Source organism: Episyrphus balteatus, chromosome 3 (genome assembly GCF_945859705.1).
Source record: "Episyrphus balteatus chromosome 3, idEpiBalt1.1, whole genome shotgun sequence".
Lineage (NCBI taxonomy): Eukaryota > Metazoa > Arthropoda > Insecta > Diptera > Syrphidae > Episyrphus > Episyrphus balteatus.
Window position 1 is genome coordinate 85,356,770 of NC_079136.1, and position 60,948 is coordinate 85,417,717.

The following is a 60,948-nucleotide window of genomic DNA, read 5'->3' on the forward strand; positions in this document are numbered from 1 at the left end:
ACATTTTCTTGTTCAATGGATAAGCTTTTAATTTGTACATATAACAACCCTTTTTTCAAAATTCTATAAAAAAAATGCTCTTATAGTAAAGCTTTTTACTATACAAAACTAGCTAACCCCCACCCGCTTCGCTGAGTGCACTTTTTAAAAAAATAGGACCTGTGTGAAAATAAATTAAAACCGAAAAAAAAAGGTTTATTGTAATGAACATTAACCAATTTATTGTAATTTAGCAGTTATTGGGCTTTGGGCATTGTTAATGGAATAGTGGCACTTGATTCTGAAAGCCGGATTACACTTCAAAACTATTTTTGCAATGTAAATTCAAAAAATGATTTGATTCAAAGTGTATTTCCAAGTGTAAAGACAAATTACATAAATCATGCTTGGCTGAGTGAACGTGCAATAATGGCTGGTACAAATAAAAATGTTTCTGAAATCAATGCAACAATTTTAAACGATATAAATGCACAATTTTTTGTATACAAATCGTTTGACCCTATCACAAATGAAAGCAATGTATTAAATTACCAAACGGAGTTTTTGAATTCATTGGATATACCAGGACTGCCGCAAAATCATTTAGCGCGGAAAGTAGTAGCGCTCATTATAATGCTTCGGAAAATACAGCAAACTTGACAAATCTAATTGAAGCTACCATTTTTTGTAACCTTTATGCCAAGGACCCAGTCTTGCATAGATATAGAAGCTTCGAGTCTCGAGCCTATTCTGAAATCGTAGAATCAAAACTTTCCAAAGCTCCTTTCTGTGTTAGTCTGGAGCTATGGCGTTTTCCACAATATAAAAAGAACCTCATCTTTTCCCTGAAATAGCAGAACAGCCAATAATGATCAGATGATGTTTTTTTATTTGAATAACGTACTGCTTGTCTGGTCTAATACGAAAAAAAAACTACTCCAAATCTTAGAACATTACGTACTGTCCAGACGATCAGAGCTTCTATGTTTATGCAAGTTGCGATCCTTGCCATAAAGTTAAGCATGTCACGTTATTCCTCGGTACAGAAAAATTATGTATTGGACCGGTCTGGTAATTATCCGGGCGAGAATTCCATAGGAAACGTTGAAGCTTATCCCCTTTGTACCGTATTTTGTATCAAAAAGTATGAATTTTTTTTAAGTCAATCCGTATTTGATGTGGCGAAGACGAAACAGATGCACCAGAAGACGTTGAGTCCCAATGAGTATCTGCTTCAAGCAAATTTTAACGTTGACAGGCATCACGGTGTTTTGCACATATTGTTCTACTCAAAATCAGAATATAAACGATTATAATTATTTTGAAGTCTTAATATATTTTTTTACAAATTAAGCTTAGTTAAACTTTTTCAAAAGCTAGAGTGTTTCTTCACTCGTACAAATTGACAGCTTTGTGAAGATGTGAGAAAAAGTTTTATTTTTTTTTTGACACAAACCATCTACATATTAATACCTTTCAAACAAACAAAAAATTACCAAAATCGGACCAGCCAAACGCGAGTTTATCGGCCACACACACTTAACGAACTCATTTTTATATACAGGGTGTCCCACAGTCACCACCCCAAATGAAAACCATGGATTCCTGAGGTCATTTTAAGTCGAAAAACTTAAGAGGTAATTTTCTCGTTTTCGTCCCGTTTTCGAGTTACCACGGTTTTTATGATTTTTGCTATCTTGTCCTTTAACTGGCCTTATCTTTGCCAAACTACGTTTGATTTGAAAGATTTTTTTTGCAACCAATCAAGAATTTATTGCAATTTAAGTTCGTCTCAAAACTTTTTTCTGCGGACAACCGTTTCTCCACAATTTTGCATCAAACACAATTTTCTTCGTTTTTTAAGTTGTTTTTTACACTTTCATATCATTTAAGTCAAAAAAACACGTTAATAAGTATTAATTTTTTGTGCTTTTTATTAAACCCCAGTTTATTTTTATAAAAAAAATAGGTTTTATTTCATAAAAAAGGCTACTGAAAGTAATTTAAAAAAATAAACAAACTGAGTGAATTAAAAAAAAATAATTTTTCAATACAAAATTAATTTAAATGAATTAAAACTTTTTCTGAGCTTTATCTATTTGTTCTTTTCTTAACCACAATTGCTCAGAAAAAGTTTTTAATTCATTTAAATTAATTTTTTATTTAAAAATTATTTTTTTTTTCATTCACTCAGTTTGTTTATTTTTTTTTAATTACTTTCAGTAGCCTTTTTTATGAAACAAAACTTAATTTTATATGAAAATAAACTGGGCTTTAATAAAAAGCACAAAAAAAGTATACTCATTAACGTGTTTTTTTGACTTAAATGATATGAAAGTGTAAAAAACAACTTAAAAAACGAAACGAAGAAAATTGTGTTTGATGCAAAATTGTGGAGAAACGGTTGTCCGCAGAAAAAAAAGTTTTGAGACAAACTTAAACTGCAATAAATTCTTGATTGGTTGCAAAAAAAATCTTTTTAATCAAACGTAGTTTGGCAAAGATAAGGCCAGTTAAAGGACAAAAGAGAAAAAATCATAAAAACCGTGGTAACTCGAAAACGGGACGAAAACGAGTAAATTACCTCTTAAGTTTTTCGACTTAAAATGACCTCAGAAATCCATGGTTTTTATTTGGGGCGGTGACTGTGGGACACCCTGTATAAGAATATGGGAAAATTTTGATTTGATTTTTAAGGAATTTCATTAGTACTTAATGTAAAAAGAACATAAAATCTTTATTATCATTAATTAGGTAAACACAGTTTTAAATGATTTTTTTCATAAAACCAAGTATATGCCATTTGATTTCTTATATAAAAAGGCATTAAAAAAAATTAGAGCCGTTTTTTAAAAAAACATATTTTTCTATATGAAAACATTCTATTATTTTTCAAAAAAAAGTTGTTATCCACTTTTTAAGAAAATATTAGTCAACACACAAATTTCGATGAACCTGTTTCCAAAAAGTATATTTTTCAAAAATAAATTTTGAAATATTTTTTAAAAATCCACAAAAATGTATTTATTGAAAATTTTGTAAAATTTAATTACAACAATTACTTTAACGTTATGCATACAAAATTGGTTGAAATCAGCCATGTCGATTACGAGAAATTCATACATAAAAAAAAACAGGTACATATACAGTTAATAACGGTTAAAAAAATATTATTTTTATTTCAAAAGTTGGTTTCCAATTTGTTATACTGCACACACAAAATTTAATCAAAATCATTAAAACCGTTTTTGAAAAAAAAGTACCGTTAGTTTTGGTCCTAAAAAAAAATTCAATTTGTCCCAAAACTGTTTACTACCAAGTTTGAAGAAATTCGCTCCAGTAGCTAAGGCTGTAGCTCGAGGTACACACAGACGGACAGACAGAGTTGCGGCCTTATATATTTATTCACTTTCGAAAATTGATTTAAATATTTTAGAATGTGAAAACTGATAAAATAATAAATTCAAAAGTCTTTCCAATCAACCTTTTCACTTAGATCTCGAGTAGTGTCTTCATAATTCATATACAACTACATTAAATTCACAACAATCAATCATACAAAAATTTACTCTTAAGTTTTTTTCATCAATTAAATTTTTTGGCAGCAGCTGCTGTTGTTTTTAAAAATCTGTTCACAGCTCTTAATAAATTCAACAAATTGCTTAATAAATAAAACTTTTAGGCAAGAATTTAAAAATATCACTATTCAAATTAAGTTCTTTAATATTTTTTGTAAACAATTTTTCAAGAAACAAGACAAATCAATATTTTGATATAATTGAATGATTTTTATTTTAAGTAAATAATATTGTGTTTTGCGAGAGTGGGTTTTTGTGTTGAAAAAAAAAAAATAAATAATAAATAAAATAAAAATAAAATAAAATCAAATAAAAATAAAATAAAATAAAAATAAAAAAAAAATATCATTCAAATAAAATATATTCCAATTAAATACACAAGAAGATGCTTATTTAATTACTTCTTCAAAAATCTTCGCGAATATTAAGTTTATTTTTTCTAGCAAATTTAATTTTATTGAAATTTGTGGATGACAGTGACGTTACTTGCTCTATAGGGCAAGTATTGGTTTCGTGTCAAAAAAAATGTCGAGGTTTTAATCAAAACCACCATTACGATGATGGAGAAGTCCGAAAAAATGGGTTTCGTCATGACGTCCGTCGGTCCGTGACATGAAGCTGTAGCCTAAATGGGTGGACGGATTTTCTTGAAACTTTGGGACCGATGATTTTTTCGTAAGTTGTTTTTTTTTTCAAATAAAATATATAATATCTCTTTCACAAAGTGTACCTCCCATACAAAATTTTTGAGTTATTGCAATTTTCTCGAAAACGGCTCTAACGATTTTGATTAAAATTGGTGTGAGTAATGATGTAAGCCATTCTAACAAAACTGCATTTTTAGTTTTTCTCAAAAAATTCGGATAGTTGCGTTACCACTTTTTGCAAAAACGGATATTTTTGTTATTTACGTATATTTCGTTTAAAGCTAGTCGAATTTTATTTAAACTTTATAGATTAATATTTCGTATCACTCTTAATGATATTGTGCATTTAAAATTAAAAAAAAAAAATAAAAAAAAACAAAAAAAAAAATTTTTTTTAACATATTGTTTTTTTTTTTTCTTTACAAATTTAATTTCTATTTCTACTCGGGTTCCGAAATTAATTTGTTTTTTCTTGAATAATTTAAGTAACTTTTTTGGAATGTACTTTGAAACACTGATTTTCTATGCATACCAAAAGCTAAAATATATAAAATAGATGAGCTTAACCCTACATCAAAATTAGTGTTTCAATATATTTTGTTCTTTTCAAAAAAATAATACCTTACGCCACTGTCTATTAGATTGAAATAAAATATGAAATCTTTTCATTATTACGACATCTTTGGTTGGAACATAAACTGTCATGAATGTCATAGAAAAAAAATTACTCGCGTCCGGGAACACTCACAAAACTGTTTTGGATAATTCAAACAAATGTTTCAAAATTAATCTCAAAATATATCTTGATTAATGTTTCCGAATGTGGGCGCGCTTTGCGGCCTACCTACAGACTGAAATTAAAATTAATGTGTGTTTTTCTTTTATTTTAAAACAATTGTCTTATTTTATTTTTTGTTTTGTATTATTATTTCTATTTGCCATGAAGCCCTCAAAAAGTATCTCTGGCAACTTTTAAAACATTTTTTGAAATACTTGACATTTAAAATTTAAGGGACTTGAATGTACGAGTGTGTTTTTGCTTCCTATTATTTGTTAAAATTTGAATTGATATGAAATTCATTTTATCATTTCAATTTTTAAGAATTGTTTTATAAAAGTAGGGAAAAACATCAACAAAATTATGACAAATTGAATTGAAATTGCCAAATATATTTCGATTGTAGATAATTCAGTAACCTGAACTCCTACAAAATTTTGGTTTTCAGTTATGAATAGAATCTAAAGAGTCCTTTCTTTTGATGTCTCAATCGATGGATTTAGAGAAAATTACTTTTTTTAGACAAGTAGGTAATTCAGCAACCTGAACTCTTACAAATTATTGGTTATCAGTTAACCTGAAGCAAATCGCATCAGTACTTTGGGCTGCAGCTCGAGATTGAGACATATACACAGACAAATATAATTGCGGGACCCAATTTTTAAGCATGTCATGTCTGATTGTTATCTCGAGTTTGAATTTTTTTACGAATCCTAAACTTGCTCTATTGTACCTATATCGTCAGTTTAGGAATCTTGTTTTATTGTATACTGTATTGTATATTACCAACTCAATTTGATTTTCCAATTTATTCATTTTTTTATGCTTATTCGAACAAGAGCTCTTAATTTGATGAGAAATAGTAAATTAATGTAAAATTTACTTAAAAATCACAAAAATTAACAAAGCGATTAAATGCTTAACTCATTTTTTTTTAATCCAAGGACAAAAAAAAATCATCACTGAACGATTAAAGAATACATTTTTTGTTTACTATAATTTTTTTTACATGAACATAATTTACATTAAATTGGTTGGCTTGTTAAAATTCAAATTAGTTTTAACAAAATATTTTCTTTGTAAATAAATAATTTCTAGGAAAAAAAAACATAATATATTCATAGTTAATTTCATTAATCTGTTCGCTTTGTGCTTTTAATTTTAATTAATTTTTGAGCTCTAATACTTTTAATTGTCTTTTTCAGGGATTTTTTTTTTTGTAACCGAAATAAACTGATTATGGGGTAAATAAAAACAATATGTAATTCATTTTCATTATTTTATTGTTTTGCTTTTTCATCGTAAACTAATTATGTGATAGTTTGGGAGAAAAATAATTATTATTCAAATATATGCACGGATACAATATTCAAAAATCAAAACAAAACCAATTATTTTAAAATTTAAAACTATAATTGGATTTGAATTCGATTAAGAAATATTGTATGTATATAGTATTGCATAAATAATACAAAATTTAAAAAAAAAAATTAAATCAACACCATGATGTTGTTGTAATTATGTGATAACTGTTTGACCTTCATTTTGAAATTGCTGACGTTTGAATAAGTGACGTTAAAGTTAACAAAACTACTTCACAGCTTTTCTTTTTTATTTAACTAAAAACAAAAACCGACTATTTTATTGGAACGAGAGGAAAAGTCAACCCACGCGCACGCCAACATTAAAAAATAAACTCTGCTCGCGACTAATAATATTATTTATATCATCTCCCACACTCCCACTATGACATTCACCCAGACTAATCATGAGTTTAATTTTAAAAGTATTGTAATAATCTGACGCAAATTACAGGGTGATATCGAATCAACCTAAATCGTTTTACTTCAAATGATTAATGACAGATATGACAATTGCTACAAATAGAAAATTACAGAAATAAGGGGCCTCCTAAAGAGTTTTTGTGAAATCTCATGACCATTTGAAGTCAAATGAATGCTTCTGCAAAGAGCGATTTTTTTAAACTATCTGTTTTTTTTTTTTTTCTTTTCTTGACTCAAAAATTCTATGAAAAAGGACAAAAATCATCATGCATAATGTTTGCCTTCATTCATTTTTCACAATATATCATTTTGTTTTTCGTACTCGGTTTAACGGTTCACTGTGGTGTATGAGTAACTTTTTTTTTTGACTAAATAACTTTTAATAACAAAATTTGTTTTGTAGATCTAATTGCTTATGCAAAATCTTACGTACGAATAAACAAAATTAAAAAAAAACACCCTGTATACTCTTATATACAGACCTCGTGGAAAATTCAAAAGAAAAATATCAATACTAGCATCCCTCTATTAAGCCAGTTGTCGTCCATCATCGTCTCTCATCTGTTCAGATGAGATTTTTCATTGGGATCACGTCTTTATATATGTATACTTAAACTTCAGATTTTGTTTCTTTATTTTAGTATATTATTAGAAGTTGTTGGAAAAAAATTTAATTTTTGAATGAAATAATCTTAAAGCGAGTTGGTATAGTCGAATTGATGTTAGTTGGTAGGATGACACTTGTTAAGTGCGTTACTAAAATAATATAGATATAACATACCTACTCTTATTTTAATAATGTGTATGTTTTGTTTTAATTTTTTTTATATTACTATAGTTACATTATATTATATTATGTAATTGAAAATCTGTGTTAAAACTATTTCTATTGAAATATTTATTTTTATTAAATTCTATTTGAAACACAAAAAGGATTAAAAAAAAATAACTCATTACACTTTGTTAAACGTTTGTTTTAACCAATTATCATCTAAAAAATTCAAATTAAACAAGAAACAATAATTGTCTTTCACAAATGTATTTGTAGTTTTATTTATTGATTTATTCATTTATTTATACCAACAGTGTGCTATTTCAAATTATTATAAAACAGATTGTTCAAATGATTTAATTATTTATTGACAGAGAATTGGATAGATGAGAAAAGTTTTGTAGGTGTGAACTTACAAACAGAATAATATAATGGAATTTCAAATTGAAGTGATTTTTTTTAGATGCGGAAGTAATGATATGGGGATAACTAGTGATGGGAGCAATCGAATAAAAACTATCGAACTATCGATAGTTGTAAAATATTCATTCATTCGATAGATTTAAATCATTCATTCATTTAGTTACTATTTTCATTCGAATAGTTTTTTCATTCGATAGTTTAGTTATTTTTTTCATTCGAATAGTTTTTTTTTATACGTTAGTTTTGTCATTAAAATAGTTTTTTTTATTTGATAGTATTTTCTTTTGAACATTATTCTTATTCGATAGTTTTTCTATACGATAATTCTCATTCGAATAGATTTTTTTTGTACGATAGTTTTTTCATTCAAATAGTTTAGTTACTATTTTCATTCAAATAGTTTTTTTTATACGATAGTTTTTTCATTTGAATAGTTTTCTTAAACGATAGTTTTTTCATTTGAATAGTTCTTAAATACGATAGTTTTTTTATTCCAATAGTTTTCTTAAACGATAGTTTTTTCATTTGAATAGTTTTCTTAAGCGATAGTTTTTATTCGATTGTTTATTCGATAGTTTGTTCGATAGTTTTTATTCGATAGTTTTTATTCGAATGAATAAATGAATGAATGAATGAACTATTCGATAGTTCAAATCATCCAGTTATTAACTATCGATAGTTCAAATCATTCGATAGTTCCCATCACTAGTTATAACTCAGATTGAGAACATTTTTTTTTTTTTTTTTAAATCAGCCTACCTACGATTTTCTTATAAATTATATTTGCAATTCATTCTTAATTTCGCTGAAAGCAAATGGACAAAGATTCCCTGCCCAAACGAAAATTCTGCTTACTAAACATTTTGCATAGAGATTTTTAATTATTTTTAAATGAAAATCTTGTTAAATTTTGAGAACAAAGTTCATTTACTTATATACTTGGTATTAGAACAAAAATTCTAACCAAAATTTGTATAGTGAGTTAAAGCCTGTAATTCGATCCTCCGCATTTTTTTTTTTTTTTTTATGCAAAGCCCTTCAAATGCGAGTTTTAAAACAACAAGGAAAACCTTATTGTTTTAATAAGAAATCTTTTTAAGATGAAACCCATAAAGAAATCTAATTGTTTTGTTCTATTTTATGTGGCCTATTTTTCTTTGTGTACCTTAGTTTTTGTACATAAAGAAATAAAGTGACAGATGGGCTTTTCTCTGCCAATTTGAAAAAAAATTTGTACCGCACGTATGAATTTGACAAATCAAGTTGTTAACGCCTCGTAATACTAGGGGTACCTATTCACGTTAACGCGGAAAACCCATAGAAACCGTAGAAAAAAATCTGATAAACTTTGGGTGTGTTCAATCTCCTATCGGATAGGCTATCTGGGATACCCGTATCTGGAATATGTTTTTGAACTCGATTTATGTCTTATTATTCAGATAACCACAAATAAAATATGTTAATATTGAAAAGAGAATATTATTTTATCTGAGCAAATTAAATTTTTTTTATTGTTGCATAGTATTTCCAAAATTAGCTTGACTTTATTTTTTTAACTGAACAAATTTGAAGTTTGACAAACAGCTTTTTGTTTTCCTTGTTTACGCAATTATTTTCTGCTGGGATGTTCATTAAAACCTTTTGCAAAGTAGAAAATTATCTCGTTAAGTGAATAACCTTACTAATTTCCAAAACAAACTCTGTCAGATTTTTCACGAAGTTCAGTAAATTTTTTTTACTTTCACGCCGGTTTTGTCCACCAGTTTTGCCAGTTTAATATTCAAATATTAAGAGTTCAAAATAGGGCTCTGTGCCAAAATACGAAAATTGTCAAGTTCTTATAGTGGGGATGAAATAATTTAAGAAACATACACAAACTAAAAAAAAATTATACAATACTATATCAAATGCATTTTGACAAAACTCAGATTTCAGCCACAAAAACTCTCTGGGAAAAATTTTTCACTGTACTTTTTTTTTCAAAGCGAAACAATAAAGACGTACGCAAAAACGGATAAAACATAAATAATTTTGATATGTAATATTTTTCAACGTTTCATTAGATATAGCGAAGATCCTTCATAAAGGTCCCATATAAACGATTGTGATCGAGTAAAAAAATCATTTGTTATGCCTTATTAAAACGTCGTCGCAAGTTTCTTTATTGAAACGAAATTGGAAAAGATTTTAATGGAGATTTTCGGACTATCACTAAAGAACAAAAACATCCTTATTTCGAAATGAAATAAAGACAAAATTTAACAGCGGCTGGGAACCGATCCTACAACTCTTGGGTCACTAGGCGAGAGTTTTACCATATGAAAATAACTGTGATAAAATTAATTAATTATTTCAACCTAAATTTAAAGATGTTTCATGCAAGTTTTTTCAACTAAGTAACTGTTGACTATATTACACTGTTGAGTGCATTATTCATTACTGTTAACTACTATAATTTGAATCGGTGATTGTTAAAACAACACACCTAAGTAACATTTTTATTTTTTTGCAGGAGAGACAAAAAACTCTGTACTTTTGACGACGAAGCTGCATTGATAACACTGGTCTGCAAAATTTAACTTTTTTTTCTCCTTCAAATAATTTTTTGATATTATAAAAGATTAGACTTTCCTGAATCTAAATCTGGTTTCAGAAAAATTCTATCAGGTACCATTTTTGTAAAAATGATTTTTGAAAAATGTGGGTAGTTTCTAAAAAATCAACCTTTTAGATTGATTTGAACTTGTGCAAAATTAAAACTATTTGTAGCATTGAGCTCAAATTTTGAGGACTTATTCCTCGTAATATGGCCTATCGACAGCAAATATGTCCTTTTACATTAATGTTTACTCATATTTTAAAATACTGATTTAGAAAAAGCAGAAATATCGAAATCCTTTACTTTTTAGTAAATCCAACATGAACAAAAACACCTTAATTAAGGAAAATGTAAAATATCAACGCCCATTATATTTAAAAAGTCAAATATGTAAAGAAAACCATAATAAAATACATTAAACAAAATTTTTACGTGTTTTGTAATTTTATATACTATTTATCTATTTAGAAATATCTTATTTGTAATAAACCATTCGATAAAGACTGCCTTGTAAAGTTAGAATCCGAAGTCAAAAAAATTCTATCACGTGAGGATTTTAAGATATTCGCATTAAAGTATCACAAAATCAAGTCTTTTTCTTAGAAAATCTCAATAAAAACTACTATATCTCACAAACCAGAGCTGACCGAAATTTTTTGATTTCGGATTCAAAATCAGCACACTAAGGTGCATTAGAAAAGTATATATTTGTTCTAGGGAGAAAGATATATTAATTTTTAGAGATCAGTTTTTTTTATGATAAGATATGCCAAACCTACTAAACTTACTTAAATTAAGATATTTTGGAGAAGAAAAGAGATATTGAGAAGATTGAAACTGAATTTGAAAGAAAAAAATAAGTTCTTTTATAAACTGTATCAATTTTAATTGAAAAATATTACATTATGCCAAAATATTTCTTCGAAAACAGCAAAAAAATGGGTTTTTGAGATTTTCTAACGGAAATATCTAAAAAACGTGACGTGCTAGATCAATTCTGACTTCGGATTCGGAATCAGCATACAAAAATCCTTTAGAAAAGTATAGTTTTATTTAAAGGAGGATTTCCTTGCAGAGCAGTGTAATTTAAGCTTTAAAATTGATTTAGAGGCAGTGCAGTTTTTAAAAAATATTTTTATCAAAGGAGATTTTTACAAAAATAAATGTATTTTATATGTTGTTTTAACACCCAATATTTTGTTGGGAGTTTAAATAACTTAATTACTTGAAGATAATGTTGTTTTGACAGTCATATAACATCGAAAATATTAGAAAAAAAAAAAAAGAAATGGATAAAATAGCATTATTAATTCAGCAATTTTATTAATATATAAAATACAAGAACATAAAACTAAATGGAGAATGGGCAAATTTGTATGGAGCGTGAACATTCCGCGACCCAGCAATGAATTTATTATTTTTTGACGTAATTAAGTCTTATTAATACTGTGCAAAAGTTTTATTCTTGTGACGTACCTACTTCAAAAACGAATAAAATGCATTTTTGCATTTTACACTTTTTATTGATTGCCTCAATGTTGTCAAAATTGTAATATCATGGTTTGTAATTTTTCATGAGTGTGAAGACCTTGATCTTGAATATCAAACCAATAGAACCCAAACTAGAAGCCTTTTAAGACAAGATTTACGAATTTTTTTTTTATAGTTTGCATTTTCAATTCTTTGCTGGTGTTATTAGCTTGAAAACTCTAGAATAAAATGTCGAAGTAAATGGCAGATAAACGAACAAAGCTATTAAACAAAAGAAACTTGAATCACCAACAAAGATGAATGAAAAGACGTTCTGTTGTATTTTCAAATATATGCACATTATATACAAACAATTTTATTAATAAAATAATTGAGTAATTTAAATTACGTTAAATGAAATGAGTTAGCGTTGAACTACTTTTTGTAAAATATTTAGGCGCTTTGAAGGAAACGTCGTAAATAATAAAAAATAATTAAACGATTTAAGGTTGGCTTATAAAATTAAAGCCCCTCCCCCTGCTGTGATAATTTTTTGAGAACGTTAGCGCTAGGTAACCTTTGCTCAATGAAATATCAAACAAGATTTGTTTTGAATCAAGCTCTGCCTTTTATATGATTTTTAAAATAATTTTAAATCAATTTTAAACATAAAGTATTAATTTACAATATTGAACAATATCTTACATTCTTAATCCAAATGCAGTTAAAAATTAATGGTAAAGCTTTTTCCTAAGATACCTATAGTTTTTTTCATTTGATACCAATTCAATTTATTAACAAAAACATTTTGAAAGATGCAATTCCACTCGAATGACCACGAACAACTGACTGACACCAAATCACCGAAAAACTGTAAGAAATAACAGTTTAGGTACTTACTTCGTTTTTCCAGCGTTAAATATAAAAAAAAAAAAACAAATTAATATGAAGTAGATACTTAAAGTGTTTTTACACTCAATTTAAAAATTGGCAGAAGAGATAAATGTTGTTTAAGCACTCAATGCGTATTTTAACCTCGAAATTTTATATGATCCAAATATGAAATCCAGTGGCGTACGTTGAGTCGTGGGGGCCACGGGGCAAGACTAAATTTTGGGGCCCCTTTGATATTTGGGGGCCCCTTAGATACAAACAAAAGTACGTATACGCCATACATTTTTTTGTATGGCTTATTTATTTTTAGGTTTATTCTAATGTTTTAATATGTTCGTAATGCACTTTGCTATACTTACTTAAAATTTCTATCATAAAAGTAGTAAATACTTGTTCTAGGGGTCCCCAAAATTAAATATTTAGAGACCCCTAAAATAATTTTTTTAGCTTAGAATTGACAGTTCTTGGGGTTTCTGTTCTGAAGTAATATGTACATGTACATATTTGATTTTCCATCATCAAACATAATTTTTTTATTGTTGGGCCCCTGAAAAAATAATTTTGGGGCCCCCAAAATTAAATATTTAACGGCCCATAAAATAAAAATTTTTTAAGCTTAGAATTGATAGTTCCTGGGGCCTCTGTTCTGAAGTATTAAATTCATATTTGATTTTCCATCATCAGACATAATTTATTTTGGGGCCCCTGAAAAATAAAAAAATTTGTTAGCTTAGAATTGATAGTTCTTGGGGCCTCTGTTCTGAAGTAATGTGTACACATTTGATTTTCCATCATCAAACATAGTTTATTTCTTTTGGGGCCCCTAAAAAATTATTTTTGGGGCCTCAAAATTAAGTGCTTAGAAGCTCCTAAAATATAATATAATTTTTTTGGAGCCAAGAATTAATAGGTATTCTGGCCTCTGTTTTGATGTAGAATTCGGAATGGCACCAAAAACGTAATGTTTTTATTTTGGGCCCTGATGTATTTATGTTGGGGCCCCTAAATTGATATTTAATTTTCCATTTGATTGTTTTGAACCACTGAAGTAATAGCTTTTGAGGATCCTCAAATAATATTTGTCATGTCATGAGAAAATTTGATGAATATTTTTGTTCTCCTTAGTATCTAATAGATTTTGGGACCCCCAAATTAATATTTGATTGCCTCTCAACTAAAGGGGTTCCTGAAAAATTATTTCTTGGGACCCTTCATATAATATTTTTGGATCCCCGAAGTCATATCTTTTGGGGCTCCTAAAGTAATATTTAGTAATCCATCAACAAATGTAATTTAAATTTAAAAAAAACTAAAAGCATTTGGGGCCTCTGCAGGGCCCTGACTTGAAGTTGTTTTTTGCTTTTTTGGGGCCATTAATGTATTATTTGTGGTTGCAAAGATTTTTCAAGTAATATTTTTTTGGACCTTTAGATAAAATTATAATTTTTCTTGGGGCCCCTGGGGTAACCTTTTTATCAGATCAATATATATTGTGTGGCTACCAATGCATTATACATTACACTGAATGACATAATTTGTCTCCCTTGTATCCGAAGTGATTCAAATACATTTCAATTTACTTCGTAACTCAATTTATGCTAAAAGTTTCCTTCTCTGCATTGTCTCCAGTAGGGGCCCTGAGGTCGGTCGGGGGCCCCGGGGCGTCGCCCCGCTTGCCCCAAGGGAGTGTACGCCCCTGATCAAATCATGTTGGTTTTGCTCTCAACGCTAGTTCTACCAATAAGCAATGCAAAACAGTTATAAAAGTGGTTTCAAAAAATGTGTCACTTATGTTGTTTTAACAATCACCGATTCATTTTGTAATCTACATATTATGTTCTGCAAGAATTAAAATCGCAGCCAATTGGTGTGAGTTCTAAATTTATATTAGTTAGTTAAAAATACTGAAAATTAGTGTGAAGACTATACAAGCATTTTTTAATTACATATTATTTAACTATGCTTAACTTTAAAAAAAAAAATATAAAATAGTGAAATGATGTCCTTTTTTCTCCCACTTTTCGGTAGACTATAAATAAATCTTGACTTTATATTTACTAACTACATGTAACAATAATCACTTTCTAATAATTTCCAAGTGACCGCATATCTATTTGTAAAAAGCAAAAATAAAAATAAAAATAATTTTATTAATAAAATATTATTTGTGTTCACGATATTATTATTTATTTTGCGGCTCGTTTGTGATCATAGATACATTTTCAATGAAAATATACAAAATGTATTTTATTTTTTTTGCGCAAAATCTCACTAAAATTGCCTTCGCGGTATTCGAATTGAACTTGAATGGATGGAAAAACTGATTCCCCCCACACCCCACAGTTTCCTTTTTATAAAATTAACTTAATATTTATTTTGAAATAATGAACATGGAAAACCAAAAGACTTAATTTTCCTCAGTAGAAATTCTGATTTCGATCGTACAAGACATTTTGGTTTTTCTTAAACAAAAAGTATAATACTCTGTCGTTGTCGGCCGCGTCAGACGAAATATTTGAATTTTTTCAATTGAAATAGTCTACTTTAGAAAAGTACAAAACAATGGCTGTAAGTCACTCAAAAATACAAAAGACTATTATAAAAATCATATAAATTTAATTGCATATTAAAAAAAAAAAAAATTGTGTCTCAAAAATAAATTAAAATTAATGTGTTGAAAGTGAATTGAAAAATTGAAATATTTAAATTGAATACCTCTTGAGATTTTTGCATTTTTCAAAAATGTTCAAACTAATTATGTGAACATGACATCAACAAACAGTTGATTACACATTAATTTTTTTCGAAAAATGAAAATTAAATTAATTGACAAACATTAGTATTGCATTTTGTGTTTAAAAAAAAAATGCATCATCAAATCTAAAAATAATGCTGCGTCAACCACTTGAGGCTGGGTGCAATACCGACATTGAATTGGGTTTGCAAATTGATATTAAAATTTCTAGAAATAAATCTGCAATGTTAAATGAAGATTTAAAAATAATATTATGGTCAAGATTAATACCAGCAGAAATGAAAATAATTTTTTTATTTTTCAAAAATCAATTGGATTCATCTTTCAATGTACTTAGCCTTTTTTACATAAAAAATAGTAAATACATTTGGAAAATTATTTTATATAAAATTCTAATATGAAGTATTGGAAACACCCTGATTTTTATGTATAAAAGAAGTCTTTATGTACAAAAATAAATGGAAAAAAATGCAAATTTGAAGGCCGGTTTCCATCCAGTGAATAATTTTCTAATAAAATAATTCTAATAACAGTATTTCGTAACATTCCACGTGGCAACCCTGCCTTTAAAATTCATTTTTTGATTTTTTCGACTACGGGACCTGCTTTTATAAAAGTAGGTTTTAGAGGCGTAAAAAAATATTATGTGAGAGGAAATTTAATTTTAAAGTTTGAATATTCAGGCTTTTTAAATTTGAAATTTAAAAAAACGTGAATTTAAAAAAAAAGCGCAAAAAAGCTATTTTCGAAACAAAAAGTGATAGAAACATGATTGATATTGTAATCGATAGATATTATAAATATATGAAAGTCACACATCTAAACAAAAAATGTAAAAAATAAACAAGAAGAGATATGGACGTTAAAAAGTCAAAACCGTTCAATTCGATGTTTGATGAGAAATAATTCAAGAAAAATCGGCTTGAAAGGTTTTTGAATTATTTTTTATGTTATAAGAAAGATAAAGTAATATAATTTCAACCAAAATATACTTTTAAGAGTGCTGAACATGATTCTGAAGTCAGAAAACTTTCATTAGTTTTCGTTTTTAAAATAAATCCGCTAGAAAATGCAAAAAATGGTATTTTGACTTTTTTGGAACATATGCTTTGATGTGTGGTTATTTATTTTAACATAATTTTCCCACAAGAACTGTTCTATATCTTTCAAAAACTGTTTAAATATTTGCGATAGGTATTACTTTTATTGTCAGAAATATTTAAGCCAAATACTAACATTATTTAGGTAACCTTAAGTTTAAGTTACTGGTCAACGAGATTTTTGCACCAAGAACCAAAATACACTTTTCTAATGGTTTTAAGGGTGCTTAACTCGAACCCGAAGTCAAAAATATTCTACAAGCCTGTGTTTTTTTATATAGCACTGTTATAAAAAAATGTTGTTTTGCATTTTCTAACGGTAGGTAATATTTCGAAAACGGAAACTAATAGAATTTATCTGACTTCGGATTCGAGTTCAACACCTTTAAAACCTTCAGAAAAGTATATTTTGATTCTAAATACCAAAAAAAAGTTTAATTTTGTAGACCAATGTTATAGACATGTGAACCAAAAAATTGATTTGTGTACAATCTTCTTGCCAACACACCAAATTAATAAATAAACAAATTTTGTAAAGCAGAACAAAAACAAAAACATTTTAACCCAGTTTGATGCCTTTGTGCATCTGCTACAAATATAATAAAATTTAAAAATAAAATCCTGACTCTCATGACAATGTTTTTTGTTTTAATGAAAAATTGAAAAAGTGACAAACATTAAATTACCTCTTTAAATGTTCACTGCTAAGGGTGAAATTATCAAAATATATTTTTAACTTTGAAAACAACCTGTCTGAAACAATTTAAAATAAATGTCATAGGACAGGTTCTTTTTTGTTCTAGCTTATTTCTCTCTATTCGCAGAAATATGTTCAAAAAGGACTTTAATTTTTTTTTTGCTGAATAAATGTCAAAAGGTTGGCATTGAAATAATTTTTTTTTATAACAAGAGAACGATTTACAGATTTTTCTAAAATCTTACCACTGCAGTGCAAAGTTTACGAACGACCAGACCATATCCACCAAAATCTTTATCAAGGTAAATGGACTTTGTTTACTCCCTGGTGGTTTTCACGACTTAAGGATTTTTGCGTAAATGCTGACAAAGCATACAGAAATCATATGGCACGTGTTTGGTTTATTTACGTTGCAGATGTTTTTTATTTTACAGTGAAGGGCTTTTATTTAGGTTCATTAGGTTAATTTATTCTAGAAAATAAATTATTCAGAAATTTTATTTTTTTATTTACAAAGTATATAAATAGTAAATATAACAACTAACCAAGATATAAGTTTTAAAGTTAAACTTACAAAGTTTCAATGTAATGAAAACAAAGCTTTTTGCTCCTTTTTTAAAATTTTTTTACGTTTTTTTTTCAAATTAGACTAAAAAAGGGGGTGAGGTTACATAAATTCCCAGAAAACTGAAAATTGGTAAATTAAAATGTTTTCTTGAGAAGGAATTCCAACTGAAAAGCTCCCGAGATCTCAGTCTCTTTAAGTTTAACGATAATGAAATTTCAGGAAGTTTTCAGTTGGGAATTTTTTTTTTTTTAGAATAGACGATTACGATTATGACGATTACAACTCAACTTTAACTTTTTGAATCGATACCTATATCTCAAAAACGGTGGGTCTGAGGAAAAAAAGTGTTATGAAACATCTTATAGATAATAATCTGGTCTACAATTTTCGCGTTGAAAATTTTTTGATAAGACTTACCGTTTTGATGAAAATCATGAAAATCCCGTTTTTGTAACCTTTGACCCAAGTAAATTACAACTCAACTTTAACTTTTTGAATCGATACCTATATCTCAAAAACGGTGGGTCTGAGGAAAAAAAGTGTTATGAAACATTTTATAGATAATAATCTGGTCTACAATTTTTGCATTGAACATTTTTTGATAAGACTTACCGTTTTGCTGAAAATCGTGAAAATCCCGTTTTTGTAACCTTTGACCCAAGTAAATTTTTTTCCAGGTCTCGGATAGATGAGGACTTTCTAGATTTCATTTATGATGGTTTTTGCAACAATCCTACTAATTTTCAGCTTACTGGGAATTTATGTAACCTCCAATGTCTAAATTGACTGGACTATTAAGTGATAGAGAAGATAAAAAAATCAAGTAGCCCTTTTTCTAAGTACTCCAATGTCTTTTTAATAGAGAATAAAAGCATATGTGGGTGCAAATAGAACAAATCACAAATAGTATAAATTTAGAATGCAATAGATACATTAAAAAAAGAAGAAAATGTCCTGGGTGTTTTTTTATTCAGCGAAATCCATTGACTTTCAACCTTTAAACTTTGCACTCAGCATTTAATGTAATGAGGATTTAAACTATTTTTTACCCTCTATTGAATGACTATACGAAGAGATATGATTTTTGTCTTTGTCATGAATTTTCATTTCTAACAGAAACAATAAAGGCAAAATTTTTCAGATTAATAAATCATATTTTCTTCTTGAAAGCCTTTTAGTTGACATTTTATATATAACACTGTTTGTATGTTAGTGTTTTCTTAATTAAAACTAAATTACCTAGGAAGCAGAAGCAAAAGCAAAATTAATTAATATAAAATGATAAAGTTTTCACAGAATTAATATGTCGGTTTCAAAATGAATTAATTACGTGAACATTTATGTATCTTTGTAAAAAAAATATTATTGCATGAAACTGTATGAAAAACAATATTATTACGATACATATACATTATTCCTATGTAAGTTTTTTTTAATGAAAATTCGTTTATGTTTTCACATGAAAAAAATCTGAGGACCTCTTTGTCAATGTGAAGTATGTAGTTAAAGTGAATTGCATATTATTAGTTAAGTGATTTTAACACAGAACTTTAACACAGATCTATATCTGCTTTTTTTTATACATATAACTTTAAAAGAGAGCGCATTTTTCACAACAACAGCTTTTGAAGAGTAAAAAAAAAATTAAAAACACCCTGCGCCATGCTTATTTTTACTTGCGATATAGGTACTATAATCAAGTTATGCATTCGTACAAAAAAAAAAAAGTGAAGAAGCATTTTTTTTAATTTTAATATAAACTACAAATAAAATTTGAAAAAAAATATTTTTTGGATTTTTAAGAAAATTTTGAAAATATTTTTTTTGAAAAATCAAATTTTCGAAAACGTGACATTGAATTTTTTTGAAATTTCGTTTTTCGATGTTGATTAGTGATTTCAACAAAATAGTATACCAATTATATTTTAAAACTTTTTTTCCAAAAAATTATTTATAAATAATTAGTTTTTTAAAAAACGGCTCTAACGATTTTGAAAATTTTTTTTTTTCTAAAAATGCATATATCAATCAAAACTGCATACTTGTTTTGTGGGAATTTGATTTCAGATGTTGTTTAATTTTTTTAAAAAACGAATTTTATTTTTTTTAAATTTTTTTTAAATATACCTATATTTCCCAAATTTTTATATAAAATGTCTTAAAAATTTAAGCAACTTGAACTCTAAGAGCAAGTTCGTGTGACCCAGTCGTGCATTTTATTTTTTTTTTTTTTTGAACCTTGAAGAATCCACAAAATCAATAGATTTTTAAATCAAAAAAAATAAAAGCTTTTTAAAAAAGTAATTTGTGTAATTTTTTTAATTTTTCAAAGCTCGTAGGTATTACCGGTAGCCAAACGTCGTACCTTCTTAGAATTGTGTCAGGCTTAACTTAAGCTCACTTTTCAAGTAAAATACTCAAATTTTTAAATTTTGTTTTTATGTCTATTGGTAGGTATAGGTAAATGGTCTACTTCAAATTTTTCATTGGCATTTTATTTTTAGTACCAAATAATAACGGTATTTGCATTATAATTTACTAAAAGAGTTTTAGTCTTGATGAAAAAAAAAAAAGTAATAAAAATATTTGTAGTCTTTCTGTTTGTGAACAGTGTGAATTTTTTCCATGAGCATTTTTTAACTCAGATTTTTTTATTTTTGAACTTTTTTGTTAAAACTCAAAAGAAATTTTCACACAAGATTTTTATAGCCTCAATAAATTACAAAACAAAAAAATTAAAAAGTTAAACTTTTGGATTAGGTATGTATTTTTTTTTTTTTCAAAATTAAATTTTAATCAGTTTAATGAATTTTTAAAAATTTGTTTTTTTTTTGTTTCTTACTTCCTCCTTCAGCCATTGCAAAAATTCTAGCATCGTCAAATTTCAAACAATTTTAGTGATTGTACATATATCCTGTAAATATATCCTTTCTAAATATGTATCAAGATCATCCGAATATCCTCAAATTAAATCGGACTTTTGAAAAATTGTGTCAATGGAAAAATCAAAAATCACAATATTTAGAATTTTTTTGTAATCCCTTAAAAACTTCCTAGGAAGCTTTTTTAAAAGCTTTTCCCTTAAGATAAGCAATTTCAGTTATAGACTAAAACGCTGCCTATAGATTAAAAAACTAGCTACGTCACTTCTATGGTGCATCTTTTCCATGAAATTCCTCAATAAAATCGAAATAAAATTGGATATTTCAAACATGTCCAAAAATCTTAAGAGATTTCATTTTCATCAAAAAATAAACCCAATAACCATATCCAATTGAAAATATCCCTAAACGATTGGGTAGCTAGTGTTAAGAAAAAACAATACTGTCAAAGAGACAGATTAACTTTTTTTCATTTCTTCTCCAATATAGTAAAAAAATCTCAAATCTCTTCTAACCACTACAAATTTTTTTTGAAAAAAAAAAAAAAAAAATAAGCCAAACGAAACCCAATTACAAATCCCTCACTGTAGGCGACATCAATTTATTTTGTATAGCAATTAATGCTCACCATACGTATCGCCTTATATCAATGTCAATTTGAATCTTTTTGTTTTTATATTCTAAAATTAACTAGAACATTGAACATGACCAACAAACCACTCCTCCCACGCCCCATCACACGTCCTGCTTCAATTGGCAATCTAATGGAACATTTGTTTTTCCCGAGAAGGACACCCTTTTGTATATGTCGCCCTTGAATTATTCTATATGCTTTGTTGTGCCTTGAACAATAATCCAAAACCAAAACACAGTCCAAACAAAAAACACGTCCGGCTTCGAAGGGCAATCCGAATCGGACAGTGGAAATTTTGTTTTTTTTTTTTATTTGTTTGTTTTTTTTTTTGTTTTCCTCTTCTTTTTTAATTGAATGCCTCTGAATATAGAGCAAAAACGAAATTTATTGGAAAATTAAATTTCACATTGAGCATTAATAGTTGGGCAGTCATCCAAAAACTCACAGCGGAATGTATGCATTTATGTTTGAATTAAAATCTGACGGCATGGCTCGTGTCGGTGTGCCGCGCCACCAGCCTAACCGCCCGCCGATTGTCCTAGAAAATAGAGACTAAAGTGGAGGACGAAAAGAGAGAGAGGAAGTCAAGTGTTATCGACTAACCATTCCCTCAGGCTCCACCACCAAATTGTCAAACAATAATGTGATCCGTTCGGAAGAATTTTGGTGCTGGTTTAACTTATACCCTTGCTCACCCTTCTCGTTATTCTCAGAGAGATGGTGTATATTTTTATTTTGGATGAGTGCCAAAGTGATATCACTTTTATTGAAGGCCTTGGTTAATGAATTTTGTTAATTTTTTTTTTTTTATTTTGTTTGTTTTATTTTTGCCACTATGTGGGTGGAGATGGGTGGGTATCAGCTTTAGCAACACATCGATCGCACGCAAGCAGGGCTATGCAAATGTGGGTAATTATCAAAAAATTATTGCGAAAAAATATATTCAATTCGCTGGCTGGCTGAGAATGGTGAGGTTACGTCAACAAAATGTGTATATTTTTTTTATTTTTATTTTTTTTTTTTTCAAAAATTTATTAATTTGCTGGAATTTTCAGTTTTAGCGGAAGCTTATTTTAATTGGGTATTTTTTTATTGTTTTTTTTTTTATAATTTTGTTTGCAAATACATTATATTGTTTATGTTTTTTTCTTACATTTTGTATATAATTTTCAACAAATTGTTTGCCAATTTTGGGTCATGTCATGGTAATGGAAATTTTATTAAATACGTATAGGAAGTCTATTTGAATGTGTTTGCTTATATAAATAATGGGTTCCAAAAGAAAAAATTAAAAAAAGTATCAAGTAAAAATGTATCTATTTATTTGAACATTTTTTAATAAATATCGTTTGAATTTTAGATAAAATCAAAAAATTTTAAAATTAGGAAAAATATCTGTATATTTTTTGGACTGTAGATTTCCGTTAATAACAAATAAAAAGACAAACACTTTTAGAGTCGGGAAACCAAGATGGAGAAAACCCGACTATAGTAATAAATTTATTTATAACAAGAATTCTGTACATTAAACGTTCTTAATCAAATATTTTATATTCTGTACGTTAATTCACATTGTATATTCTCTACTCTATTATAATCTATATCTTCTTTTATTCTATTAACTTTACTACGTTTACACAATTATTTATTTAGAAATAAATACTCGACCGACATGCACAACAACTGTTCTGTACCGGGTTATAGAGAGAACTGAACTGTGAACTGAACTACTTAAAAGCAATCAAAAAGAGGTAGATTTACCAACATTAACACAAACCAAAATGGCAGACATTATTCTATACAAATACAAATACAAATACATTCACAAATACGCTTACAATCTTTTGTATTGCATGTCGGTTCGATACAGTGCCAGCAAAAATTAACAATTTTTATATTATCCTCTAAAGTTAAACATTTATCATTTTTCCTTTTGAATTGTACATAATTTATATAGTTTTAGTCTGTTCTTATTTATATATTATTTCTTTTACATTGTTATTATTATTATTTTTGTTATTCATCTATTGTTTCGTTTGAATTAAATTTGATAAAAAATATAGATTACATTGGTTAGTATACATAATGCTTTCATTTCCTTACAATTAACTTTTACATTTATTCTGACCTTCAAAGTATCTTAACTCAATCTTTACATATATTTCAACATTATTGTGTACATGTGTTATTACGCAGTATTTTATTTTAATTTCGTTATACCTTACTCTTTACAACGTGCTTATCTCTTTACGTTTACATACATTTCAAACTTATTCTGTACATATGCTATTACATAGTGTTTTTATTTTAATTTTGCTGTACTTTTTATCTTTACAACATGTTTATATCATTACTTAAAAGTTTTTCTGATTCTATTGGAATTACACAAATTTTTTGTACTGGTCGGCTAAGCTTACCTGTTTCCGTCTGCACAACTACAGATCTTACCAATCCGTCCTTGCTAGTTATGAGCTCATGGATTCTGCCTAACGCCCAGTGCGCTGGTGGAAAGTTTTCGCTAGCTATGGTCACCAGTTGCCCAATGCGGAGCTTCTCTCTTTCTCTACGCCATTTCTTACGCTGTTGGAGAGTGACGAGATATTCGGTGCTCCATCTATTCCAGAAATGCTTGAGCATCATCTGGCGCTCCTTCCAGAGTCTAACTCCTGCGGTACCTGGCTGGTCGCTGACATCAAATGGAATCGGTAATATGGTTGGCTCACCTACGAGAAAGTGGGCAGGTGTAAGAGCCTGTACATCTGAAGGGTCATCGCTCAGTGGATGGATTGGCCTCGAGTTGAGTATGGCTTCGATTTGTGTCAATAGAGTCGACATTTGCTCATAGGACAGTTTCTTTAGCCCAACGACTCTCTTTAGATGATACTTCATGGACTTTACGGCTGCTTCGTAAATACCGCCTTGATGAGGAGCGGCTGGCGTCATGAAATGCCATTCAGTGTGTTTGCTGTTTAGATGCGATATTGTTGCATCTCCTGTCCATTTATCTATAGCTCTTTTTAGTTCGTTGTTGGTACCTACAAAGGTTGTGCCGTTGTCACTATACATCCTTTCACATCTGCCTCTTCTGGCTATAAAACGTTCATAGCATGCTATAAATGATAGCGAGGTTAGATCTGTGACGAGATCTATATGCACAGCTCTTGTTTTGAGACATACAAAAATTGCCACCCAGCACTTGCTTCGTGTTATCTGCTCGCCCTTTTTGTCTAACATCTTGATCTCAAAGGGTCCTGCGTAGTCTACACCACAATGGACGAACGGCTTGCCTATTTGTACTCTATCTGCTGGTAGCTCGGACATCAACTGTTGCCCCAGTTTGCAACTGTACCTTGCACATACGACACATTTGTGCAAATAGCCCCTTAGTTCACTCCTTAGTTTCGGGATCCAGTATTTCTCTCTTACAAATTGCATCATAACCTGTACTGCACCATGTTTTGTGTTGTGGTGTGCGTGATTTACAATTAACCATGCTAGCCTTGATCCATTGGGAACGATTGCAGGATGATTCATCTCGTATGAGTTGCTGCTTCTGTCTAATCTACCACCTACTCTAAGTATGTTCTGTGCATCTAGAAGTGGATTGAGCGGTCCCAGATCACTTCCTTCTGGGAGACCTTTCCTCTTCTTCAGCCATGTTATCTCCTTACCATAGCGTTCTTCCTGTGACTTGCGCAAGAGATATGCCATTGCTCTTGCTCTTTCTGCCAAGGTTGGCACCTGTACTTTGCTTTTGCGTCTCTGTACTCTAATTTTAAAGGTTGGCTTTTTGGACCAATTATCTATGAAACGAATCATATAGCTAACTATGTTGACTAACCTTTCTAACTTATCTGTATATTCAAAAAGTGGAACATTGTAACCCTTTTTCTTTAAACCTATGCATAATTGTGGTTTCAATTTTACTACTATACAAACTTTAAACTCTCTCTGTACTTCTATTGATGTATCTGTACTAAGGCCTCCATCCGGCCAACCTGTACTTAGGCCTGTCTCTGGCCATTCTTTACCAAGACCTGTTTCAGGCCAATCTGTACGTGGTTGTTGGAGCCACTTGGGCCCTTCCAACCATAGTTTATTGTCTGCTAACGCAGACGTCTGTACACCTCTACTCAGTAAATCAGCTGGGTTTTCTTTTGTATTGACATAGTGCCAGCATTTAGCCTGTGTGTTCGACTGTATGGACGAGACACGATTGGCAACATAAGTTTTTAGGTCGCATGGAAGCTTCCTTATCCAGTGCAGTACAACTGACGAGTCTGACCATAGAAAGCATGGCGTATCTATCCATTCCATGGAATTTCTTACTTCTACTAACAACCTTGATAGCAACTCTGCAGCTGCTAGCTCTAACCTGGGAATCGTGATGGTCCTTAATGGGGCTAAACACGTCTTTGATATGAGTAACCTCCCTTTACCTGTGCCATTTGTGTTTTCTGTACGAACGTAAATAACTGCACCGTAGGCTGCACTTGAGGCATCTGAAAAACCATGAAGTTGTATACCTGATGCACCAGTGGTGCCTAACCATCTGTCTATACGAAAATTCTCTAGGCCCATTATCCCATTCCAGTACTCTTTCCATCTTTCTTCTATACCTGACGAGACTCTTTCGTCCCACCCTGTACCTAATCTCCAAATGTCTTGAATGATTATTTTCCCTATTACTGTGACTGGGGAAATATAGCCGTTTGGGTCATAGAGCTGTGCTACGCAGCTTACTACTTTTCTTTTGGTGAGAGTCCCTACTAGACGTGGTGTTTTCACCTCATAAGTGAATTGATCTGAAACAATTAGCCATTTAAGGCCTAAAATGGATGATTTCTCTTCCCCCGAAAACACCATGGTGGGGTCAACTGTGCCAGCGTGAAGTTCTTCCATGAATCTCTTGGAGTTTGATTTCCACTGACATAATTCGAAACCAGCTCCCTTTAATATTTCATACATCTCCTTTGCTAACTGAATGGCTTTCTTATCGTCGGTTTCACCAGTGGCACAATCGTCTATATAAAAGTCATTCTTAATTGCGTTGGCTGCTTCTGGGTAGTTGTGTTGAGCTTCTTTGGCTGCTTGTAGTACTGAACGCACTGCCAGGTGTGCTGACGAAGTCAGACCAAATGTGACGACTGTTAACCAGTATTCTTTGAGTTGTTCATACCTGTTTTCTCTCCAAAATATGCGTTGTAGATCCCATTGTTCTTTGTTAAGCCTGACTTGATTGAACATCTTCTTAATGTCAGCGCAAATTGCTATACGATGTCTTCTGAAGCGCATGATTATCTCATGCAAGTCCCTTTGCAGTTTCTCACCTAACATTTGTATTTCATTCAATGATATACCTTTATTCGTGCGACAGCTTGCATCATATACTATACGGAATTTCTTTTCTATACAATGATGTGGTATATAATAGACTATACTGCTAGCTCTAGGGCTTCTATTAGCTACCTGTACATGACCTAGTTGGATACTTTCTCTCATTTTCTGGACGTAAGCATTTTTCATCTGCTCATTTTTCTCTAATCTTCTTTCTAGATATGTGAACCTACGCAAAGCTGTCTCTCGTGAGCTGCCTATATCTTTAAACTCTTCTTTGAGTGGCATCTTTACCACAAATACACCATCTTTGTCACGATAGTGGTTTTGTTGGAAGTGTTGTTCTACCAATTCTTCTTCTTCTGTTCTCTGAGAACATGACTTGATTTCATCCATTTCCCAGAGTCTCTTTAGAAGATTATCTAACTGGTCGCTTTCTGAATATTCTACAGTTGAACAAACATTTACTTGATCATTGTACCTGAACAGATTTGAGCCTAGTACTACTAAACCTAGCGTCGTCTCTAATAAAACTGTACCATCTTCATTTTTCTTAAATACTGATTTTATGGATTTTGCGAAAAAATCTACTCCCAACAAAATCTCTATTTGCCTTGACTTATAATATTCTGGATCTGCATATTTATGTGGGTCTATGTTGCCTACTTCAACAGCCTCTGTCGTACGTGTAGGTAGAATGGGATTCCATTGACTTTCTTCTGGAAGAAACCAAAATGATTCGCTTTCGTGGCTTTTGAAAGAGTCTGTACTGTACCACGGTAATATCTTGACCATGGCTTGTCGTGTTATTGTAAATGGACTACCGTTAATACCTACTAGCTTTCCTGACGCCTGTTTCGTTTGTACCTTTAAATCTCTTCTCAACCTGTCAACCATCAGGTTGATGTGAGCCCCTGTGTCTAACATTGCCCTATATGGACCATAAATAAATCCATCGGCTTCGATTCTTACCATTGCTGTGGGAATAAAATCTGTCTTAATTTCTAAATTGTGAACAACATGCACATAATTTTCATCATTTATTGAGCGAAATTTCTTTGAAAATACCTTACATTCTACATTTTCTTTGCTGCATCTTTTATTTGATGCTTTATCTGTACCGAACTTTTCATCTTCATATTTTATTCTTTTTGTTTGATTGTTGTTTCTCATGTTGTCTATACGATCCTCGTCTTTAATGTTGACTGTACGAATGTTGTTGCCTGTACGATTATTAATTTTGATATTGTCTGTACGATTATTAATTTTGATGTTATCTGTACGATTCTTGTTTTTGATGTTGTCTGTACGATTATTCCTTCTGTTGCCTATACGATTGTTTGTATGTTTGTATCTTTTAGCGCATCCAAGACCTTTATTCTGGCGTCATTCGTTCTTCGCCTTGTAGACCCCCCTTTTGCGCATTGCACCTCTGGTTCCTGCTTTCTCCTCTTCATTGCGTATCAATGGAAGCATTGGTTTTAGGACTTCTTTCATTGGGCATAAAAATATGTTATGCTTGGGTGCCCCTGGACATCTTGCGCAGCCTCGCATGAAACAATTATTTTCCTTATGCCCATGTTTTAGGCAATTCGGGCACAGCGCTCGCCTTTCTATGAAGTCTCCTTTGCCTCTGAATGATAATGATGCGAATTCTGGGCACTCCCAGATCGGGTGCCAGGAGCCACACACCTCGCAGGCTTTCCTTAGTGGCTGGGGTCTGCCGCTTACAGCGGGTTTTGTGTCTTGTACTTTAGCTGTCCTTTGCATTTCTTCTTTATAACTTGTGCTGGCATTTCGTGCTTGCTGTTCCACTGTCACACTGCACAGTGCAGCTGCCTGTTTATCTATGAACGCTAATAGTGTTGACAATTTTGGCTGCTCTGATTCCCGCTGCAGCTCCCATTGCCTGGCTGTCTCCTGGTCAAACTTTTCGCATAGCAAATGGACTATAAAGAAGTCCCAGTGTTCAACTGGCAAGTCAAGTGCTTTTAGTTGCCTCAAAGCTTCGTGTGTCGCGTCAGCCATTCTTTGGAGCGTATTGGCACTTGGACGGCCTCTGATTTCGGGAAGCGAGATGATTTGCCTTAGATGCTCGCGGCCTATGAGGTACCTCTTGTTGTACACCTGATTTAGGCGGTCCCAGGCTTCGTTATAATTTTCCTCAGACAATTGCCACTCGCCAAGTGCTCGGGCAGCACGACCAACAAGTGAGTTCTTTAGATACTGGAACTTGAATGCTGGAGATACTTTCGGATTGTCGTGGATGGCGGCCTTGAACCTGTCGTGGAAACCTATCCACTTGGTGTAAGCCCCATCGAAGCTCCCCCACGTGTTGTTTAAGTCGTGCTGTTGGAAAGGCATATTGACTTCTACTTGGATTTGTCTGTTGTCGCCTTCCGACAACGTTGACCCCTGTACTGACGATGATGGTATCGACTCCTGTACTTTTTGTTGGAGGGCAGCCCCGGCAGTGAAGTAGTCGTTGCGAACTGCCTCGATTTCGCCCAAAATCTTGGGTAGATCTTTCTTGCTGACTACGTCCAAAGAGTCGTCGGCCAGATTCTGGTACTTTGCCCAGTCACCCTCCAAGGTTGCCAGTCTTAGCTTTGCTTGGTATAGCGTCAGCGACTGGAATTCCTCCGTCTGTACAAAAAGCTTGGCGCTTTTGATGGCATTCGCCGAAGAGCGTGCCCTGTTCGTCGCCATTTCTATACAATTTCGAGGTAAAAAGAAAAAGAAATTACTAAAAATTCTCATTTGTGTTTGTAGATTTGTAGATAATATGTATGCATATCCCATGTCATGTCTTCCCCTACGTTTTTTTTTTTTTTTTTTTATAAACAATCCACGTTAAGTGGCCCGAACAAGCAACCTGTTACTAGGACTTTCTGTACTATCAAGATCCTGTACTACTATACTGAAATACTGAGGTTTTGAGACATGACAACTAAAACCGTGCATTCTTGTTATCAATTGGAGAGAGGTTGAGGACATCTGACTGTAAATACGAACGAGCATGAACTTCTTATATGGCCAGTACAAATCGTCCATGCACGCCCGTACAACAGTACCGACGCGGCGTATGAGCTTCTAATGAGTAGATTTGGGCTTTAAATTCTTCCCCCGTGCCTGACTACCTTAACGATCTTAACGATCGGCTATCATACATATTTGTAAATGTCTTCAACCTTGAATCTGTTTGGTTGTATTCTTTCTCCCCATTTTTAAATGGATTTAAGTGTTTTTCTAACTGTACTGCACGTATCTGTACATTTTCTTCAATTTTGTCTTACTGAATTCGTTTTGAAATATAGCACTAGTACATTTTTAATCTGACTGTGCTGCGCGTCTGTACTTGTTTAAAAAATTTTAATTGCTAAATTCATTTTCGAATAGTAGCATCTATACTTAATTTTCTTTGCTTAAATCTACTTGCTAAATTCATTTTTGAATAGTAGCATCTATACTTATTTGAAAATGATTTCTTATTACGTAACTGTATTCAATTTTATCTGCCAAATTCATTTGAATTATAGTAATTAAATACAATTGAATCCAGTTTTACTGAATCTGTATTTTGAAGTCCCACACCCGCCAAACTCATTAACTCGAATTCTGGCGCGTATGCAACCTCAAACAAGACCTAGCTGCGCTACGCGCATATATATTTTTTATAAAAAAATTTAACTGCTGGCTTCATTTTTTTTTTTTTTTTGAGCATGTAAATGTGTTCAAATTTCATTTCGGCTTGCGCGTCTATACTTTACATTTACTATCATCGGATTGCGTCCTGCGCATCTGCACCTTTTTTTTATAATTTTATACCGTTGTAACAAAATATTTTTGAAGCTGATTGCGCTCCGCGCATCTGTATTTTTTATTTTATAATATATATTTTGATTTTAAAATGCAATGATTAAATACAATTGACCTAATCTCCCTAAACCTGTTTTTTAAAGTCTCACACCTGCCAAACTCATTAACTCGAATTTTAGCACGTACGCAACCTTAACAAAAACTAACGGCGGTGCGTGCATACGCACCCTTATTAAAAATTTTCCCATGTTTTTCATTCTCGAACAGCAGCATGTAAATATATTCAACTCTAATTGCGTCCTGCGCATCTGTACTTTCATTTATCTATTTTTTTTTTTTTTTAACTGCTAAATCATTAACTTGAATTATAGCGTATAACTTGTAACTTAATCTGACTGCGCATCTGTACTGTATATATGTATTCTATTAAATTCATTTTTTGAATTGTAGCCGCTAATACAATTGAATCTGATTTAGTTAAATCTGTATCTTAAAGTTTTATATTTGCCAAATTCATTAACTCGAACTCTAAGCACGTATGCAACCTTAACAAAATCTAACTCCGTTGTGTGCATATGCATCTTTATTTATTTACAATATATATATATTTTTACTAAATTAATTTTTTTTTTTTTTTTTTTTTTTTTTGAATTGTAGCAAATAAATGTAATCAAATCTAATTGCGCTCTGCGCATCTGTACCCGTATTCATGTTGAATCTATTCAACTTATATTTTACTAAATTCATTTTCGAATTGTAGCAAAAAAAAAAAAAAAATTAAATCTATGAAATTAATATAGCTAGACCTACTCTGAAACTTATATTTGCTAAATCCATTAACTTGAATTAGCATTTAACCCTAATAAAGCTTAACTGTGTTCCGCGCATTCGCACTTTAAAGTTTCACAGTTGCCAAATTCCTTAACTCGAATTATAGCATGTGCTCCTATTAAAGATACAGCAGCGCGTCGCACATAATACCCTACAGTTTTAGTTTAAACGGAAAGAAAAAATCTCAATTTGTTTCTTCTGTATGCATCTGTACATTTTGCTTAATGTCAACATTCGTTTTCGAACGGTAACTACATTTTTTCTTTTTATATCTATACCCCTTTTTTATATGCGCAATTGTTCTGCGCAGCTTGTTATTTATTTTTCTTTTCACATGCTGTGTGTTCTCTCTTAGTAGTAGTTACATTTTTTCTATTTATATCTATACCCCTTTTTTATATGCGCAATTGTTCTGCGCAGCTTGTTATTTATTTTTCTTTTCACATGCTGTGTGTTCTCTCTTAGTAACCAGTGCCCGTTTCAAGTTTCGTACCTTCGTTCTGTACACTGTGCTGCTTCTTCCACATATACACGTGCATGCCTCACTGCAAATACGTGAGAGAGAAACAGGCACCGCCCTTTTTTAAGAGAACAACCCGTTCTTATTCTTTCTTATTTTCTATCCACATGAGCATGTGCATACGTGTTTTAATGTATGCTCTTACTCATGCTCGTCTGTACAAATTTTCTTTCTGTGTGTATTCTCTCAGTTGTCAATGTTTTGTTTAAGATATACCGACACCCTTATCTTGGTGTGTATACTATGCACTGTCGCTTCAGCCAAGCAGACATATAACTATGCATAGCAACCATGGTGGTTGGTGGCGTCGCCATTATGGCAAAGAAAAAAAAAGAACGCCGCTACATACGACAACCGAGAAAAAACACAATATTCTGTGCACGCTCAAACATGTTCTTTGAGCATGCAAACACTAATGATAAAAAAATTTTAAAAATTGTTTCACATACCTGAATTTTTAGTTTGTAAATTTCTTTTCTGGGCTTTCTGCCGCACTTTCTATACTTCTTTGTATGCTTCTTCTGTACACTTTATATATATATATTTTTTATTATATTTTTTACTTTCTGTACACTTTATTTCTATGTTTTATTTATTATATTTTACTTTCTGTACACTTTATTTCTATGTTTTATTTATTATAGTTTGTAAGTTTTTGATAGTTTTTGTTTGTTTTGTTTTTTTTTTTTTTAAATAACTACTCACTTCCGCACTGTCTGGTGTTCGGTTATCAACTGAAGTAAAAAGAGCAGAAGGCATAAACGAGAGGTAGCTGCTGAGCGGTTGCTACCTAGCATGAACCTATACTATGACACACGTATGTGTTATTTTCTTTCTCTGCTTCTTTTTGTGTGCACTGAATTGTGTTTGTGTAACGATCCACTGTAACGGATTTTATACAGGATCGTTACTTTTTAGAATATTTGTTTTATGCGCGAGTTAACTATATCCGACTCGACGTGGACCAATGTATATTTTTTGGACTGTAGATTTCCGTTAATAACAAATAAAAAGACAAACACTTTTAGAGTCGGGAAACCAAGATGGAGAAAACCCGACTATAGTAATAAATTTATTTATAACAAGAATTCTGTACATTAAACGTTCTTAATCAAATATTTTATATTCTGTACGTTAATTCACATTGTATATTCTCTACTCTATTATAATCTATATCTTCTTTTATTCTATTAACTTTACTACGTTTACACAATTATTTATTTAGAAATAAATACTCGACCGACATGCACAACAACTGTTCTGTACCGGGTTATAGAGAGAACTGAACTGTGAACTGAACTACTTAAAAGCAATCAAAAAGAGGTAGATTTACCAACATTAACACAAACCAAAATGGCAGACATTATTCTATACAAATACAAATACAAATACATTCACAAATACGCTTACAATCTTTTGTATTGCATGTCGGTTCGATACAATATCCAAAAATAGTATGAACATTTTTTTTTTTTTCAAAATTTAACTTTTTTTGAAAACTTTTAGTTTTTCTTTGATTTATCCAAAATTTCAAATAAACTCAAAACAATTTGATTTTTCTCATAAAAAAGTGATTAGAAGTAAGTCATTTACAGATGCGAAAATATGGTGTTTTATTTCATCTCAAAAGTTGAAACCCTCACAACAGAAAAACTGCTTGATGAATAAGTCTAAATTTTTGCATATTGCAAGTATATTAAGCTTCAATAAACTAAGCCTCAGTTTAATCTTATCACCCATAGTTATAGAGGCACATTTTCTAAAAAAAAAAAACGTAAAAATGCCTATTTTGATAGATTTCTAAATTGATCTCAAATATGAAAGAAAACATTTTTTTTTAGCAAAGTAAGCTTAATTTTTCTGTAGAGAAATGAATGAAGTTTTTAAATGTATCCTTGAATTTTCTGTAAGGTTATTCGTTTTTAAGATATTGATAGTCAAAGTCCAAAGTATGGGTTTTGTTTTGATGACTGGTATTGCAGTGTAAAAAAAAAATGGTAAAAGTTTGAAACAAAATGAATCTTGAAGCCAAATAAATAACCTTTCTAAAAATAATAATAATAATCAATTAGAAAAGAAAAACAAAAAAATTTTTGAAAATTTTGGTTTTTGAAAAGTTCCAACAATTAATTTATTTTACCTTTAGAAATAAAATATTTTGTCATTAAAACCCAAAGCTAGAAGAATGTAGCTTTCGCATGATTCTTGTTTTGTCATGATGCGATCATTTTTTACTGAGATAAAGCCTATCGAATATCACTAAAATATTTCTTGTTCCCTTAATTTTTTGGGCTGGTGTATTTTAGAAAATTTCTAAAATAAGTTAATGTTGCCCAGTATTACGCGAAGGAAGGCCTCAATCGAATCAAGTATTTATTTAGATTCGAGTGTCGAAAGCAACATTGTAAAAATTGCAAAAAAAATACAAGAATTTTTAGTTTTTGGCAGTTTTAACTAGTTTCCTGACAAGAACGATGTACTTATTTTGTTTTCTTAATTTTTAAATTTGTTCCAATTTAATTGCGTGTTGTTTGGAGGGAAAGGAAGGGAGGGCTCGATTGAGGTACATTTCATCCAATATCTTGTAACCGGTACATAACCAATACAAATAAAATTAACACTTGGGTCTCACGAACTTGCTCTTAGAGTTCAAGTTGCTAAAATTTCAGAAATTTTAAATAAAATGTGGATGCAATTTTGAAGAAATTACCAATCAACATCTTAAACCAAGATTTCAAAAAATTTCAACCTACGGTTATCGAAAATTAAAATTTTTTTTTTTAATCCAAAAATAATTTTTTCAAAATTTAATTTTTGGCTTAGGTACACCGAAAAAAAAAACAATATCAATTTAACATTTTTTTAAATATCAAATTAACATTTTTTAAATATCAGCCAAAAATGCTCTTTAAAATGTGTTTTATGATATTTAAAATGTAAAAACAATATTTTTATTATCAGAATGATATTTAAATGTCACATTTTGGAAATTTTGTTTGATATTTTATTATCATTTTTTCATATCAATTTCTCATTCCAAATTATTGAAAAATATTAAATTCATATTTAAATATTATTCACTTTCAGTAATGTTTTGAAAAAAAAAAAGAAAATACTTTTATTAATAAAAATAATAAAAAAGAAAAAGAAAGAAATAGGTTTCATTATAATAAACTTGAACGTAAAATCTAGTCAACATTGATATTTTAATTGTCAAAGTGAAATTTTCATTATCCACCTGAAATTAAAAAAATGTCAAAATGATATAATAAAATATCAAAATTGATATTTTAATTGTTGGACGACTTTTGTCACTGAATAATGTTAATTTGATAGCTGTTATTATCAAATTTTTTATCGGTGTATAAAAGGCTTTTTTACAAAAAAAAATCGTATTAATAGTTTTGAAGACTTAAATTTTTCGCAAAAAAAAACACATATTAAGATTATTTTAATATTAAAATAGTTTCCATTTTCCATATAATTAAATCACTTTGTTTTTTCTCTTACAGCCACGTAACAAGGAAACTGAAGCTGAAGTCCTTCAATGGATCTTTGATGTTCTTGGCGAAAAAGTACCAAGCGGCCAATACGAAGATATTCTTCGTGATGGTATTTGGTTGTGCAAATTGATCAACAAACTAGCTCCTGGCTCTGTGAAGAAAATTCAAGAACGTGGTACCAACTTCCAATTGATGGAAAATATTCAACGTTTCCAAGCTGGTATTAAGAAGTACGGAGTTCCAGAAGAAGAAATCTTCCAAACTGCTGATCTTTTCGAACGCAGAAATATCCCACAAGTAACTCTTTGCTTGTACTCCTTGGGTCGTATTGTAAGTTGAAAATTTATAAAATACCAAAACAGTTGCATATTTATTGAATATTTTTTTTAGACCCAAAAACATCCTGAATACAATGGACCAAGTTTGGGACCAAAAATGGCAGATGAAAACAAACGTACATTCACCGAAGAACAATTGCGTGCCCACAATGCTGAACTTAACTTGCAAATGGGTTTCAATAAGGGAGCTTCACAATCGGGACATGGTGGTTTCGGCAACACACGTCATATGTAAAATTTGATTTAAATCCTATTTCTGTTCACCCTCTCACTCCAAAATTTATATACAAATGTAAATAAAAAGAATTATTTTTTGTTTATATATTCGTTAAAACATAAAGAATAAGTTTAATAAAATTATAAAAATAACAATTTAAAATTATTCATTTTGTTTTTGGGAAAGAATTATGTTTATATCCTTTTTTTATTTGCTCAGAGCTGTTCAAGTGTTCAAGTTCAAGTTTCCATTTGAAAAAAAAAATTCATTTGAAATAAAAAAAAGATGTTTGTTGCAAATAAAATAAATTGCATTAAAAAAAGTATGTTGCTACTGAAAAAAATTGCATTAAAAAAAAATTTTACTGCAACTGAAAAATATTTGCATTGAATATAAGAATTTTATTGAAGTTAAAAACATTTTGAATTGAACAAAAAATAAATTGCACGACTGGGGTCGCACGTACTTGCTCTTATGCTTAAAGTAACTATAATGTTAAAGCTATTTATTCAAGAAATTTAAAATTTGATATTTTGAAGAAATTTCATAAGTAGTATAAAAAAATTAAATCTGTTTTTATAATTAATTAAACTCCGTTTTAAATTATCTTAAAAAAAAAAAAACAAATATGCCATTTTATTTCTTGTATAAAAAGGTATTTTTAGAAAAAAATTTTTCGAAAATTGTAGGAGCCGTTTTTTAAAAAAATTAATTTTTATATATAAAATTTTTTTAACATTTTTCAAAAAAAAGTTGGTATGCCATTTTGAAGAAATAATTAATTTACACATAAGAACTAAATTTCAAAATTTTTCATTGATCAAAAATTGATTTTTCAAAAAAAAATTTTGAAATATTTTTTAAAAATCCAAAAATGCGTTTTTTTGAAAATTTTCTAAAATTTTAATATTATCTTTACTTACACACTTTTGTATAAAAATTTTCATTTAATTCGGTTTAATGTTGTACGAGATATTCAGAAACGAAAAAAACCGTTCTATGACAGGTACCGTTAATAACGGTACAAAAAATATTTTCTTTATTTAAAAAGTTGGCTCTTATGTGTAGTACTAAACACAAAAATTTTAATCAAAATCGTTAGAGCCGTTTTTGAAAAAAATTAATTTTTCTATTTCCGTTATATGGCAGGTACCGTTAGTTTTGGTCATAAAAAAAAACAATTTTCCCTCTAGGGAATCACCAAAAACTGCTAACTACCAAGTTTGAAGAAAATCACTTCACTTGTTTAGGGTGCAGCTCCAGATAGAGACAGACAGACAGACAGACAGACAGAATTGCCGGACCCACTTTTTTGGCATTCTCCATTATCGTAATGTCATGTAAAATTGTTATCTCAAGTTCGATTTTTTTTACGAATCCTAAACTTGCCCTATAGTACCTATATCGCAAGTAAAAATTGTTGCAAATAAAAAATTTTCTGAATTAAAAAAAAAATTAATGCAAATGTGTGCATTAAATATTATTTTTTTTGTAATATTATTTCTTACAATTTTGACCAATTGTAAGAAATTCGACGAATATAAAAAAAATATTAAATGCACACATTTTGAGTTATTATTTTTTTTTTTAATGCACATAATTTTGTATTTGCAATACATTTTATTTTTTTTTTATGCAAAATATTTTTAATTTCAATAAAAGTTATTTTAATGCAATATTTTTCAGTTGCAATAACATTTTTTTAATGCAAATTGTTTTCAATTGCATAATATATTTTTTTTAATGCAAACATTTTTTATTTGCAATCATTTTTTTTTTTTCTTTTTAATTTTTAATGAAAACAAATGCATTAAAAAAATGATTTTTTTACAACCCATGGTTTTTAGCACTCATCATTTAGGAATACTAGCTTAGTTATGCACCAACTGCAATTCTCGGATATGACTGCATCTAATGTTGACAGCCCCAAGGATGCATTCTAAGACCATTCTTGAGAAAACGTATGATTTTGTAAGTCGTTCTTTTTGCCAAAAAAATGGTGAAATGGTATTTCTTCAATAGTATTTGTGAACACACAATATTTTTCTGTATTTGAACTTCCCAAATCCAATATCTTATACATTTTCAATATATTTAAAATTTTCTTCACGTGAAAATATATCCAAAAACGAATATTTTATCATTTCAATATATAAAATACCACATTGAACCACATGATAAAAGAAAAATTAAAATGATACTCATATACTCCGATGGCTTATAAAGTGAAAATGGTATTATGAGCAATGTTCAAGCTTGTTATCCTTATCCTGTAACTGTCCAAGTCCATGAACACTAACAGACTTAAAAGCTCCAAAAGATAAAGTACGTATACCGTAACTCTACAAACATTAGAAAAAAGGTACATCAGGTAGCCCAGAGTCACGTAACTTAACATGAATGCTACGTGAGGTCGATGTGGCAATTTAACACCTTATCTTATTTCAAACGATGAATTTTGTCTTATGGAGAAAAAAAAATAAGATGAAAAAAAAATAAACTCTCAGAATTCTTACAATTTGAAACATTGGGGAAAGAACTTAATCCTGGCATGAAGAAAAAAATACTTTTAAAGAATTTTTTTTCTTAAAATCAAATTAACATCAATTTCGCTGAATTTCTGCTATATCGCTTCTAATTACTCCAATTATTTGGATAATTAAAAAACATGGCATCATATAAGAAGATAGCAACCCTCCTACCAACACGACAAGACCAACATATACTTGATCCTGGAAGTGAAAATATAAAATAGCTATGTAAAGAAAAGTTCACATTTATTTTATTTTTTTTTTTTTTTTTTGATAAAACAGGACTATATTATGATAATAAGAGGGAACAAGCGGGAACCATAAAAACGACTGAGATGAACCAACAACAACAGGAAAAAAAAAACTCAGCGTGATGGAGATGATTACTTCTTTTTTATGCAAATTTATTAAATTAAGTGCTGACTCAATGTGTTGTTCTAAAGAAATATGAAAATGAAAATATATATCCTCCTGATCCTGACATCATTCTATCCCTTGGGTAGACGACACGACAACATAGACCGACAAAAACACAAAATTTTAATATCGAAGGATGAGAAGAAGAAACTGTGTGTTGGCATTGGCTGTCATTAATGAAACTCTCTTTCCTGAAGGACAAACATAGAAATGGCGAATATGATGAAGTTCAATAACACTTAAAAAAGAAATAAAGGGAGAGAACATCAGAGACAAAAATAGCTACAAAAGTGGCAGTTGACATAAATAGCAACCAGCAAGGTTACTTATTCTTTGGATACATTTGAAACTAACAAATTAATTCAAATGGTAGGTATAGTTTGAAGTTAGTCTGTGTGTGGTGGTACTAAACTCATTTTTTCAAAAAAAAAAAAAAAAAAAAAAAAAATAAGAAATTATAGGAATACCCTAATAAATAAATACCTACCTTTCAAAAATCAGAAAAAATTTGGTTTAAAAAAAAAAGTAGCTTAGCTTCTGAAAACTGTCGGAGGTCATGTTTGGAACACCATTAAAAATGAAGAATTAATCGACACAAAATTTTCAAAAAAAATAACACACTGTGTAACACTCAAAATATACGCGTTTTTTTAGTGTATTTTAATAAAATTACTCACACACAAAACTGCCTTAATTGATTCCTTATCAGTGAAAACTACATATCGTCGGTGAAACCAGAAAAGTGTGTAACTCCATTTTAGCAAATTTTATAGGAAAGCAAAGAAACAAAATCGTTTTGAAGGCATTTGTATGAGTTTTCATTTTCTAATTTGCCAATAAAATAAAAACTATGAACTTTAAGGGGATTCTGGTTTCACCGACGATATGTTTCTATGTCTTCTAGTTTTTGAGAAAATTGAAAAATTATTTTATCAGATTTTTCTTTTTTCAAAATATTTTTTGTTTTTATTTGTTTTTATTTTTCAATTTTCTCAAAAACTAGAAGACATAGAAACATATATGTAGTTTTCACTGTATGATAAGGAATCAATTGAGGCAGTTGTCTGTGTGAGTAATTTTTTTTATTAAAATTCACAGTCTGGACAAAAATAGTATAAAATGAGTTTTAAAAAAATTTTTTTCGCCTATTTTTAACTTTGAAATCGATTATTTCAAAAACTTTTGGTTATAATATATTGATTTAAAAATAAAAATTAAATTTATAATTTTGCCTTTCGGAAATGGTATCATTTATTACTGTAAGTAATGCCGTTGTTTTTTAATATTTTTTTTTTATTTTGATAATTTTTTTTAGAAAACTGCACCTCCCACCTAAACGGGGCTAGATAGACCCCCCTCCCAAAGAAAAAAATGTTTGTATTGAGCTCCTCTACAAAAACCCGTTACCAAATCCCGACTCCCAAGTTATCCTACTACGTGCCGAAATAACATTTTTGTTCTATACCTAAAAGTTCGAATTTCTGTATCTGGGTTGAAATCGAAAAAAATTTTTTTCTAAGCCAATTTTAAACTGATTTTCATAAAAAATACCTCGTTTAGAATGTATTTTTAAAACAGCATGCTGTTGTGAAAATATATACTTTAATATGATGTCGAAGTTGGATAAATGACAGTTGAACTTTGACAGCTTATAAATTCTAGGTGGTTTAACCGAGTTACATGTTTTATGTATTGCTGAAAAGGTATATTTATCTCCTATTAGAAACTGTAAAAAAATTGAAAATGGGTAAAAATTTGACGAAGCTAGATTTTTTCAATGGGTGAAGGTCAAAAAAACCGTTTTTTGCCAGATTTTGGGGGGGTTAGGGACTTTTTAAATACCGTTTCGTAATCAGTGCGACTAGCTCTACAAAACGTGATAGGTCTCCGCCCGCGTATATTTTAAAACCTCATTTTTGTATCACCGTGATAATTTATTGGTCCAATTTTTTTAAATCCAGGGCCGACAGACAGAACGAAATCACAGGAATCTGGCTCTGATTTTTCTAATTTTATGACATAAGCTAACATGATGTTTAACTAAGTACAGGATAACAACAGAGTCGGTAACATTCTGTAAGGAAAAAATCCATGATGCGCGAAAAGTTGGGAATTTAAAAATTTTCAAAATACATATACATACATATGTACAGTACATTATATATTTTTTGACTCTTAAAAAATATTAAAAAACGGGCCAGTTAATACTTCTGGAATTTGGTTTTAACCTTCCAATAACAACATATTTAATATAAGTCCAAGGATTAAATACAAAAAAAAAAGAGTGTGTGTACACATGTACACGCGACTGAAGTTATACTTCTCATTCAGTATATGTAAATGAATTTCATTTGATATTTTTAATTTCTATTATAAAGTAATTAATCCACACTTAGTTTTTTTACATTTTTATCAAGTGAACAATAAATTAATTCTTTCATCCTCCTTGAGTCCATGTACTTTTCAATTTATTCTGTGAAATTAACTCATGTTGTGCGGTTCAGACCGTACGGTATATGGTTAACGAAAGTCAATGAATTGCGCATAAAATGTGCAATATGGTAATTTTTTGAGAATTGTGTGTGCTTCAGCACTAGTAGTAGCAATATGGAACTGGCAGGGTTGCTACAAAGCTCAAAAGTTAGCTGAGCTCAGTTCACAGCCCAGCTCAAATTTTGAGCTAGCTGACTTTTGAGCTATGTACCATAGCTCAGCTCATTTGAGCTGAGCTGAAAGTGAGCTGAGCTGATGGTTGAGCTGAGCTGTTGGGTAAGCTGAGCTGTCGGTGAGCTGAGCTGTTGGGTGAGCTAAGGTAAAGTGAGCTGAGCTGAGCTGTGATGGGTAAGGGGATAAATTGATTTTTATTTGGAAAGTATAATGAAATATGAAGATATTTTAAACTTTTATAAAACACCATAGCTTAAGATGTTTGGTTCTAGTGTTATTAATGGAATTATTTTAACACATGGATATTTTTATAAATAAAACAGATAATTTTTCGTGATCTTTTTTCTTGGTTTTTTTAATAGTAGGTAAATACATTTCTATTTTTTTAGTAAAATATTTCTTTTTTTATCATAAAAAAAAATTCCGGTACAATCCGGTTTTTCGACTTTTTTTAAAATTCCGAGAAAATCGCGTTTGAAAGTTAGGGTAAATTTTTTTTTCGAAAAATCCCCCAATCTTTGAACGCTCCTGGAAGCTAAACCGCTTGAGAGCAATTTTTGGGAGTGATGCCAAATGATAGCTTGTGTCATGGGCCTACGCTTTGCACATTGTCAGATTTTTAAAAAATCGCCTTCCATGTTAAACCGCCACATCATGCCTTTTTTTTCAGAATCGTGCCTATTTTTTTTTTACTTTTAAGTTCTCGCGGTTTGAGAACGCGTGGACCTACAGGGATGGGAGTTGTACCCAAATGTAGGTTAGAGTCCCCGCTACCTTTTGGCATCAATTTTTTTTTTTTTTCATTTTCTTCAAATTCCGAGATATAGGCGTTGGAAGTTGGGGGCGCTCACTTTCAGCTCAGCTCAGCTCAAATGAGCTGAGCTATGGTGTCTATCTCAAAAGTGTGCTAGCTCAAATTTGAGCTGAGCTGTGAGCTGAGCTGAAATGTGAGCTTTTTGCAACCCTGGCAACTTGCCACATGGAAATTACCACATGCAACTTGTCGCATGCAACTTCCCACATGCAACTTGCTACACGCAACTTGCCACATGCAGCTTGTCACATGCAACTTGCCACACGCAACTTGCCACATACAACTTACCGCATGCAACTTGCCACATGCAACTTGCCACATGTAACTTGCCACATGTAACTTGCAACGTGTTGTGTGTTTTATGTTTGCCGTACTGCGGCGTACTGCATTTTTAAATACTAAAGTACTGCCTACTCTAAAGGTAAAACGACAGCCCTGCTACCCAGGGTGATCGCGTCATAATCCCTTTGACATTCTTGTCAAAAAGTAAATTTTTATACTCACCCTCCCATAAGAAGTATAACTTCAAAAATCGCCTTCCATGTTAAACCGCCACATCATGCCTATTTTTTCAGAATCGTGCCTATTTTTTTTTTTACTTTTAAGTTCTCCCCGTTTGAGAACGCGTGGACCTACAGGGATGGGAGTTGTACCCAAATGTAGGTTAGAGTCCCCGCTACCTTTTGGCATCAAAAATTTTTTTTTCATTTTCTTCAAAACTCCGCGATATAGGCGTTCGAACGCTTTGATCTAGAAACAGGGGAGTGGTGCCATATGAAAGCTTATATTCTCAGCTACCCGATAGTGGTATAATCCGGTTCTTCGATTTTTTTCAAAAACCCGAGAAAATCGCCTTTGAAAGTTGGGGTAAAATTTTTTTTCGAAAAATCCCCGAATCTTTGAACGCTCCTAGAAGCTAAACCGCTTGAGAGCAATTTTTGGGAGTGATGCCAAATGATAGCTTGTGTCATGGGCCTACGCTTTGCACATTGTCAGATTTTTAAAAAATCGCCTTCCATGTTAAACCGCCACATCATGCCTTTTTTTTCAGAATCGTGCCTATTTTTTTTTTTACTTTTAAGTTCTCCCGGTTTGAGAACGCGTGGACCTACAGGGATAAGAGTTGTACCCAAATGTAGGTTAGAGTCCCCGCTACCTTTTGGCATCAAAAATTTTATTTTCATTTTCTTCAAAATTCCGCGATATAGGCGTTGGAAGTTGGGGGCGCGAAAAAACTTCAAAGCTGAACGCTTTGATCTAGAGACAGGGAAGTGGTGCCATATGAAAGCTTATATTCTCAGCTACCCAATAGTTGTATAATCTGGTTTTTCGATTTTTTTCAAAAACCCGAGAAAATCGCCTTTGAAAGTTGGGGTAAAATTTTTTTTCGAAAAATCCCCGAATCTTTGAACGCTCCTAGAAGCTAAACCGCTTGAGAGCAATTTTTGGGAGTGATGCCAAATGATAGCTTGTGTCATGGGCCTACGCTTTGCACATTGTCAGATTTTTAAAAAATCGCCTTCCATGTTAAACCGCCACATCATGCCTATTTTTTCAGAATCGTGCCTATTTTTTTTTTACTTTTAAGTTCTCCCGGTTTGAGAACGCGTGGACCTACAGGGATGGGAGTTGTACCCAAATGTAGGTTAGAGTCCCCTCTACCTTTTGGCATCAAAAAATTTTTTTTTTCATTTTCTTCAAAATTCCGAGATATAGGCGTTGGAAGTTGGGGGCGCTCACTTTCAGCTCAGCTCACTTTCAGCTCAGCTCTAATGAGCTGAGCTATGGTACCTACCTCAAAAGTGAGCTAGCTCAAATTTGAGCTGAGCTGTGAGCTGAGGTGAAATGTGAGCTTTTTGCAACCCTGGCAACTTGCCACATGGAAATTACCACATGCAACTTCCCACATGCAACTTGCCACACGCAACTTGCCACATGCAACTTACCACACGCAACTTGCCACATGCAGCCTGCCACATGCAACTTGCCACATGCAACTTGCCACACGCAACTTGCCAGATACAACTTGCCACATGCAACTTGCCACATGCAACTTGCCACATGCAAATTGCCACATACAACTTGCCACATGCAACTTGCCACATGAAACATGTAACTTGCAACGTGTTGTGTGTTTTATGTTTGCCGTACTGCGGCGTACTGCATTTTTAAATACTAAAGTACTGACTACTCTAAAGGTGAAACGACAGCCCTGCTACCCAGGGTGATCGCGTCATAATCCCTTTGACATTCTTGTCAAAAAGTAAATTTTCATACTCACCCTCCCATAAGAAGTATAACTTCAAAAAATACTTTTAGGTATAATACAAATTATTTATTTACAGGTACAGTTATTATTATTACGGTTTTCTACAACAACGCTATGAGTGTCACGTCCTTTCTAAGTAAAAAACAAAATAAAGAATAAACAGGCTTGGTAATTTTCCGGGGATGAATTCCACAAATAACGCTCTTTGGGGATTCTTAGCGAAATGCTGCATAAAACCTCATACCAACTGGTGGAAAAGCTTAGTGGTGAGTGGCTGAAGTATTACAAGCACGGGCAGCGTTGCCATCCCATTCACTCAAAATTATGCCTCACTTGAAAAAAAAATTATGCCTTTTCAAATAAATTATGCCTCAATTTAGATTTCTTAGAAATTTTTTTTAGAATTAAGAAATTTTTTTTTTCACCAATAAGAAATAATAGCATATTTGCAAGCGTTTTAGACCTTTTTATAGCAACAAAATCGTTTTTTGCATATTCTTTACTAGTAAAATTGATAAGTGTGCACAAAATTCTTTGAAAAATTAAACAGTACGAAGAGTTAAATGGTAAAAACGAATTCTGTAAATAAAATTTCGAACAACTTGTATTTAAAATATATGTAATATATTAATTTTAAGTTTTTTTTTTAATCAAAATATTCAAAAAATTATAAGAACTTTTTAAAACATAAATCAAGAGTGGAATGAAAAAATTATGCCTTTTTGTCAAAAAATAAGCCTAAATGCCTAAGCTAATAAAATTATGCCTAAAAGGCATAATTATGCCTCAGTTGGCATCGCTGAGCACGGGACAACAACTCATTCAGGTAAAAACAGAGTTCCCAAAAATAATAAAGGCATTTTGCAACAATACGAAAAAACACGAATTATTGAAAATTCGTCATCAGTTTTTTTGGCTTTGCCTCTTAAAACAAAAAAAATCGTTGTGGCATAATGTTTTACACAACCGTAATAATACTGTACTGTACAGAAAAAAACTAAATAAAATTAGTTTTTAGCATTCTAGTTAAAGAATTAGTGACAATTGAAAATTTTCATCGGTCATAATCATGTGGCCACCTAACTGTAATCATAACACTTCATAGACTTTAACAAAAACAGAAAATAGATAATTCATAAAAAAAAAATAATAATTGTATAAAAAAAAAAACAAGGAAGAAAAAAACAAATGTGGGGTTGCATTGTATTCGTGTTGTCATCAGAAGGTAAATTCTACGCAAGTAATTATTTCTGAAGAAAGACGTTATAAAACGACTCTACAAAAAAATGTTTTTTAAATTCTTTGAATAGACCAGTGCCGATGCCTTCAAAAACATTAAAAAGTACAAAAAAATCATAGTAGGATGAAACCCATTGGAAAAGGAGGGAAATATGATAAGAATGAAAGGAAAAATAAATTACGGGCGAGCCGAGTTCGGGAAGTGGGTGGGTTGAGTTTTTAATGGTAAAAAATGGTATATCTCGATTTCCGGCAAAACTACAAATCCTATAGAAAAAAGTTGTATTGCAAAGTTGTAGGTAATAAAAAGATCTACAACTTTAATATCAACAATTTTTTCACATAACCTCAAAATTTATGTGAAAAATTCAAAAAAACCGAGTTTTTGGTTTTTTATTTTTATCTTTTTCAAAAACAAAAATTTTTCTACAAAATTTGGTGAAAACTTACCTTATAATGTCTCAAATACACTGTAATTTATTTGATTTAAAATATTAATTTGTTCACCTTATTTTGACTTAATACCAAAAAAACATCCTAATTTTCAATCGAAAATTCACGTGTCAAAATATCAGCTTTTTTCAAAAAGTCGGTGAGCATTTCGTTCTTTAAAATGTCTATTTTCTGATGGTGTAAAAAAAATTTTACATTTGTATACATTTTACATGTTCTAGTAAAATTCAAAAAATGAAAAAAGCTTGAATTCGAAAAAAAATTTGTATCATTGTTTACAATTTTGGCCTATTTATTCAAGTTTACACTTTAATTACTCAAAAAACGTAAGATTAATTAATGTTACATGAAATCTTACGTTTTTTGAGTAATTAAAGTGTAAATTTGAATAAATAGGCCAAAATTGTAAACAGTGATACAAATTTTTTTTCGAATTCAAGCTTTTTTCATTTTTTGAATTTTACTAGAACATGTTCTATAGTATACTAATGTAAAATTTTTTTTACACCATCAGAAAATAGACATTTTAAAGAACGAAATGCTCACCGACTTTTTGAAAAAAGCTGATATTTTGACACGTGAATTTTCGATTGAAAATTAGGATGTTTTTTTGGTATTAAGTCAAAATAAGGTGAACAAATTAATATTTTAAATCAAATAAATTACAGTGTATTTGAGACATTATAAGGTAAGTTTTCACCAAATTTTGTAGAAAAATTTTTGTTTTTGAAAAAGATAAAAATAAAAAACCAAAAACTCGGTTTTTTTGAATTTTTCACATAAATTTTGAGGTTATGTGAAAAAATTGTTGATATTAAAGTTGTAGATCTTTTTATTACCTACAACTTTGCCATACAACTTTTTTCTATAGGATTTGTAGTTTTGCCGGAAATCGAGATATACCATTTTTTACCATTAAAAACTCAACCCACCCACTTCCCGAACTCGGCTCGCCCGTAATTTATTTTTCCTTTAAATTTCATCATATTCACCTCCTTATCCAATGAGTTTCATTCTACTATGATTTTTTTTGGTTTCAAAAATTATAGACCCTGGTCTAGAAACAGAAGAAATTATTATGGCATGCTTCGTTTGGAGTTCTAAGACGTTTAAAATGTGAAAGTACTCCTTGTAACTATTTTAAAACCAAAAGTTTTATATTATTTTTACTATAAAAACATTAAACATCTTTTAAAATACGAAGTCCTAATATTATAAAATTATTTATAAAACTTATGGGTAATTCCGTTAGAAAGTCACACCCGTTACAACAAACGCCTATAAAACATCATATAAAACCTTGTAAGAGCAAGAATAACTTACGTTAGTTAAGTTCCCTCAGTACTTTGGTATGCGTAGGATTTTTTTAAAATATGCAATTAAAATAACTACATTGTGAATATTGTTTTTACAATTTTTAAGAGGAACTTAAAATTTATACTTTTCGAATCTGTAATGAATAAATAAATAAATAAAAAAAAAAAAATAAAAATATTGTATCAGCAATTCCTATCGTTAAGTGATGAATTGATACTTAAATTTAAAAGAATTTTTTTTTTTAAATTAGATATAACAGAAAAAACACCAAAAGTTACATTAGAAGGAATATTTTCCTTTTGATGTTCAACCAAAAAATAAAAATAGAACATTTCTTTACTTTTTTTCAAGCGTTTATATCTATCAATGATCAAATCAAAATTTCTTAGATGTTTCCTGTGTGTTTTTTTTTTTTTTTTTTTTTTTGAAGTTCAAGGACTTCTATTTTGTACAAATCAAAATTGATTTATTTTTGTATCCTGGGAAGATACCAAGAAGACCACTTAGGTACAATACAGTGCAAACAGTTCTGTTCGAACATCTTTGTTTAAAAATGTTTTTTTTTTACTTGCGATATAGGTACTATATATCAAGTTATGCATTCGTACAAAAAAAAAAAGTTGAGATAACATTTTTCCATGACATTACGATGATAGACAATGCCAAAAAAGTGGGCCCCGGAAGTCCGTCTGTCCGTCTGTCTGTCAGTCTGTCCGTCTGTCAGTCTGTCAGTCTGTCTGTCTGTCTGTATAAGGAGCTAGAGCCTAAACGGATGGACCTATTGCCTTCAAACTTGTTATGTAGCAGTTTTTGGAGACTCTCCAGAGGGGTTTTTGGAATTAATTTTTTTGGACCAAAAACAACGGTACCTGCCATATAAAAATTTCGGAAAAGTTTAATTTGTCGAAAACGGCTCCAACGATTTTGTTAAAAAAATTCAAATCTTAGTTTTTAAATAAGGTCTATCTTTTGATGAAGAAAAATTTTTTGGAAAATCATTATTAACGGTACCTGCCATAGGACCGCTTTTTTCAAATCTGATTTTCTGCCAAACTGCTTATTGCATTTCAACGAAATTTTTTATACAAAAGCATTTATATAATTTTAATATAAGCCAAAAATAAAATTTTGAAAAAAATAATTTTTGGATTTTTAAAAAAATTTTCAAAATTTTTTTTTGAAAACTCAAATTTTCGAAAACGGGAGATTGAATTTTTTTGAAATTTTGTTTTAAGATGTTAATTAGTTATTTCTACAAAATGGCATACCAATTTTATTTTTAAACTTTTTTTTCAAAAAATTATTTATAAAAAATTAGTTTTTTAAAAAACGGCTCTAACGATTTTGAAAATTTTTTTTCTAAAAATGCGCCTTAATATATCAAATAAAACTGCATACTTGTTTTGTGGGGCGATTTGATTTCAGATATTATTTTATTTTTTTGAAAAATGAATTTTATTTTTTTTATATACCTACATTTCCCAAGTTTTTATATAAAAAGTCTTAAAAATTTAAGCAACTTGAACTCTAAGAGCAAGTTCGTGCGACCCAGTCGTGCATTTTATTTTTCAAGGCTCCGATCAAACAACAATTATCTTGCAATCTGCAAAAACATCCAATATTTCTTCCAGTAATTTCCCAAAAATTGTATCTATCAGAAATAATTGATCTACATTTAACTTATGGTAGCTTGAACAGTAGATACGATTTTTGTTTGTCTCTTGCCAATATAATTGAAAATAATACCATTTTCAAAATACAGCACTGTGCAGAAGAACAAGAATGGGTTAAACTTTATTTACACATCGCTATAAAATGTTCAACTGACAGACACAGACAAGAGACAAATCAAGCCAACCGTACACTTATTCCTGGTGGAAAGAAGGATATCCAGTTTTGGTCCTTCCACATTTTGCTTCCTGCCACCACACTGACTTTGGCTGTTGATTACAAGTTATTTTCTAAACACGTAAAAGAATGAAAAGCTTTCGACCTTGGATTTAGAAATGTATGAAATAAGAAAGGAATGCTGGCGTGAAAAAGCATTTTTATTTCATCCTCAAACCCATTTACCATCAACCCGATTTAGACAACAAACAAAAAAAAAAAAAATTGGAGTTATTGGAAGCGATTGTCATCACCATCACCATCACCATCACCATCACCAAAGCCCATCCACTCTTTCATAATCTTTGACATACGTATAGCAAATCAGACCTGACATTCCTCTTTTATATACTTGTTGTTTAGGTCCTTTATAGTTTTTTCCTCTGATCCTTTGTCTCTCACGCATAGTCGCACACACAATTGTACAAAAACAGAAACAAAAAATAACGTCACGCCTTGTCATTGTGCACTCACGCGTTACATTTTTTTTTCTTCTATCTTTTTTTCATCACTTGCCAAATGCATGAGTTCAAAGAAGGCGCCTTAAGCCTCTCAAGTATATTCCAGTTGAGAGGAGATGTCTTTAAAAATAATTGCCACAGACGCATTTTAGCCAATTTTTCGAGCAAGAAATTCACAAGAGCGAAAACGTGAAATGGAGCCTGTCTGTAGTTTGTATGATGAGGAAAATGAAGGTGAACTTTTTCCAAGTAACAAAATAGTATATAAGAATAAGTTCATAGCTTTATTCTGGGCTATAAAGTGTGCCTAGACAACATTATTATTTTTTGTTATAGCGCATTTAAGGACATAAGAAAAAAATAATGTCCTTGATGTTGAGCTGGCCCTTGAAATAATTTGAAATAATTGCAGTCATTGACTTTGTTTGTTTGTTTCATTTTAGCTTCTTCAAGGATAAATATTTTGTTGTTTTTTTTTTTGTGAAATTAGTGGAATTGCTTTCTTTTTATTAAAAGAAAATGTTTTTTTTTTTCAAAGGAATTTGCCAAAATATTTATGTTATTGGCTTAGCAGAGTCTTCAAAAGGAAATATTTTCAGACAGTTATATTCACCCAATACCTAGAGCTATTTATTCTTTTTCTTTCGTGGTTATAAGTTAAACTAATGGGATGCAGATCCACTGCAAATCTTTATTTTTTTGGCATGAGACATGTCACATGTCCCATGAGCCATGTCTCATCGGACATGTCTCATGGGACGTGTCTCATGAGACATTTCCGATGAGACATGTCCCATGAGACATGTAACATTGGAAATGTCTCAACGGATATGTCTCATAAGACATGTCTCATGGGACATGTCTCAGAGAACAAATGTCTCATCGGACATGTCTCATGGGACATGTCTCATGGGACAAATGTCTCATCGGACATGCCTCATGGGATATGTTTCATGGGACAAATCTCTCACCGGACTTATCTCATGGGACATCTCTCATGGGACAAATAATGTCTCATCGGACATGTCTCATGAGTCATGTCCCATGAGACATGTCCCATGAGACATTTGTCCCATGAGACATCTTTCTCATGAGACATGTCCGATGAGACATTTGTCCCATGTAACACGTCTCATGAGACATATCAGTTGAGACATTTCCGATGAGACGTGTCTCATGAGACATGTCACATGAGACAAATTCAAAGAAATAATTTCCATCTTATAAATAAAATGGTATAATCTTTTTTGCTAAAATTATTTCTATTTATTCGCGAAATCCAATAACGACTTTTTGTTTGTTGGTTAAACTTTAACTAAGGACATCTGCTAAAGTTTCTTCACATACTTTGACACTTTAACGGAGGGCAAAACTTAAGGTTATCCTGATCCACAAAAGCCATACAATATGCTGCTTCACATCTCTGTGCAAAAGCGCACTAACTTCCACAGTCTTCTTATCTGCAACGGTAAAATTGTGTAACTAGTAAGACTCGTTAACGACACACACGAAGTCTGTGTATAGACTCTTTTAAGTTACCTACTCATTCTCATTCACGTACAACAACAATAAAGAGAAAGGTTAAACTTTTTGTTGTGTGTGTGCATGATACTGCACCATAGCAGCACCACAGAGCAGGGATTTATATGAAAAATCGAAGGTACCTTTCTTTTACCATCATCACCGCACGCTGCTGCCACCCACTTGCCCTTATCCCAGGTTGAAGACCGAGAAAGTTCAGTTTTTGCCCCCCGAAAAATAAAACAAAACGATAAAGGAACTTTCAAGGATTGCAAGGGTAGGTAAGGTATATGCATTGTAACGAACAACAACGAAATGCCCGACCTGGTCGCCATTACTCCATTGTGGTAAAAAACTTTGAAAACAATGACGAAGTTGGCTGCTGCAAAAGCAATTGTGTTGGCGGCAGCGAGTGGCGGCGAGTGTGTCGGAAGGATATACATCCTTAAAACAGAGAATAGCGTTCACCCATTGAGAAAAATGTTTGTGTGCACACCTTCGACTTTTGTAATTAGTTGGAGAATTAATGGCACGTTGTCAACTTTGTTAATTGAATTTTACCGTTAATCCGGTTTTGTTGCATCACAATGGCTCTAAGAGATGTTTATGAAAATTGTGTTTTTTTTTTTTTATTTTTCGTTTTTAGTTGCTCTGGTGGACATTAGATGAGTTTTGGTAAATTAATTAGTATGTATAACTCAAAAACTTTAATTGGAATTCTATGTTTTTAGTCATCAAGGTCATACGAGAAAGTATATTTCATTGCATTTTACGTTGTTTTGTGTTTAGCTGTTTTATAACTAAAGTTAGAAATGTCACGTTTAATTGAAAAAAAAAAATGAAAACTACGGACAAAAATTTACAAATTATATTGTTTTGGGGAAACTGACAAAGTAAGGAATAACAGAATTTCGAGCAGTTTTTCATTCATCTGCAGAAACTATGTTTTGCGAACACAAAATTGTTTTAACCTAAAGATATTATAACAAATTTTTTTAGATATAAAATATTTTAGAAATTGTTGGAGCATTTTCAAAGTTTATTAGATTTAGAGTTTATTCGAAAGAACATAAAAGCAATAAAAAGGTACCAGAAAATTCATAGATACGTTTTCAAAAATTAAAAAAACAAAAAATTTCGAATTTTATTATTTTTTTTTTAAATTATTTTCTTAACTATTAAATATTATGCTTTCGTTTTTATAAAAACGTTTTCGTTTAAATCGGTTTCGTCGTTTGCAAGAAAGTGAGTTTTCAATAAAACGGTTCTATGGCACCGTTGATAACTGTTCAAAAAATATTTGTTTTTATTTTAAAAGTAGGATCTTGTTTTAAAAAAAGGAGCACTGCAAACCCTTTTTTTAGTCAAAATCGTAAGAGCAGTTTTTTTTTATTTTAGTCCTAAAAAATTTCAATTTTCTCTTTAGCGACTCAACCAAACCCTAAACTATAGGTTCTATAGTTAAGAATTACGAGACCCACTTTTTGCATTCTCTTCCATTGTTTTGAAGGTGATTGTTATCTCGAATTCGGTTTCTAGATTAGTGCAAGTAAAAATTAAGAAAATGTTACACATACACCCCAGTGACCTAGTTAATAATAAAACTAGATGAATTAAAATTAAACTTCAATTCCTCTTTTTTCTGAATACAGGTAGACCGTCCTAGAAATTTAAGTCCAAAAAATTCGATTAAAAGGCATAATTTTGAAAACCAGAGTTTTTAAGTCAGAATTTTTACCCGATTCTATTTAATTAACGAATGTGAATATTGGTTAGATTTTGTTTCACTTCAAAGTGTGGTAAATTTTTCTGATTTAACATTCATTTAATTTGAAATATGCAATCACTTAAAATGTTTAGAATCATTCTCTTCTTTATAATAAATCGATCAAACTTATCATAGCAGAGACGAAAAATAAGCACATGCACAGCAACGTGTAAATATTGTACAACCAGACCAGACACCTTTCTGGAATCTGGCTACTTCATTGAGAACAAATATCTACCAATGGTTTATACCTAATTTCCTTTAAGCTGATTACACGTGGGATAGATTAAAAATATAAAACCATTCATGTTTTCCAGATGTTTTCAAGCAACATTTCCTTCAACAAAAGTTCACAAATTTTTTTATGATTATTTTTTTTTTGTATCGAAACAACCCCACTTAGCGTAAGTAGATTCACCTCAATTCATCCCTCTGTGTTGCATAATGGACGATTGTATCACAGTGCTATAAAAACCTACATAATCGGGTCACTGAATGAATGCTGATAAAATCTCTTTGTCCTTTTTCCCTCATGTGGAATAAAATCTCAAGAAATTTCTTTCAATTGAATAAAAAAAAAAAAAAAAAAAAAAAAACAAAATAATGAAATAAATTCGAATGTATAAAGAGTATAATGTATGTTTGTATCTTTTTTGCAGAAAGAAAAATCACCATATACAAAACAATTCACATAAAATTTTATCGGCTCGATTGTTTGCATGTTGTGTGTACGCACCGCCAATTTTAAAAGATTAAAAACACTTACCCCGCTAACGTTGTTGGCATCCTTTGGCCTCGTATACTTTAGCAGCATCTCCGATAGAAATTTTATTTTCTGAAAACAGAAGTGCAAAGAAATCCAAATCAATTTTCATCATCGCCATCGTGGAGCATCTGGGCGCGCCAGTTAACTTTTTTTTTAATGGTATTTAATGTTCATATAAACATTATTCTGATTTCACTATGCTGTGATTGTGTTTTTTTTTTTTTTGGGGATTATGCTGCCATTTTGGATTTTATTTTAGACTTTATGTAGATGAAGTAGATATGTTTGAAAATGTGAAGAGTTTTTGTTAAGTCTATACCTGCAAATGGTGAACTGTTGTGGGCTATTAAATATATGTATTAATTTTATATTTATTAAAACCCTTTTAACACTTAAAACGAAACCAATCGAGTGGTTTTATTTCTTGTGCAAAGACGAGAGCTCCAATTCGTTTTTCCAATGTTGTCTATGTTTGTCCATCCAAATTTTGCATTTTTGCACCCTTCAAAAAATTTTGTATGGACTTTTTTTTTATGAAAACTCGTAGGTAAAATTAATTGCAATCCTTTCTTAACAACGACCTCATCAACAAAAATCATCGTTTGTCTACCCCCCGTTTAGGAGATATTCCAAATACCAAATTGGCACTGAAAAATTCAAAAGTCGTAAAAAAAATCCAAACATTCTAACACTCAAACTTTAGCCGTATTCTATAAAAAATAAAATGCACGACTAGGTCGCACGAACTTGCTCTTAGAGTTAAAGTTGCTTAAATTTTTAAAACTTTTTATATAAAAATTTGGAAAAAAAATAAAATTCGTTTTTTAAAAAAATAAAATAAAATCTGAAATCAAATTGCCCTTCAAAACAAGTATGCAGTTTTGATTGATGCATTTTAAGAAAAAAAAATTCAAAATCGCCGTTTTTTAAAAAAACTAATTTTTTATAAATAATTTTTTGGAAAAAAAGTTTTAAAATAAAATTGGTATGCCATTTTGTAGAAATCACTAATCAACATCTAAAAACAAAATTTCAAAAAAATTCAATGTCCCGTTTTCGAAAACTTGATTTTTCAAAAAAAAAATTTCAAAATTTTTTTAAAAATCTAAAAATTATTTTTTTGGAAATTTTATTTTTGGCTAATATTTAAATTATATAAATGCTTCTTTACAAAAAGTTTCGTTGAAATCGAATAAGTGGTTTCGGAGATAATCGGAAAAAAATGGTTCTATGGCAGGTACCGTTAATAATGATTTTCAAAAAAAATTTTTTTCATTAAAAGATAGACCTTAGTTAAAAATTAACATTTGAATTTTTAAAACAAAATCGTTGAAGCCGTTTTTGAGAAATTTTAATTTTACAAAAATCGGTATATGACAAGTACCGTTATTTTTGGTCCGAAAAAATTAATTTCAAAAATCCCTCTGGAGAGTCGCCAAATAACGCTACATACAAAGTTTGATAGAAATAAGTCCATCCGTTTAGGCTGTAGCTTCGTTTACAGACAGACAGACGGACTTCCGGGACCCACTTTTTTGGCATTCTCTACCATCGTAATGTCATGGAAAAATGTTGTCTCAACTTTTTTTTTTGTTCGAATGCATTACTTGATATATAGTACCTGTAAAAAAATCCAAACGTTTTAACACCCAAACGTTAGCAGTATTTTGTGAAAAAAAACTCTTCATAGGTACAAAATGGAGACGACATACATACATGACAGATCAAAGCAAATGTATGTATGTTTTAAATTTTTATGATTTAAGGTGTTTTTTGCGTATGAATAAGAAAACAAAATATGCAACTTTGTGTAAGGCTCAAAAAAAATCCCAATGGATGGTTTTACTATTTAGTCAGTGATTAAATTAGAGGAAACTAAGAAGGTCACTGTGGTGTATGAGTAACTTTTGTGTGTGTTACAATTTCTTAACGCAAATATTTTTATTTATATTCATATAAATGGGATGATGTCGTCTCTATTTTGTATCTATGCAATTTATAGGTCTTATTTTTTTTTTAACAGCATGCGGCTTACAATTAAGTCTAGTACGCTACTGATGCGAAACGAAATTTGTTGTCGGTCTCCACCGATTGCTTACGAAATCTCAACCGAAAAATATTCTCAAATTACAAAACATACATATAACAAAATAAAATCAAACAAACAAATCAGAAATAATGACCCTGGTAGTTGTTTGAGCGCGAAATAGAAGTGGAGATTTTCAATTTCGCTGTGTCGAACAGCGTACTGCATAACGAATTTTTCAGTGAAAATTTTGTTTTTGAATATCTCCTAAAAGTAGAGCGGATGAATGTGGATTTTTGGTTTGTATCCATTTCTTGAGGTAGACAAAAACAACAGAAGTTTGAATTTTTGAAAAAAAAAATAATTTTTGGGGATTTTAGAAAAAATTATATTTTGTATGAAAATTACTTTAAAAAATTGTTTTCTCAACATTTCCTTAACGGGGGTGGACAAATCATGATTTTTGGTATGAATCAAGAAGATTGGAGTTTAAAATTAAAAAATTTTTTTTTTTGAAAATTTGAATCTTTCATTGAAAAATTTGTTTTTTTTTCGAATATCTACTAAACGAGGAGTGGACAAACAATGATTTTTCGTATGTATGAAGAACTTGAGGTGGAAAAACGATTGCAATTGTTTTAGACTAGGTATTCCTTATTTTCAAACTTCCTATAAAAAAGAAAGAGAATATGCTCTAAATTATTTTGAAGGGTAGACAAACGAAAATTTTTGGTTGATAAACAAGGACAAGAAGTGGACAGAAAAATTGACTAGTTTGGTTCAAAAATTTTGAGGTCGCAGTTCTGCCTTCACGGAGCTAAAGACGGATTAGAATAATTTAGCATTGAAGTGGAGAATGCACAGACACACAACAACAAAAAAATGTTTTGCAAAGATTTTCTGAAATCTAGCAGTACTCGCTGAAAGAAATGGCTCCTCCGCGCCAGACACTGCCATTTGTACTGGCCTCTGGCTAGCGAATTAACAAAATCTGAGACTTGAGAGTTTGAACTTTGAACCTAAAAACTATGAGAGGTCGAAACTTTAAACTTGAAAAAAATGATGAAAAGAAGGCGAGATTGCGAGTTTAAGTGTATAATATTCCAACTAAATTTCATTTTAACCGAAAGGATTTTTGAGTTCTTAAACATGTTTCAAACAAAACGTACAAACACTTGATTTTGGACAAGAATTTTCTAAATGATCCTGAAGCATTACAAAACGTAACAAAACTTTTTTTTAGGAAAGATTTCAAAATATTCTTGTTGATTTCCTTTAAACAAAGAAAACTACATGCAAAATCCCCCCAAACAACATTCGACTACCTCTCTAATAGTATCATATGGAAATCTTCTTCTACCAGAACTCTCCAAGCAAACAAGAATTAACAGAAAAAAAAAATACAAATAAGATATTCTAGGTTTCTTTTTAAGTATAAGGACAACTGTCGCACTAAATTGAGTGGTATGTTTCGAGCGTTTTACGTTTTCTGTTCATTGCACTTAAAGACATATCCTCCCAAGGTGCAATTAACAAGCTATTACAGTATGGTGTCATACACGACTCCTAGAGGGAAATGTAATATGAGCAAATGTACGTGAGAATAGTACTCTCATCGCTTTTAAAAAGTTCCCAACAATTTCACCATATATATACATATCCTTTCACCAGTCCATGCTGCTTCAGCATACGCAACGCACCCCCTTTAACTAAAGTGTTACCTTCTAGTAGGGCTCTCGCTCCCATATACTATATTGTATACATTTGCTGAGGCATCGTATTGTGCAACCAATCCGACACAGTTGTTGAGTATACATACCCCAGTACAATGTCGACTGTAGCGAAACTTTCTTCTTCAAATCCTCACAAATGAAGTACATAAATTAGGAAGTTAGAAGAATGGCAGGATGGCAGGACTTTATACCGAGTCCCACTACTACGTGTTTTGTGTGTGCTATTAAGTAATTTCTTGAAACATGCAGATGTGTATTTTGGTTAACTTTAACTACGGCTTGGTGTGCGTTATTATTGTGCGAATGTTTGTAACCGTAAAAACATCACAGACTGCGGTGACAAATGGATAAATCTTGTGAAAGGTCAACTGGAGCAGTTGAATCACCTGGAGGGCTACACCAAGGCCTGGAATCTGATAAATTTCCCATTTATTCACATCTGCGATGCCATTTCTTTTTGAGACGGCTCGACATTGGGGTTATGTGGTTTGCGAAAGGTAAACTTTTGCCAACAAAATTATTTTACAAAGGTTGAAAAAAGAAAGTGAAATTGATTTTTATTGATAAAAATGCTGGGTTTCGTTTGTTTTTAAAGCTCTTTATTATTCTACTTTAAGGTTGAAATGGATGAACAAAGTTTTTGTACTTGCGATAGATATTATCATGTCACGTCCAGCATTCGTGAAAATTAAAAAAAAGAAGTCGAGACTTTGATCGGACATAAATTTACATTACTTTTTAAGACATAGTAAAATATGTACCTGTTTTCTGTTTATATCCATAGCCTTTACATTGAAAGTCAGACATTTTTTGAATTTGGATGAACACCTAAAAACTGTGTTTATTTAATCTGTTTCAATTGAATTTTTGTATGGTATTTGTAAGGGCTCTTGTGGTATTTTGATTTCGATTAATTTTACTATTGAATATACCTTCTAGAATGGAACTATTGAGTTCTACTGAAAAGTACATCAAAAAATTTTAGAAAAATTGGCTAAACCTTCTAATTTAATAAAAAATTTCTATTAACCATTAAACAACTATAAGATGACTCCGAGAAAAACGGCCGCAACTATTGAATCTAGCGCCACAATCGCTTTAAGGGATTGTGCATTTGAAAGGGACGTTTTGGTTAAAAAATAACCAAAAATTTAATCAAAAACTAATGATTTTGTATTCGTTCAAATATTTTTGAGCTTAAAGAGACCTTTCTTTTGATGTCTCACTTGATGGATTTGAACAACATTTTTAAAATTGTATTTTTAAAGGCAATAGGTTAAGCCTTGATTTTTCTCAAAAATCCGAAAAAAAAATAAATTTGTAATTTTTTACACAAATAGATAGGCCTGTGCGTTGTGAACTCGAATCTGTTAACCAAAACTTGTTTGGAGACTTTGATATGAAAATATCGGCTTCCGAAAAAAAAAATAATAATAATTCGATTACACATAATTCAGCAACCAGACCTTCAAGAATCTTTTGGTTTTCAGGTATGAATAGAGCTTAAAGAGACCTTTCTTTTGATGTCTCACTTGATGGATTTAAACAACATTTTTGAAATTGTATTTTTTTAAGCAAGGGATTAGCCTTGATTTTTCTCGAAAATCCGAAAAAAAATAAATTTGTAATTTTTTACACAAATAGATAGGCCTGTGCGTTGTGAACTCGAATCTGTTAACCAAAATTTGTTTGGAGACTTTGATCCGAAAATATCGGCTTCCGAATAAAATAATAATAATAATTCGATTGCACGTAATTCAGCAACCAGACCTTCAAGAATCTTTTGGTTTTCAGCTTTGAATAGTTTAAAGAGACCCTTCTTTTGATGTTTCACTTGATGGATTTGAACAACATTTTTGAAATTGTATTTTCTTAGGCAAGGGGTAAGCCTTGATTTTTTCTCGAAAATCCGAAAAAAAAAATGAATTTGTTATTTTGTTACACAAATAGATAGGCCTGTTTATTGTGAACTCGAATCTGTTAACGAAATCTTGTTTGTAGACTGATCCGAAAATATCGGCTTTCGGATGAAAAAAAAATAATAGATACCTAATAATAATATAATATTCCTTCAGGAAACTTTTTGTTTTCAGATATGAAAAGAGCTTAAGGAGACCTTTCTTTTGATATCTCAAATTTTTGAAAATTTATTTTTTTTTTTTGGCCAGGGGTACAATTTGGATTTTTTTAGAAAATCCAAAAACGATGGATTTGTAATTTTTTGCTTTAATGGATAGGCTTGTTGATCATCAACTCAAATCCTTAATTCAATAGGTGTTTCGAGGCATTAAAATATACTGATGAAATATTTGGTTGGAAATATCTCAAGAAGCAAACCTCAAAGAAACTTTAAATTTTCAGTTATGAATAGAGCTTAAAGAGACCTTTTTTGTTCTTACACTTGATCATAACTTTCCCATATATTTGCTCCATACTGGTGACCTGCCTAAGTTTAAAGGGTGTTTTTTTCAAAAGAAATTAAAAGTAAGATTTTATAACTTAAATTTTAACTTGGGGTAATGGAATTCTGTTAAACATCATTCAGAAGGTGTTTTTTAATTAGAAAATAAGCACATATTTTCATTTTTAATACCTAGATTTAATAAACTCATGTTTTTTTTTTTATTGAGTTAACCCTTTCAGACCAAGCGTTACTCTCATGTAACATATTTTTAAAAATTCGTAAAAAATATTCCATTAAATATTTTTTTAGGTTTCGATGGCTTAATTGAATGATAATAATGCCTAGTTACTGAATTATTACAAGAAGCTAGTCAAATATCATACCATTAATTTTTTTTTTTATCAAAAAGGGAAGAAGAAGTAGCATACCTACATTATAGTTCCATAAAAAATTATTTTCTCAGATCCGACTCAGTCCGACTTTTTTTGGTGGTCATATGCAGTGCATGTTACTTTCATATAACATGAGAGTAACACATTAGTTTTGCTAT

General features: G+C 30.7%; 1 protein-coding gene across 1 annotated transcript; it reads left to right on the forward strand.

The window, feature by feature from the left end:
• Window positions 1–15,334: 15,334 nt before the first annotated feature.
• On the forward strand, window positions 15,335–36,287 carry LOC129913850 (muscle-specific protein 20). The gene is made up of 3 exons (XM_055992769.1): window positions 15,335–15,492; window positions 35,580–35,900; window positions 35,961–36,287. The coding sequence occupies exons 1-3, from the start codon at window positions 15,487–15,489 to the stop codon at window positions 36,141–36,143; spliced, it is 510 nt and encodes a 169-aa protein (XP_055848744.1). The 5' UTR covers window positions 15,335–15,486; the 3' UTR covers window positions 36,144–36,287.
• Window positions 36,288–60,948: the final 24,661 nt, after the last annotated feature.

Excerpts from the sequence above, each read along its gene's own strand:
- LOC129913850 (XM_055992769.1), top strand. Across the intron at positions 35,901-35,960 it reads TGTACTCCTTGGGTCGTATT|ACCCAAAAACATCCTGAATA; the intron begins GTAAGTTGAAAA and ends TATTTTTTTTAG.